This window comes from Podarcis pityusensis (genome assembly GCF_964106645.2).
Source record: "Podarcis pityusensis genome assembly, chromosome: 10".
In the NCBI taxonomy this organism is placed as follows: Eukaryota; Metazoa; Chordata; class Lepidosauria; order Squamata; family Lacertidae; genus Podarcis; species Podarcis pityusensis.
Window position 1 is genome coordinate 43,431,121 of NC_138035.1, and position 62,335 is coordinate 43,493,455.

Here is a 62,335-nt window from a genome sequence, read left to right on the forward strand (position 1 = left end):
GTTTCTGATTTGATCCTGGAATGTTCCACTTTTCCTTAGGATGTCCCTATTTTAAATGGAGAAATGTTGGAGGGTATGGAGTTTTGTGACCCACAAGCTGAGGAGATAAGTAACTATACAACCTTTAGAAGACATCAGAAGGCAGCCTTGTGTAGGGAAGATTTTTTTTAAGTGTTCGATGATTTATTATGCTTTTATATATGCTGGAAGCCACCCAGAGTGGCTGGGGCAACCCAGTCAGATGGGTGGGATATAAATAATAAAATGATAGTGATGATGACGATGATGTTGACGATGATGATGATGAAATAGGGCATCCCTGCCTAATGAAGATTCCACACAAGTTTAAATATAAGTAAGCATTTTCCTCTACAGCTGGTCCATTGGGTCTTGTCCTCCCCACTTCCTCTGCTTCATTAGTGTGAAGATTATTTCAAATCCTCGGTTGTGTTCAGCAAACTCATCAATACTTCCCAAAAGGCTATTTATGAGGCACCTGAGAGTGATTCTTATGGTTAGGAATGCATTACAAAACGAGATTAAGTGGGAGGATAGTGAGTCTCAATAGGGCATCTATTAAGTGGGATAGTTTAGAGATATACTTTCCTGCTCAAGGTGACCCTAAACCCCTCAGTGTTAAATATAGGGAGTAAATTACAGGTTAGATCTTTCCATAACTGCCCCTGTAGTTTTAATACGTTTCTTTTTAAAGGCCTCAGGTGGGGTTTTAATGATAGAGAATGGTGTTGTTCAAGAGAAATGAAGAACTGGGAAATTTTGCTAAGCCTACTATTAAAATTCTATGAGGCCAAATTAAGCTTTGTGAGCGATTGCAGCCAATATGGGTATTAGCCTCTCCCTCCCTCTCTCTTTTTTTAAAGTTTCCTCCACTGATCTTAAAGCAAGTTGGATACAGGTTCTTCTCTGCCTTTTAAACTGCTGTTGTGTGTCTGCAACTAGACTGAAGGAGTAAACAAATCAAAACTAATAGCTGGAATATAAATACATTATTTCATTACATGGAAAAGAGAACTTCTTTCTCCTCCTTCAAGACACAAAGGCATTCAGGCAAACAGGAAGAAGTTAATGGCTCTTCAGTCAAAGTTCTGCCTTTAAGTCTGTGTGTGTGTGTGTGTGTGTGTGTGTGTGTGTGTTGGGGGGTGGGGTTGGAATTGTTGGATGCAATTACGTTTGGATCAAAATTTGATCCCCAAAAATAAAAAATATGTTTCTTCTCCTCACAATGGACTCTCGTGTTTAATTTTCATGGTTACGTTAAAGACCTCCCTTGTACAAGTCCTTGGCAGTTCTGCTGAGACCACTTCAAGAGGCTGAAATGGTTTCTCACGCCTTCCTTTTATTTTGCTCAGCACAAAGTGGATGGTGAAATTTGATAGCATAAGGTGCAATCCAACAGGCTGAGTCACTGTGCAGCTTTCGTTACTCTCAGTTAAGTTTGCACAAAAGCCCCTTCCCCTGCCCAGTTTACAATAAACCGATTTGAGAAATTCCCATATACCTACGGAATTTGTACTGTTTCCCAAAGATCAGTTATCTCAATACTTACTGCATATACCACAGGACATTGCTCCTTGTTAAGGATGAAGGAGGGGAGAATTCACTGCAGATGGAAGGGGGTCCAGAGCGAGGGAGCGGTCTTTGATTTCTTAACTATAGCTTAGAGATATTGAACATCATGCTATAGTAGCCCAGTTCAATGCAAGATGCACATATGTGTGTTTGAGTGAACTGGATCATGCTTATTACCTTAGGAAACTGGGATTATCACTTCAGTCCTGATAAGGAGATCCATACATGTGTATCCCTTGCTAAATCAAGAACTATACATTTACCTTTGATGTGTACAGGTGCTAAATATGCATGTGGATCTGAACATGGATCCAAATGTGGAAATGGCCTATCCACAGTACATTATTTTAAACTGGATATGCATTCAGATGCAGACCTGCACCCATGACCCCTACATTATGCTGCTTTTGCCTACAGCTCCATCAGAGAGCAACTGAAATTTCGGAACCATCGCGCTATTGTCCTGTTGTTCTTCCATATTGCTTGCTTGGCATCTTGATGATCTCATCTTGATTGATACCTGCCACTTTCCCCCTTCATGTGAAAGCATGAATGCGCTCCTGTTGAAATAGCTTGGCACCCAAGAGCTACTGGATTTTATAGCCTAGACATCTTTCCATTTCCTATGCATCTACTGTTGCCTTTATAGGGTCATCCACTGTTTTTTCAGAACCACCAGAAACAGATCTTCTCTCAGTAAAAATGACCTGAAAGGCACAAAGGAGACAAACGTAGAATATAAGTGTAGCTTTTTATAATGTCACGCTTTTGAAGAAGTTCCTAGATTCTATATCCAACTGCAAGGTTTTTTAGACTCTAATCAAATTCTAGGATCAAGTCAAATTAGTGTACTGCATACATATAAGCTACAAAAAAAAAAATGTACTGTCTTGAGAATTCTAGATGGATACACCAAATGAATGAATAAACTTCACTTTGAGAGAAAGGAAGGAATTACCATAGTAAATGAAACATTTAGCTCATTATCCTCTTTCCAACAATGACTCTACCAGATGCTGTAGAGCAATATTTCTTTTTTTTTAAAAAAAAACTGAGTTAGTAAGATAATCTTTGAATATTTCTCAAAGTTACTGTACACATTCAGTGCTTTGTGAATTTCCAAAGCACTGCAGATTTTTTTCAATCTGGTAAGCAATTCAACCATCTCCTGCTTGCCAGCTTGTTATCCCCTTGCTGATTGCAGCCATCATGGTTCACACTTCAGGCAAGTAAAAGACATTGGAATCATGGAGTTAGAAGATCTGGGCTAATTTTCTGAAATGAAGTGTTGAGTGGTGGGGTAGTTTTTTATCACAAATTGACTGGTATCAGTGCAAAAGCTGCATTGCAAACATGTACCATAGACACAGAAAGCAAAGATTTTCTACCCACTATGAGCTGATTGTTGCTTGAGACCAAAAGCTTGTACAAGGGCTGATTTACTTTTTTTTTTTAGCAGCACAGACATCAGCTTCCTGTACTACACTATGCTTGTATCATCCCTGATTCTCCAGGGACAGCATGAAAACTGTTCAGACATAATGGAGGAGGAGAATCTTTCTGCAGGGAGCTAGCCCTTCAGTGGGAGAAAGATACCTCTTCCCCCAAATAAACAAACAGCCAGTGGGATTGCTGGCAGGGAAAAACACACCTCCTTCAAAGTGGGTGGGCGGCAGGAGCAGAAAAAGTTTTGAATAATAATAATAATAATAATAATAATAATAATAATAATAATTTTTTATTTATACCCCGCCCATCTGGCTGGGTTTCCCTAGCCACTCTGGGCGGCTTCCAACAAAACACTAAAATACAATAACCTATTCAACATTAAAAGCTTCCCTGAACAGGGCTGCCTTTAGATGTCTTCTAAAAGTTTGGTAGTTGTTGTTCTCTTTGACATCTGGTGGGAGGGTGTTCCACAGGGCGGGTGCCACTACCGAGAAGGCCCTCTGCCTGCTTCCCTGTAACTTGGCTTCTCGCAGCGAGGTAACCGCCAGAAGGCTCTCGGCGCTGGACCTCAGTGTCCGGGCAGAACAATGGAGGTGGAGACGCTCCTTCAGGTATGCTGGACATTTGTATGAGAAAGGGAATAGCCTTACAATCACCCCTTCCAATTATTAAAAGGGCTACATGAGGACCTGCGCAGAGAAGCTAAGAATTGTGCAACATGGAAAGTACTAAAATAACTATTAGCGAACACAAACCTTTAAAATGCTGGTATGCATGGGCATTAGCAATGATAACATGCACTACTGTGTTCTACTGGCCTGGACATTGTCGCTAGCACTGCTCCTAGATCTGATCTAGGGAGAAGAGTACTTAGCGATGGGGCAGAGAGACAGCCAGAAAACCACCACTGACTTTGGCAAGGGAGGAGGGTAACTCCATCAAGCTCCCTCCTTTCAGGATTCTAGCTGCCATCAAGTCAGTTGTCTGAGGGAAGCACTGTGTGGCAGGAGCTAACCCTGTCTTCCTGGCCTGAAGGTTGCTCTGTTGTTGTTGGATCTGATCTGGGGGTGAGGGCAGGGACTGCAAGACAGCCCAGAAGTGCCACTGAAATCAGCTATAACTTCAAGAACTGTAACATTAAGAACTTGAGCTTGCTTTTATCTCCTCCCTCCCACTTGTTTTTCCTTGTATGCCATGTATTTTTCTGCTCTGAGCCTGAGATCCATCTTAGAACTGGCTTAGAACTAGAGCCAGTGTGGTGTAGTAGTTAAGAGCAGTGGACTCGTAATCTGGGGAACCGGGTTCGCGTCTCCGCTCCTCCACATGCAGCTTCTGGGTGACCTTGGGCTAGTCACACTTCTCTGAAGTCTCTCAGCCCCACTCACCTCACAGAGTGTTTGTTGTGGGGGAGGAAGGGAAAGGAGAATGTTAGCCGCTTTGAGACTCCTTCGGGTAGTGATAAAGCGGGATATCAAATCCAAACTCTTCAAACTCTTCTTATGTAAGCCGTTCTGAGGGCCTCTGATTGGATAGAAATGATGTATAAATAAGCAAACAAATATGAACTTATGGTTTAACTTATTATTTAACATGGAGGTTTCTTTGAAACAAACAAAAAAATCATGGAACAAGCCTAATTTCTCAAAACAAAACAAAAGGAGGGGAAGGGGAAAATAATGTATATATTCATTTCTTAACGAACAATATGCTGTTACCAAAATGAAGCTTACCTCTCTTGAAGGCTGTTGAATTAAGACTCTTTTTATGACAGTTGATCTATGATAGGTTTTGGGACATAAGCACTTTGAATTGAGCCTAGAAATTAACAAGTAGACAATGAAAATAAATTAATACCGGAGTCTTTTGCTCTGTCTAATAGTCTCCAGGTAAGAAACAGGTGGCAGCATTTTCTCACTGAATTTTTTTACACACTTTTCATGGACAGCCTCACATAAAGTGTCTTATAAGCGATATAGTCAGAACGCTGCTAAGACCTGAATTTCGGTGTCCAAGTCTTTCTTCTCTTGGAAGGGGTATAGCCACCATGCCAGACTAGGCTGCTTAAAAAAGCATCCCTAGTCACTACTATCATTTCAGTATTCAAAAGCAGGACTGAATCAAGTAGCACTCCCAAGGCGCAAACCTATTATCAGTGCGACGCCATCGAAGGCAGGTCATTGTACTCCTGCTGCTGGTTAAACTAAAATACTGTTATGTACTGAAGTTCTCACCCTGGCCACCAGGAGTATTGTATATGTAGTTTTCACTCAGGTCCACGTCAGTTATTTTAGGCGGGGAACCCTGGGTTGTTGTTGATACAATGTTGACAGCCGGCTGCCTATAAAAGCAGGCCAGCTGAGCTGTTTGCTGTTCAGTTCTGTCCAGCTTACAAATAAAGAGCTGCTTTGGAAGAATCGCTGTGTCGTCTGATATGTTCGCCCACAACTTAACACTGGTGACGAGGATGGGATGGATGGACATCAGAGCACAGCCAGATGCAGCCACCCTCTGAACTGAGCTGAATCACGGAGCTGAAACACTGAGCGAAATCATGGAACATAACCAATTCAGAGCTGACCGTTCTGGCTAGAGCACAGTGTTCCATCCATCGCCTCCACGTCGGCACCGGAACCATGGCTTCACTTGTGCCTCTACCGCCATTTGCCCCCGCCTCTGAATCATGGGACTCCTACCTCGCTCGGTTTGGCTGCTACCTCCAAGCAAATGAGCTGACAAGAGGGTCTGTAGAGCAGAAGCGGGGCCTCTCCTCAGCCTTTGTGGCCTCGAAGTGTTCGCGACGGCCCGAGCATTGGTTGCGCCTCTAGCAGTCCAGGCAGCACCTTGGGACACGATTCAAGAGAAGCTCCGCAACCACTACGCCCCAAAGCCGTCCAAGATTGCTGCCCGCCATGTGTTCTACCACTGGAACCAGGCAGAGGGAGTCAATCAACAACTATACCACCGCCCTCCGACAGGCTGCAATGCACTGTGAGTTCCGAGGCTTAGATGATGCCCTGATGGATCAAATCATCTGCGGGGTCCGGGACATCCATCTGCAACGGTGTCTCCTTGCCAAGCCAGAACTCACGCTGCAGAAAGCCACTGAAGAGGCCATGGCCTCAGAAGCTGTTGAACTCTCCACCCAGGAAATCCACAAGGCCAGTAGACCGTATTTAAAGGACTATGTTATTGGACATGTAACACTGTTGGTCTAATGGAAGTATGTGAAATGTAACCGATATGCTTTGTGCCTAATTGAACCATTACGTGTAGTGCTGTATATAAGGAAACCATTACGATTGTAACTAACGCCTTATCTCGGTGGGGAGGGGTGTTATGTATTGAAGTTCTCACCCTGGCCACCAGGAGTATTGTATATGTAGTTTTCACTCAGGTCCACGTCAGTTATTTTAGGCGGGAAACCCTGGGTTGTTGTTGATACAATGTTGACAGCCGGCTGCTGAGCTGTTTGCTGTTCAGTTCTGTCCAGCTTACAAATAAAGAGCTGCTTTGGAAGAATCGCTGTGTCGTCTGATATGTTCGCCCACAACTTAACAAATACTATGGAAAATACTTCCACCTTATCTGGATGAAGTGTCAGTTTGTTCTCCTTCATCCCTTTGTTTACTGCCCCAACATTTCAGTTTATGATTTCCACTATCTCCTTAGGATCTGATAAAAGTGAGAGACAGAGCTGAACAGGCTTTTCAGGAGGGACTCAGTTCCATCACCTCTCAGATGGGTGCCATTGCCATTTTAAGAGAACAACTGAGGCATTCACGGTGAGTTCCAGCACCTCTTTTTCTAGAAAAATAGCACTGGAGCTGAGTTTCATTATCATGCTGGTGGTAACCCTCTGGTCCCACTCAGTAATTTAATGCAGGTGTTAAAAAGCACACGGGGCAAGATGGACTCTTGCCGTATCCCATAGGGCAATGGCTGTGAGGCTGGCCAGCAGTAATTCTTAACAACTTTTTGGCTCCTGGCTCTTAGAAATCAGGCAACCAAACCCTGTCTTGTGGGTGCATATGATTGGACAGCCACAACACCCAATTGGTAGGTCCCTTGATGCTGGGTTTAATCAGGCCGATGGGATGCATGCTAAACAGATCAAGTTTATACCTATGCAGCTTCCTCTTTCAGCACGTGCATTCGGAACATCAGCCCACCTCTCCCTATATTTAGGGCTGTGCACTTGACCTTGCTATGCCATCGTGTGTCGTCTGTCGTTGGGACAGGGGCACGGCAGGAATTTTCCCCACTTGGCTGATTGGCTGGTGCCATTTGGGTTTCGCCTGCTGCGTAGCAAATCGTCACAACTTGGGACTTCCAGGGTGGCGCCATGGGCAATGGCGGACTCCCTCTGAACTGGAGGGACCAGCTCCGCGCGAAACGGGTCTTTTCCGCTACGGCGAAGCAGGGACCCTTTTAGAAATCACAGGCGGACGAAGCCTGTGACCATGGGACTCGGCGGGCACCCTTAGCGCCCCCCCCAACCTGCAAAGGAACCCATTAACGGGCTCCGAAGCGAAGAGGGGGAAGTGGCGCGGTGCTGTGAGTCAACTGCTTTTTCCGTGGAGCGAAGCTGCATAGCTGTTGCCGGAGAGCGCTGCCTTTTTCCTGGGACAATTTGGCATCTAAAATAATCACCCGTGAGTACTTAAACTTTGAACAATTGGACTTTAAATAAGGACTGGCGAGCAGAAAGGAATTGGACTTAAAAATTTACTTTAATTTGGTACTGAAACGGGAAGGTCTAAACAGGAAGTCAGCCTTCCGTTTCTTTGTAGACAGAATAAAGCAAAGACAACGTAAACTAGAGCTCAGAAAATCACTTCTAAAGGATTGGCTTTCATCATTTAAAACTGTCGAACCCCCCTTCGGTAGCAGGAGAAGAAGGGGGATATTTTTTGGACTGTTTAAACCTGCAGAAGTGAGTTTAAAGTAAAGTAACTTTCCACCGTTCTGATCCTGGAGCGGGGTGTCAGGACTGACGTTTGAAGCTCATTGACCAGAGACGAATGCTTTTGACAGATAGCTAAAAGAAGAGTAACATAGTGATTCCACTGTTTCCTTTCGCATTTTAAAGGTACAAATATTGACAAAATATCTCAAAAAAGAAACTTTGTTGCTAGAACAAATAGAAGTTTTCCCCCTAGAGGGAGACTGTGAAACTGTAACTAATTCCAGGGAGCTTGCAGCTGTCACAGATTACAATCGTGGGAATGGACTTGTGACCTTGTAGGACAATGTATTCAGAAGCTCTGTTGTGTGTTCTCTGTAAAACAAATGCCCTACTGGATCAGTTAAATGAGAAGACGGATTTGATGACTAATGCGGTCAGAACTTTTGAACAGGCAGTGGGAAATTATACGGAGCCCACCCAGGATCTAAATCAGGAGTGTGCCCTGACAGAACAGATGAGAGAAGAGGACGTTGCTGAATCTTGGGCGCCAGAGATGGAGGGAGCTGCGGCCCTGCAGGAACATGAGCTTTTGGATTTGACAAATGAACTTGGAAAAAAACAGATTTGGAAAGATAAAGTTTGGATTGGTTTGGAAATGGGGGGTTGGATTGACCCCCCTATGCAGGGAGGTTTGGACTTTCCGAGTCTGGCAATGGGCCGTGAGATGTTTGGAGCTGTGGGGGCTCTCAACTTTGGAGGGATTCTGAAACATGTTTTTAAATACCACATGGAGTTTAGTCCGGACTATGGAAAAGGGGCTGATTTGTTGAAAAGGGTCAAAAACATTACTAAGCTGGAGTTCCCACGAGTGAAAGAAAAATATGAAGAAGAGCTGCGGAAGGGACATGGAAGAGACTTAAGGGCCTCGGATATAAGGTTACCAGGTTAATGCACTAGATCAATGGGATAAAAAGGACTGACAAAACCCGGGACCAGGAGGAAGGGACGTTGGATGAAGATTGGATTGCTTTTATTTCTTTTTTTATCATTAGGATTGTTTTATAAAATTGATGAATGTTAGAAAAATGTTGAAATGAAATTACTTGGCTCTAGCAAAAATGTTTAAAGAATTAGGTAAGAATAGTATGGTTATGAGAAGTTGGTAAAAATAAGATTTAAGTTTTAAGTTTTAAGGTTTTCTATAAGATAAGATGAAAATAGATTAAGGTAATGTAATGACAGAATATTATGAATTATGGAAAGGATTTGCTGCGATAATTATTAATTAAGATACAAAAAAAGGGAGGAGGAGGAGGTCAAAGAAAGAAGGTAATGAAAATTGAGAATTTGAGAATGATGGATTTATTTTTTATTTTTATTTTTCTGTTTTGTCTTTTTTTTGTAATTCCAAAAAAAATTCAATAAATATCATTTAAAAAAAAAAAACAAATCGTCACAACTTGTAAGGTTATGAATAGGCTCTTGCTCAGGTGATAGGGATGGGAAAACGCTCTCGCCATCCCTATGTGAAGGGTATTCCGTTAAAGGAATCCAGGGACTCAATGGTTTAGTCAACCCCTGTGAGGGGTTGTGCCTGTGCCTGAGTCTAGGGAGGCATTTGGGTGGTGGAGATAGCCTGTTCCCGGCTTTCCGCTTATCCAGGTTTCACCCTAGGCTGACCTATGCTGGTGCCCTGGGTCAGCGCTACCTGCATGGCAGGGAGCTAGTCGAACCAGAGCCTATGCAAGCACTCACTTGTTGTAATCAATAAAGTTGTGGCCTAAATTCTGCCAAAAACCAAACCAAAATCTGAGTCTTGTCTGAATTTATTTAAGGGGAGGTTTAAAGGTCTGAACACACAATTGACCAATGCTAGTTGTAGTGTTCCCCAACTCCACTCACAAGAGATAACCCAGAAGACATCATGCATGGTACTGAATGCTACTGAGAATCCAAAGGGATGAACTGCCCCACCAATCTCCCGGTGCAAGTCATCCAGAGTATCCAAGCACATTCTTCCTCACAAAGGATTCTGGGTGTTGTAGTTTACCCCTATCAGAGTTGCAGTTCCCAGCAACCACTAACAAACTACAGTACCCAGAATTCTTTGAGGGAAAGAATGTGCTTTGAATGTGCTTTAATGGCATAGCGTGTGCACAGCTCAAGGCAGTTTCGGTATCAAACCAGGATGGAAGCTAGACTGAAAGGGATCCAAATAATCAGCTTCATCCAGGGAAAAAAAATATAAACAATGCCCATTATAATGTCTATAAAGCATGTTTCTATGCTTGGTCAAGATGAAGACAATGAATTACATGAAATGGTGAAATATAATTGCCGATACTGGACAGAGGTTGGGGCACATGAATCAGAAATGCCTGCAATAACAAAACTATAAGTGGAGGAGGGAGGGAACATGAGCATAATTTGCATAGGTAATCTGTTGGCATGCATAGTCTCATACACATGCACTCAATACACACGCACCCACCCACCCACACCCATTTGTTCTTTAACCATGAAGAACTGTAACTGCTTTCTTTAAAACCTGGCATAATTTTAAAAAGCTGTTTATGGGTTTGACAGGATCAGAGACAAAACAAGCAGAAAACCTCAGTGTTCATGCAGATCTAGGGCATGCGCCCCTGTGGATCACTGATTGTGTGTTTTTAGGCCTTTGAATTTGCGGCACGAGCCATTCATTCACGGGATGGCTTGAAAAGAGGGGACTGTTCCCTAGCCTGCAGAATTGATTACCTACCCTTTCAAGAAAAGAAAAAGGGGAGGAAGAAGAAAAAACCCCAGTGCTATCTATTTTAAGCAGCATGTCATTTCAGCAAACTGCAAGCTACGTTAGCGACCTCTGTCAGCCCATATTCTGCGGATTTCACACAATTATAAGAGGTCACAGAGCTTTGATAATTATTTTCACTTTTCACCTGCTTTACCAAAGCAGCTGTAAGAGATTAATTTCAAGCTATGAGTGAATTCCCAGAGGTATGGGGAGCATCGGATTGCACAGGCTGCAGCTCATCCACTCAGGCTACAGACAACATCACTGCAGCATAATTACGCAGTTTATGTCTGCAATGCCAATGGTAGCATTAGCACCCCAGAGGCTAAATCCTAGATCAAGATTCCAGACATGGGCTCTTAAATTTTTTTTTTAACCTAACTACAAAAAAACATACAAGACAGAATGACCGTGAGCTACAGAAATGCTTCACAGCTGACCACAAACAGATGTTTCAAGGTTTCATTAAAGATGAACACTCAACAGCCATTTAAAATGAATCTGGCTAGCCGTCCTTATGACAGCTATCACTTTATAATAGGCTTAGATTTGTGTACAGGGTCAATAGTTAAAAAGCTTCCCTTGCCAGAAAACCTATGAAGCACAACATTTAAATCAGGCTAGCAGTCTCTTCTGGTTAATGATGAAGTCTTTGTACCACTGATATTTGGCTTATAAACAAATTGCCCAAGCTCTTTACAATGAGCAGTCGTTGCTTATGTGGGTTTTTATCCTACCCCAAAGCTTTGGGGGGGTGAATAATAATACATTAATAAATCACAGGGAGTGATCCACGTGAAGCTTTGGAATATGGTTAGATTGCATCCATAGGGCCAGATACTAAGACCTAGTACTGGGATTCCCAACATGGAACATCTAGAAGGCATCACTATCCTGAGGAAAGTGATACCTGAAGTGAATTATTTCATTTATTTATTAGATTTGCAACAGATTTCCAGTGGTGAATGCCAGTCCTTGCTTTACAATCCTGCTCAGCAACTACTTTTGCTGGTGGACCCACACTTATTTCTATACACCATTTATATAGCACCTTTCAACACAGTTTCCAAGGTGATTTACATCATAAAAACTTTTTAAACAACAACAACATTAGAAACAAATAGCAAAAGACAATTCAGTTTCCAAAAGCTTGGAAGAATGGGAGTGCTTTACTTGCTTCTGAAAGAAAACAAGAGAAGGGGATCAATGGACCTATTGAGAGCCTTCTGTAAATTGGGAGCCACTACAGATAAGACCCTGCTCCTTTTAGATGACACCCAGAAACCCATAAAGGGTGGCATTTGGAGCAGGGACTTCTTCGTTTATCCCCAGATCATGTGTTTGGCCACTCTGCCTGAGGGAGTGACTTCACTCACATGTTTCTAGCAACCACTTTGAAAAGGTATCTGGGGACAGCTCCACCCTCCAGCATAACCTGCAAGTGAAGTTATGTTGCTACAGCCCTCTGCGCCCTGCCTTTCACAACTTGTTTGACAACTTTAAATTCACATTTGGCCCAAGGGCTACAGTGGGTGAGGTGAGCCTACTTTACATGTTGTTACCAGCAGATGGAGCCTGACAACTGTCTATTTCCGTTTTAGTTAAGGATATCCCTAGCATGCAGTGATGTTGTTTTAGAATACTGTGTTTTGCCCAATATTAAATGAAATTCCTCCCAACCTTAATCTGTTGAATGAAATTAAGGGTACCTCACTGTAGAATCTGGACATATGCCACCATATTTCTTAGAAAAGTGCAGAAGAAGAACACAAGTTCTTCAATAAGAAGAATATGTTACTCAGAGGTTCGTTTGTAGGTTGTAGGAGGCTTTACCAGAGATTTAACCCAGTAAGTGACAGATGAATTATGGAGCAAAATCCATTGCAGATATGCCAAGAATAAAATTTTGTCTTGAGAACGTACTAGACTCGAGCATGTCCTTCCCATATTGACTTATAGAAACTACACTGTTCAGATCCATTTCTTGTGATCCAATCCCTAGGATTTATGTTTGTCCAAATCACCTTTCCTGCATTCCTCCAAATTACCTTTCATCATATTTTCGAATGCTTCAGAAATGCACTCTAAAACAGAACTGCACATTTAAACACACAACCGAGTTATGACTTTCTCTGTAAATGAACTCCAGAATTGTTGGTATGGAGAGTGTCAGATGTTGGCTGATCGTACATATTAGCATTCAAGCTAGAGGCATGAATGAGAAAAGAGTTACTAATTTTCAGAAAATGCTCAGGGAAAAGGCACACAGTTTGGAACAGTAGTTACTGCATTAATTTCCGAGCAAATATTCCTTCCCTGCAATTTATTTAAAAGCCACCATGCCCTACATTCTGTTGGTCCACTGCAGAGATTGGCTATTGGAAGGGATTGGGGGGGAAATAAAAAGTTATATCGTGGTATTTATTGGAAGAATGGCTTCCAGGCAAAGGTAATCACAATAAAATAGACAATTTAAATATTTTCACAATATGATCTTTTTACACAGCCCTTTCCCCCTATATGGTTAAACCATGTAGATTAAGTGTCACAAGTGGCCCTACACCAATTTCATTGCCTCATTGAGAGTGTCGTTCTATTCAGAAGTAAAAAAAGGTAAAGGTAAAGGACCCCTGGACAGTTAAGACCAGTCAAAGGCGACTATGGGGTTGGGGTACTCATCTCACTTTCAGGTCAAGGGAGCCAGTGTTTGACCACAGACAGCTTTCCGGTTCATGTGGCTAGCATGACTAAACCGCTTCTGGTGCAACGGGACACTGTGACGGAAAGCAGAGCACATGGAAATGCCATTTACCTTCCCGCTGCAACGGTACCTATTTATCTACTTGTACTGGCATGCTTTCTAACTGCTAGGTTGGCAGGAGCTGGGACAGAGCAACGGGAGCTCACTCCGTTGCATGGATTCGAACCACCAATCTTCTGATCGGCAAGCCCAAGAGGCTCAGTGGTTTAGACGACAGTGCCACCTGCGTCCTTAGTAAACCTAAAAGTAAGCCTCATTGAGTTCAACAGGGACTACTTTCAGGTAGGTTGGTATAGGATTGCAGACATTGCATATATTATAATTATATTCAGTCAATAAATTTCTTTAATTAACCATGAATCTGTAGATACGGGCAAAGTTGTCTACTCCTATCCATTATAAAGTCTTGAGAGAGGATAAAAACATTTCGGCTGCGATCCTGCAAAGGCTAGAGTATCAGCAACTGTGGATTGTATTGCAACTTTTGCCAAGATGTTAGCAAAATTTCAGCGTGGGTGCTTAATGGACGCCTGAGCTCTTGATACAGTGTTCTATGACAAGCGAATGAGTTTTTATGCGAAGATAGCTGATCTCTACACAAATGTTCACTGCACATATATATATATATAAGTCTCATGGTTAGCTCATGTTTAAACATTAAATACGTAAAAATGCCAAATTTAATTTGAATAAGTACTTCTATAAATATTTTCAGGGGATAAAAAGCAATTTATATTCAGAGGCATTTTTAACCAAGAGCAAAACCAGCCAATGCACCAGGTTATTCAAAACAGCGTCGGGCTCTTTCCAGCTGTCCAGCAAAGAGATGGAATAGCATTTAAATCAGCAAGATACATCATATTTATGATCACTAGTGGATGCTGACAAGTGCTTGGACCTCTGCCTCCCTGTCTTTCACCAACCAGAGATTTGCAATTGCAATCAATATATAGTCACACTCTGCTAAAAACACACATACACACACCACAGCTCATGCAATATTTTACTTTAGCATCGAAATTATGTCAAATCAGTGTCACATTGTGGTTGTTTAATTACAGATCAATTAAATCCATAGTTTAACAGCAATATGTTATTCGCCATGGTGAAAGTTCACAGAGCTAGGGCAAATATCCAGTGTATCCATTGTGTCAGTATGGTAAAAAGTGAGTATCACCATAGGCTAGCAGGAGGTTTCTGTGGGCATTTTGGCAATGGTGATCTTGCAGATTAGGACAGGATGAGTAATGCAGAAAAAAGAGCTTCTGATGATCCGAGCTTGCTCTGTTGGCTAGCCTGAAGGCAGCAGATGTAAATAGTGCTTGGATGACAGAATGCTTCATAATCTGCGCCATCATTGGGAATTTAAGGATATACTTCTGCATGGTGAACTCCCAGAAATGTTGGGGACAGTCCAATCTATTTATAACCAGTCATACATCATTGTTTGTTCAATTGTTTGAGGATTTCCGCCCCCCCCCAAAAAAAATGTACATGGTGTTATTGTGACTGAAAACGTCTGGTATAGATACAGATTTCTAATCAAATAATGTAAAAAGCTTAAATTAAACATTTTATAAATCCATTAAAATAATTTTAAAAACACAAATAATGTTTTTGTTTGTTTTTTTAAAAAGAATGACTGTCTTTCTAGCAAGTTACAACATACTGGAAACCTTAGTAAGCAACTTTGAAAGGAGAAATGTTTGACTTTCTTGAAAGGAATGACTACGCTAAAAAAAAATCTAACAGTTTCCTGTTGTGGTTATTAATTTTCCCATCTCCCAGTGATCAGAGCTGTTCAATTAAGCTAAATTTGAAGTATGTGTTTGATCACTTTGAAACTGAAACTAAAAGAAGAAGAAAGAAATCAATATTTTATCAATTAGTTAAGACTTGTCAGCCTGAAACTGACTTAAGTAAAAGTCACAAGCAACCTGAGAAGGCAATAGATGTAACCAGCCGAACAAAAAGGGAATGCTGAATCAGCAGACTTCCATCTAGGCAACAAAAAGGAAAACACAGAACACTAATATCCTTAGCAACACAGCTTATATGTTCAGCATCGCTTGGATGTTTTCCTCCCCCAAAGGGTCTCACATTAGAACTTCAGTTCAGCAGTTTGGCTGCACTGGCATTTACTTCCCTGAATGACTTTATGGCGTTTTTTAATGTGTGTTGTGAAAATAACGGCCAATATTAAGCAATTACACGGAATCGTGGGTACTACTATTACTTGTAAATCTCATATCCAATTAAAGGAAATTCAGTCGACCAATCCTGTGAGTCTTAATAGATTAACTGATCAAATCTACATAGGAATATACTAATGACTCTCAAGAAAAGAAAAGAAAAAGTACTGTTATGGGATGGGATGGTTTGGATGATGCCTCTGGTTTCCAACTAGGTCCGTTTGTAGTAGAAGTGGCTGCTGAACTGGTCAAACCAGCCTCTTTGTTAAAATAATGGGCCTGGCCAAGTCTGTTAGGCAACCATTTACAGTGGTACCTCGGGTTACATACGCTTCAGGTTACATACGCTTCAGGTTAGACACAATCCGCTAACCTAGAAATAGTGCTTCAGGTTAAGAACTTTGCTTCAGGATAAGAACAGAAATCGGGCTCCGGCGGCACGGCGGCAGCAGGAGGCCCCATTAGCTAAAGTGGTGCTTCAGGTTAAGAACAGTTTCAGGTTAAGTACGGACCTCCAGAACGAATTAAGTACTTAACCCGAGGTACCACTGTATGTGCCTAAAGAGCTGGTAAAGTACAGATGTCTTGCCATAGAGACAACTGGCTGGTGATCTCTTATGGGAGGGCTATAAATAATAAATTGTTGTTGTTATTTTGGGGGGGGGTAGGCATCCCCCACCTCACCTGACTGGAGGCTGCATCATCTTGTAGGCAGGAGAACAGTCCATGAGATATTCTTTGTTTAATTGGTATGAAGTTGGGAGCTGGAAAAAGACAGAGAGTGCTGTTATCCAATCTGATAGTGTGCAGTAATGGTCGTCCCCCCATCAATGTAAATACAGTAGTAGGGCAGTGAGAGAGGCTGGTTGGTTGTAGCAACAATATACAAGGAGGGGTGGCTATCTCACCCGTGAAGGGATATTGGGATTCTTGAGGCGGGTGGTTTGGTGGCACTGCTGGTACAAACACTTAAATGGGCATTTTATCCTCACAACGACCCTGTGATATAGGTTTGTGCTGAGAGACAGTGAATGGCCAAAGGGCACCAAATGAGCTTTATGGCTGAATGGGGATTTCAAACCCCTTTTGCTCAGGAAATGAAAAAGAAAGAAAATGCTGCTGCTATTATGAGGCATTAATACATAACCACAGCAAATGAATAAGGTGCTTGCTTTTTAACTATTTAAATCGTTAATTTATCCAAGCATGTGCATCTGAACTGAATTGGTGTAAATCTTAAACCACCTTTGCTCCCCTGCCAGGTCTGATCTTGCCCTGAACGTAGTATTGCCGCCCTAAGATCAGCTGATGAAAGATTTACAGTTAACATGACTCACTTACAATTTGTGAAACTTGGGTTCTCCCAAGACTGAGAGCTGGCATTAGAGGAGAGCAGGGCTCTCATGTCTTTAATATATATGTGGCAGGTAGATGTTAAACAAAGTAAGCCTTTTGTAGTATGGATCTACAATTATGGGGAAAGAATTGCCAGTTTGATAGTCTGTCTGTCGGACATCTTATTACTTGTGCGTGACCCATCTTATGTTTGGGCCATGTGCAAAAAAGGATAGATAGCTTCATGTTACATTAAGTGTATGAAAATTTTATGCAAACTTGTGTCTGATTTGGCGAGTGCCACAGAGGGCCCTAGGGATGCAGGTGGCGCTGTGGGTTAAACCACAGAGCCTAGGACTTGCCGATCAGAAGGTCGGCAGTTTGAATCCCCGCGGCGGGGTGAGCTCCCGTTGCTTGGTCCCTGCTCCTGCCAACCTAGCAGCTCGAAAGCACGTCAAAGTGCAAGTAGATAAATAGGTACCGCTCCGGCGGGAAGGTAAACGGCATTTCCGTGCGCTGCTCTGGTTTGCCAGAAGCAGCTTAGTCATGCTGGCCACATGACCCGGAAGCTGTACACCAGCTCCCTCGGCCAATAAAGCGAGATGAGCGCCGCAACCATGACTGGACCTAATGGTCAGGGGTCCCTTTACCTGTACCTTTACAGAGGGCCCTATCTGTGCCAAGAGCCAGGAGCAAGTGGTGAGGCACTGGGAAAGTGTTATGTGCCAGGTGGCCTGCCCTGCACCCTCTAAGCCAGCCTGGTGTCCTTGGGTGTAGTGGAAGATGCTGTCTTGTCTAGCGCTGGGCAATATCAGCTTTCAACATCGCAGTGCATTACCAGGCAAACATCACAGTTTGGCAATATACCATGATGCTGAAAAAACAAGATGCACTGGCCTCTGCTCACGAGACACCGGGTGAAACTGCCCCAGCTCTCACCCTTGAGAGCAGAGGCGGTTTCACCCAGGCTTGCAGGCTGGGACAATGCAGCTTGTCCGCCCCCCCCCCCGCCCCCAGCCAAGACAGGCAACTGCGCTCCCCTCAGCTGAGCAGTTTCACAGACCCTCCACCCCACTGCCAGCTTGCAGGAGCCAGCGCCGGGCTGGGGGCTCCTTTAACTGCTTGACTGAGGCAAGGGCAGCTGCACACTCCTCAGTTGAGCAGAGGGAGGAACAAGCTGTATTGACGCCTTGCTGATACAGCTTGTTTCTCCCTCTCTATAGTATGATGGCAGAGTGGGATGGCCAGTGCCGGATTTATGTGTAGGCTGAAGCCTAGGGCCTCTAAATCTAGGGGCCTCGCCAGCCCACCCACTCCACAGCGGGCATTCTTCCCTCTCCCAAAATTGCAAACCCAAGACTTCATGCGAGGGCAGGGCAACTTGGGCCTCTAAATCTATGGGGCCTCGCCAGCCTGCCCACTCCCCATTGCCGCAGTCTCCTCTCCCAAAATTGGAAAACCCCTGCTGTGCAGATAATGGAGAAAGCTCATAAATTGTACCCCTTCTGGCATCCTGGCCAACTCTATTACGCTGGTGTAAACCCTGGTGCACCAGAAGCCCAGAATAGCAGCAAATAAAATTCGCTCATACGTCAGTGACTGATAAGACTTGTCAACCAGTTCTTCCAAGGTCTTCCTAAATTATAAAGTTCCAAAATACAGGCCAAAAGAGAGCAGGTCTGGGAAGAGCGAGGCATACAATGGGCACCACCAGTGAAAAGGCCCTGCTCCATGTAGCTCCTGCCCTGTCATTTGATAGGGTGCCCACTTGCCCTCCTTCTTGACATAGAATGCTCTCAATTGGAGTCTCCAGGTCCAGTACAAAGGTCATTAGAAGGGAGAGCAGGGACCTTGAAGTTCCCAACAGCTGTTAAGCAAGCAAGCAAGCAAGCACACAGGTCACCTTTGTCACAGTCAGGACACCTATGTCCTGGACCAAAGCACTCATCAGGAGAGCTAGGAGATTCAGGTGAGGGTCAGATGCCTTGTCAATCCCAGCAGGTATATAACAGGAAGACCCAGCCAGGCCTGCGGCCTGCGGTAGTTCAGTTATTGCAAAAGTTTTTCAGTGTTAATTTTATGCATTTTTTTAAAAATCACCATGGTATTTAACAATAATATCTTACGTTATTTAAAAGAGAAATTGTGAATTGCAGAATTTTAAATACCCGTCATCATCCTTGGCTTCACTGAATTTTGTTTATAACGCTCTTCCACTTTCTTCTAGTTGTGTGGGTGGGGGAGGGAGAGGGGCCTCACAAGTGGAGTAGCCTAGCACTTCTCTTCATCCAAATCCGGCCCTGGGGATGGAGGTTTCACCCAGCGATACATTGCTGGTGAAACCACCACCGCTCCTGAGTCCCTATGCTAGCATCGCCCACTGGAGGAAGGAACTCTTGACTCCCTCCAGGGGACGCTGCTAGCAGAGGGACTCAGGTGCGGTGGTGGTTTCACCAGCAATATACCACTGAGTGAAACTGACATCACAATTTGCTCCTCATACCGGTCCTGGGCAATATATCACCTAGGCCTAGTCATGTCATCAGGAGTGAAGATTCAGCTGCCAGTGCAGTTAGCTTTGGGGATGAGTAGGTGCCATGTTGTTATTCTCAGGTGGCAAAATGTATTGGACTGGCTCTGTATAAAGCTACATTTAGAGCAAAACAAGCGCATGGGTGAGGATTCTAACATCTCCCTGTACCTCATCAGAGTCCATATCCTGTATATCTTTCTCCTACACCAAGCTCCCATACTGGAAGTAAATTCCACTGGAAATGCTTGGAGACAGGAATGTAAGTGTTGGTGGTGGGTGCCTCTTTTGCTCTCAATGTCAGATTACTCAAAAGTCATTTCATACATGGTTAGGGCAGACCAAGATTTAGACAAATGAGTCTGCCTGTTGTCACTGTGTGTCCCTGATGTTAGTGAGGCTGAGTTGGGCCCAGGTGACATCTTCTCAAGACAGCTCCATGTTCACAGTTGCATCAAGTCAACCTTGGAACCTGCCTTGTCCAAACTTGATACTTTGCCACTATCTGGGTCAAAGTCATGAAAAAGATTGCTGTCTATCCAACACTGAAAAGCACCTTAGTTTCCAAAGTGTGTGAAACTGCTTCTAGATCTGGCACAGCCAGCTTGTCTTATGGGTCATGCTGTTCTCCAGTTACTCGTTTGGGTGTCAGAAGTGTACTTCGTTATGCAGCTCAATCTTTAACAGGCAGTCAGGCTCTATAACTAAGTCACTACCACTTAGATTTTTAAGGTTTAAGGCTTAGGGAACACATAGATTTGGGCATGGACAGGGGGCTACATTAAAAAAATAATCCCCAAAGAGATGTAACATTACCTTTTTGAATACGTCATATAACTTTGATTTCTCTCTTTTTAAATATGGGCATTCTGCTCTACTTGGTAGGGACATCTGGAGACTAATAAAATTGTTTTCTGGTCCAAAGCTGCTACATATCAATATGGGACGATCCAACAGGTTTCTTGCTACAGGTGTGCAGCTAGTCATAGCTTTCAGGTAGAGAACGTACTCACAGCAGCGCAACCTCCTCACAAGCCTCCCCAGCTTACAGATGAGCACTTTTTTACGTGTAGGAAATCCCTAACGTGTGAAGAAGCAACTCTGAATGAAGGGTTCATCCAGGCTTCCTTTTGTGTCGCATTTCTAGCCACAGGGCGCCTGGCTTTAATCTGACCTGATGCATTAAAAGGTGGGAATCACGTGAAAATTCTGCCAGCCAGGCAAACTGGGCGCATTTAAATTATTTATCAAACTGCACGTCTGAATGTGCCTATTTTCCAGAAACGCTTGTCTGCCAGGAAAACAAAAGGGCGCTTCGTTTTATTCTGTATTTCCCTCTGGGAAAGCTCCGTACTTCCTGTCATCGCTAGGCGATTCCAGGCGGGGCCCGAGCTGCCAACGGCAGACTTGCAAGGGAGGGAGGGAGCCGAGCGGTCCCGCCACCCTTCGCAGCGTCGCCTAGGATCAGGTTTCCCCCCCTTCAACTTTCCCCATCTGTTCCCTTGCGCCGCCTCTCATTATCCGGAGCTGCCCGCTTCTCCTGCCTAGCGACAGCGGCGGCGGCGGGGCGGCCCAGGTGGCGCAAGGTGGGAGGAGGGCGGCAGAGGCGGCGGGGAAACAGCCGCAAGGCTCCCCACCGCGTCGGCGCGGGACCTTGGGACAAGAGCGCGCCGAATGCCGCGCCAAACTCGCCGAGCCAGGGCTTCGATCTGATTGGCGGGAACGCCAGGGGGACGCCCCGTCGGAGAGAGCCTGATTGGCCGGATTGTAAAAATATGTTGCAGGGCGCCAGAATAGAAGCTTTAGCGCCTAGTGGAATCTCGGGGCTGCGGGGAAGCGGCCAGTGCAGGCACGTCGCAGGCGCAAGCGAGGGAGGAAGGGCGCGGGAGGTCAACGCCGAATTGGGGCGGGGGGCTCTTTTTCTTCCCCTTCGGAGGCACCCCCATGAGCCTCAAACCCGGCTGCGGCTTGAGCGGGCCCGGAGGCGCTGACGCGAAGGGCTCCCTTTGAGAGGACAGGAAGGAAACTCGAGAAAAAATGTAAGTTTCTTGAACTTTTCTTGCGGGGCGGGAAAAATGGGAGGTGGGTCTCCCGCGCTTGTGCCGCCGTCTTCTTCCCTGCGGCTGCACCGAGGGGGCGGCCGAGCCAGAGGCTTCCTGGCGGGGGGCGGGAGACCACCTTTTTGGGAGGGGGGCCGGGGTCTCTCCCGCTCTCAGGGCGCGAGTCTCGCTCAACCGCCTTGGGCTGCGAGGTGGGCAGTTTCTGTCCCGCTTCAGTTTCAAAGCTGGGATTTCACTTCCAGGTTCTTTGCGCCAAAAGTAACTGATCCCGGGGCGAACACCCTGAGCTCCCAAATGACAGATTCGCCCTCAGAAGATCCCCACTTTTCGGGGACACCCACCTCCTCTCCCAGGCCAATTTCTACCTAGTCTACTGAATCTGAAGATATTTTAATACTGTAATACGTTTCTTCACCGCAGCCTTGGCCCCCAATCTGACCTTTCTATTATTTTGGGTTGTTGTTTTTTTTAATTTAGTGTTTAGAAAACACTGTGAACTTCATAAGCTTTGCCCAAATTATTTTGGGGTTTGAAGAGGACCCGAAAGCTGATTTTTTTTTTTTTAGGTGGGAGATGATGTAAGGTGCTGACCCTCTTGTGAACTTTCAATTTTACAGATGGAGGTTAACTGCTTAACGCTAAAAGACCTGATCAGCTCGAGACATGGAAAAAGGGATTTTATAGATGAAGATGGGGAAAGTGCTCAAAAGGTAAGCAGGTGCCTAAACACCCAGTTCTGTATTTTCAAAACTGCTCACGGCCGTCAGGCTTTGTTCTAAACTGTGTTCTCATTTATTAAAATCATGGTGAAACTTACAATATTCCAGAGTAGTAAAACCTACCTGTAATGTCCAACCCAAAAAAACAAAACCATTTTAAGTATGATTATAGTTAGCTCCATTAAGTTTAAAAATAAAATTGTAACAATATACATATTTAATCACTCTTTCAGTTGGGCACTTCTCTCAGAAACTTGCAAAAGATCTTCCCCTTGGTTCTAATTTCGCAGAAAGCCAGTTTCTCCACCCTGCCCTTTAAAGGAAATGAGGAGTCATTTTTTCTATTAATGAGATTATGTGCAAGACATTTGCCATATGGGCATGGGATTATGGACAATCCTGTCATTCCTGATTGGATGTTTGTGGCAGACTCTTATACCTGTGAAAGGGTTGAAGCTGATGCAGTACTGTATCCTACTAGTGCTCTCACTGAGCAAAATGGATCGATACCTGGTTTCAGATATGAAACAGTAAACCTGAAGAGGTGCTCCTAATTAAACAGAAAGCACAGCAAGAAAAATGTCTCCAGTGTCAAGTGTTTTTACTTTAATGCAGTGGTCTGGATTTGAATGGAGCAGTGGCATTGGGGGAGGGGTACTTAACCCTTTATCTTCCAACCATTCTGAAGCTGCTGTTAACCAAATGAGAGGAGTGGAGTTATATGCTCCGCCGCAGCTTCAGAGATGAGCTTTCCTTCCAGGAAAGGGCTGTCCGTTCAAACTGGGACACACACACTTGGCAGTTGCATTAAAGCAAAAACAGAATACATCAAGAGATCTCATGTATCAATGAGGCATACAAGTCAATGTAATGGATTGGTTTCTCCTGAGATGCTACATTCTATGCTGCCTGGAACCTCACATTATAGATTTTATCTAAGGGGGGAAGCACAACCTTCACCTCAAAATAGCACTTTTTAATCTGCAAAAGCAATGACTAGCTACTAGTGGAACAATAGGCCTGGAAATTTACAAGCAATGTGTGTGTAAAAGTGAAGAAGCCAGAAGAAAGCTCAATTAAGTATACAAATAATCTGTTGCTCTCTGATTCAATAGTTTTTTTAAAAATGCTTGTCTCAGTTTGCTGCCATTGTAGGTATTAATCAGTTCAAGTTCCGCAATCACTTTTGGCTCTTTTGACATTGTTGGTTATCTACAGTAGATCTCTAACACTAGCTAACCAAACAGGCAATGCAAGTCTATATGACTGTTGACTGCTGTGGTTATATTCCCACCAGAAAAGCTAGATAGATGTCCTAGTGAGAGCAGAACAATTGTTTTTCAGCCTTGTAAAGTTTCCAAAAGCAGGAGGTTTAAGTAAGAAACATGATACTGGTACAGCAGTGTGCATTGACATGACCATATTGGTAAGATGTATTAAATCTGAAGTAGCAGAAAACTAAGGTGTCTTGCAGGAGAAACGCAGTACAAAAGAAAACTCAATTTGGCCCTCACAAAGCGTGGCTCCCATTGAGTTCTATAGGATGGAATAAGCAGGCTAAAGTTTGGGCCACAGCTGAGAGGGAATTCTGTGGCTTCATTTGCATGTCACAGTAAGCCAAACTCTGGTTTATTGGGACCTTGCAGCCCCAGTCTATTTTTACTCCTAAGCTCAGCCAAGGTTAGCTTAGCATGTCATTGATACCTGGGTCCATGGTTATGCTTTTCCTCACTACAACTTGTGTTTAGTGGGAAGAGACCCTAACTACAAGCCTGGGTTTGAATGACACCATACAGCACATGGTTAGTGAAGAGGGAGCTGAAACATGAACCTGCATTTGTGCAGGATGCTAAAAGTCAAACTTTGCAGGCAAAGTGACTTGTGGGCTTTCCAGGAGCCCACTTGCACGAAACGTTTACCGCAGTGTGTGAACCAGGCCTGCGTCCCTGGCATTTAAGTCGAGCTGCCAAATAAACTTAATCACTGGTTAAATAATACATGAGTCAGTGTGATGTATCACACAGAACAGGGATGAGATACTTGTTCAATGGACAGTTTTCATCAGAGATTTGTACAATCATACCTTGGCAACTCCCAGGGATAGAAATGTATAGTTTCAATGTGAAATTTTCTCCCAAGTGCATTCATCAACTTAGCAACTGTTTTTAACCCAGTTAATTTGATCTTAATTGAGATTTTTTTGTATTTTTGTTATCCCTTCCAGAAAAGAGTGAAAGCATTGCACAATTTAAAAACTGTTTTTTCCCCCAGCATTTTCAGTGTTGGTAACCAATATAAGATTTCAGAATGTACAGAAGTAATTTCCATAGGTTCTGTCATGTTCTTCTGTGACCAAGAAATAGTATCCTGGACATAGCTGTCAACATTTCCCTTTTTTAAAGGGAAATTCCCTTATTCTGAATAGGATTCCTCGCAAGAAAAGGGAAAAGTTGACAGCTATGATCCTGGGTAGGTTTATGAAAATGTCAAGGGCCTATGCTGGTGAATGGCTTCCACTGCGTTCTATGAACAGGGTAAAGGTAAAAGGACCCCTGATCATTAGGTCCAGTCGTGACCGACTCTGGGGTTGCGGCGCTCATCTCGCTTTATTGGCCGAGGGAGCCGGCGTACAGCTTCTGGGTCATATGGCCAGCATGACTAAGCTGCTTCTGGCAAACCAGAGTAGCGCATGTAAAGGCCGTTTACCTTTCTGCCGGAGTGGTACCTATTTATCTACTTGCGCTTTGATGTGCTTTCAAACTGCCAGGTTGGCAGGAATAAACAGGGTAAATAGGCTTAAATTTGACACAACTGGACTCTCCCCACATATTGTGGTCATCAGAGTCTGGGACAAAAAGTCCCCCCCCCCCCCAGTTGTTCCAATCCACTGTCTGGTTTCAGTCCACTTTTCACCAATTTACATGAAGGGCGTTTAATCCTATGGCAAAAATTAAAGCCCTAATCTTAGGAACAATGCTAACCTTGAGCATTGTTCCCTGACCATAAAACTGTATTTTGGTCTTTGCTACTTGACTGACAGGTATTTAGCTCAGGCCCAATATGTTTGAACAAAATGCCTGTCATTGTATTGGGTGAAGTGTGTTTAGAAGGAGGGCCTGTGTGGCTGTGTGATAACTTGCTCTTAAAACATCCTAGCACCTCAGGGTAGTGTCCGTTGGTGGGGGCTGGGATGTGAGGGGGGGGTCACAGATATTTATTTCATTTATTTTTATTTAACAAAATTTACATACTGCTTGGGTGTAATAAAGTCTCTAAGTGGCTTACATGAAATATTAAAATTTACAATTAAAAACATTTTAAAATGATAGAAAAATGAACAGTACAAAAGAGATTGAAACATACCAACTTCTACATGTTTGGATAGACCTGCCTAAAGAAAACCTGTTTTGAGCAGGTCCTGAAAAGAGCCAGCAGAGGTTCTTGTCTGCTGTCAATACGCAGAGAGTTCCAATATGCAGGTATAAAAATAATCATTTTCTTTCGATTGTGGAATAATTATGTGGCAGCTGTAATGGTGCCAGTTCCCAAGACTGAAGCAGTTGAATGGGCACCCAGGAAGTAAAATACAGTTGTACCTCGGAAGTCAAACAGAATCCGTTCCAGAACTCCGTTCGACTTCCGAAACATTCTACTTCCCAAATGTGGCTTCTGATTGGCAGCAGGAAGCTCATGCAGCCAATCAGAAGCCATGGAAGCCCCATTGGATGTTCGGCTTCCAAAATAACGTTAAAAAAACTGGAACACTCGCATCCAGTTTTCGATTGTTCGGGAGGCGAAACATACAAGCTCCAGGGCATTCGAGAACTGAGGTAAGACTGTACAGTAGTAGAGTTCTTCTAAAGTGCATCGCTTTATTTCCTGCCTATATGGCTAAGGTAAAGCAATGCACTGGATATAAACTTGTCTCCTTCCTTTGGGACACAAGGGTCTGGGATGAGGTTCTCTCTCAACTCCATCCTAAATTTTAGCCTGTGTATCTTGCCCCATAGATCTCTATGGGAGCCATTTGTAATTGAGCAGGCCAGCGTTTCTTGGTACAATAGGACCACAGCATTGATTGACTGCTTCTCTGCCTTCCAGTTATCTCCAAAGCTATCTTTTCTTTCTAATAGGAAAATATATTTGATCGACCCAGAATGACCCCAAAGACTCCCATGAAAAATGAACCCATTGATTTGTCAAAGCAAAAAACCTGTACCCCTGAGAGAAGTCCAATTACACCTGTTAAGCTGACAGATAGGCCCCTGGCAGATCCATGGACCCCCACAGCTAACCTAAAGATGCTTATTAGTGCTGCTAGCCCTGACATGCGGGACAGAGAAAAGAAGAAGGAGCTCTTCAGGCCAATTGAGAACAATGAATTTAATGACGCTTTTCCCGATTCCTTGCAGGTAAGAGAGACTTTCCACGGCACATTTGTTTTGAATTAGTCATTTTTTATCTGTTTAAACTAAATAATATTTCATTTGTAGCCTTCTTCATTTATCTGATTTGTGGACAGCTCTCCCAAATTGTTCTGATTTGACTTTTGGCAGCCGTTCTCCTATTTCTGCTCACATAACCAAAGTGCCACTTCCTTTGTTGTCTCTTCGCCTGCCATTTTGAGCTGTCCTGTCACATATTACTTCCTCTGCACAGCTGCTTCACGGGGCCACCAGCATAGAAGATTTAGAGAATGTGAACCTACCTTAGAAACAAGAATGCATGGGGGAGCAGGCAGACTCTTTGTGCTTTCCAAGTGACACGAGCAAGAGACTTAATTTTCTAAACCTTCCCCCCCTCCCCAAAATATCACTGCCGTTACAAATATATTGCACAATAAATGACTACCAGCTGTTGTGTCACTGGAATCATGAATTAAAAAGATGTAATTATGTATACATAAAATGTGAAAAAATTCTACTCTTCTCCTGTTTTTCAGAAATCCTCATGTCAACGAGTTGACCCCTCCCTGGTTCAAAGCGGGGTGAGGGAGGGGCGTAGGTGGTAGATTGGGATCCACTGGAAGATCTCTAGATAGTTTGCAGCAGAGCAGTGATTTCTGGCTCCCAATTGTTTTACAAAAGCAGTAACATTGTTATTTTTTAATTTATTTTATTTATATACCGCCCTTCATCAAAAGCTCCCAGGGTGGTGTGCAACATTAAAAACATACTTTATGGAGCATAATAATAATATAATACAAAGAATAACAACATACAGCATAATAATAAAACAATCATAATCACAGCCCGTACAATTTTCCCCTCTGAAATTAGGCTGCCGAAATGAAGAAAGCTCATTAGCATGAGTTAGACTTTGAGCTCGGTTTTTGTACTGAAAAGGGATTCCTTGGCTCACTGTGTATCTTATACCGGACTGCTCGGTACATCCTCAGGTTCCAGCAGCAGGAGGCAGAGGAGCAGTGTGGGTGGGCACTGGCTGCTGCCCCAACCTGCCCATGCCGTGTGTTTCTGCTGCTTACGGAGAATGAGAGGGGCGAGGCGCAGGGAGCTCAGGGTGGTAGCAGAGCCAATACACTTGCTGCTGCACACACGCCACCCTGAGCTCCTTCGGTCAGCCCCTGTGACATGCAGCATTGGGAAGTCAGGGTAGCAATGTGGCCCCACCCTGCTGGCTGCTGCTGGGTTCTAATAAAAAGCAAAGGAGGTCCAGTGAGCCTTACGCTACCCATTCGTGGTTTAAAGTACACTCCGATCCAGCTGCTGTATTGTGCCTCTGGTGAACTTCTCCAAATAATGCTGGCTGTTCCCAGTTCGAAGCATGATTACTTGTACTCACTGGCCGTATTAATCTTGCTCCCCTTGGATAAAATCAGCAGTTCCTGTTTAGAAACGCTTTCTGCAAATTCTTTAAAATACAAAGGCATAGATTCCAAAATCTGCCCCCACCATGCAAGGTCCATAAAACATAGTGCTACCTAAGGCAGCCAAAATCTTCCTGAGAATGGTCACTCCCAGAGCCAATCTAGTGAGAACCGCTTTCATACATTATTGCTTAAAATACAACTTCAGGGGGTGGGGGAATGAAAGCTGCAGTTTCTTTCAGCATTTGAGGCTGTTTTAACAAATATTCCTTTTAAGGACCACTTGTTGCACTGCAGTAGCCCTCAAAGTTATTTACTGGAGCCATTCCAGCATCTTTTAAGATTTCTCTTAGGTGCAGAGGCCAATTAAACTCACTATAGTGTAAGAGGCTTCAGAAGTTTTCTTTTGTGGTACGAAACCTGGCCTTTGGGGTTGCTAAAGATCTTTCTCTCAAAATTGCCCTCTTTCTTCTGCATCCAGTTTTCCTTGTGTTATGCCTTTGGGGCTGTAAGCCTGCAGGCAGCAGAAGGGCTACAGCTCAGTGGCAGAGTATTTGTTTGGCATGCAGAAGCATCTACAGGTAGGGATGGGAATGTCCCTTCTGAAACCCTGGAGAGCTGCTGCCAGTCAGTGTAGGCAAAAGCTAGATGGACCAGCTACTTGGCTTAGTAAAAGGCAGCTTCCTATGCCCCTAGGCCAATTGTTTTTAATTGGTATGGGGTGCTTCATGAAGTTTAAATGCTCTACCCCTCTAGAGATAGGTAGAAAGGCTCCCGATCAAAACTAATGTGCAGTGTTGCTCATTACGTTCAACACCGGACCAGTTTTATCCTTGCCATTCAAACCACGACATTCCCAGTACTGTCCTGCTTGTCAGAGGAGCTACCAGTGTCCAAGACCTGTCCGCCATGCTGCTGTCTTGGCCCAATGGTTAGGGGAGATGGGAGTTGTAGTCAAGCAACGTCTGGAGGTTACTTGGCTATCCTTGATCTACAACTCCACTTTCTAGACTTGCTTAATACCTTATGCATGTATTTTGTTTTCCTGCTGAAAGTCCAGGTCTTACGTATTAAAAATACAACATGTATTGCTGGTGCCGTGCTATATAACAAAGTGTTATTTAAAAAACCAGGCAACTACAACCCATTTTATTTGTTTCTAGTGTGGCACCGTAGATGATGGAACAGTGGATGAATATGAAAAGCAGAGACCCAGCAGAAAGCAGAAAAGCTTAGGGCTGCTGTGCCAAAAGTTCTTAGCCCGCTACCCCAGTTATCCTTTATCAGCAGAAAAAACAACAATTTCTTTGGACGAAGTGGCTTCTAGTCTTGGTACGTATGCAAGGAAGCAATACTGACTGCAGGAATGAATGCTCCGGTTGAACTAGATAGTAGCCCCTTTAAGGCAAGCAGTTCTCCTTACAAACCCCATTTAAATTAACTATCCTCTCATGAAATTTCCCATGCATTTCAGTGGTGTTTCCATGGAAGAAGGTACCGGGGGGGGGGGTTGGCATAAAAACTCAATGACTGAAACTGAAAATATTCCCCCCTGATGCTACTTATCAATTATCTGAAACAGGATATTTAATATATACAGCACCATGTTTCTTATTGGATGTAAACCTGAGGTGCAAAATCAGATGGACCCAAATATGTTTTATTTAACTAGATTTGGGCTGTAGCATTCTATGCATTTCTTGTTGTGAGCTGCCCTGAAAATTCTGTGGCCTATAAATTACATTAATTAATAAATGGCCTGCACACAAGTATTTGGAAGAGCACATTTCTTCCAAGAATTGTAACTGCTAGGTCTTGCTTCTAAGCAAATTGTTTCAGGACTGAAATAGAAAACTGCTTTGGGGGCAGAAGTTGCTCAGTTCAACTCCTGTAATTTCGAGTTAAAAGGAGCAGGTTGCAGATAATAGGGAAGACCTCTGTCGGAGAGCTTGGATAGCCACTGGTACTCACAAGAGGCAACACTGGGATATCATGTATAAGGCAAAGCAGCTTTTTAAATGTTCCAGTAAGAGTAAAGCAGTATTGAGCTCAATAGTCTGATCTGGCACAGAAGGAAGTTTCACATAAATATGTATAAAGTTATTTTTCATCTTTCTGTTTGCATAGCATATTTTCTTAAAATAGATTTTTGACATGGTGTTGTTAGGGCAGATTTGTGTAGCCTTTTGCTAAAGGAAGTTTAATGGAAGATGTAAGGAGATGTGACAGCGTCAAGAAATATTGAGCAGGGCACTAAGTCATTTTCACTATAGGCTCGCCGCCCCAGATCTGCTGCTGAAAGGGGGGGGCACCTCTCCGCTTCCACTTGAGCACCATTTTCATAGTTCCCTAAACTCCAATTAATAGTGTCATCTGTGGCTTAGCCTGTGAGTGATGATGCAGGGACACTGCTTGGTCCCAGCTGTAAATCTTCACCTGGAGCATGAATAATGGGTGGATGACTCTACCACAAGTTCGCAGTACCATCCCCTTTCCCAGGTGAATTCCAAGCCTTGTTGAAGCGGACGTCGACATTGTAATTCAAGGGAGCTCTACATCACAGCAACAACTCAACTACACCCAGAGCCCAACAGTTTCAAATCTTCTGCCTGTCCATCCTAGAATAGTAGTAATAAATACTTGAAGGAGGTGCGTGGCAACTGTGTTTTAACACAAAGTAGGCTGCCTTCTCTTGCCCCATCAGCATACCGCTGCACTGCCGTCCACTCCGAATAACCCTAAAGAGCAGCCAATGTAGTGCCCAGCAGATCTTATGGACTACAAGTCCAATCATCCCTGACCATAGGCTGTGTTGTTTGGGGATGATGTATGCCAGGCATCCCCAACCTACGGCCCTCCAGATGTTTTGGCCTACAACTCCCATGATCCCTAGCTAAGAGGACCAGTGGTCAGGGATGGTGGGAATTGTAGTCCAAAACATCTGGAGGGCCGAAGGTTGGGGGTGCCTCGTGTATGCCCATAACACCTGGAGGGTACCACATTGGCTACCGCCGGAATAACTTTCTTTCTCTCTGAGGACTTGACTGCAGTTTACAGTTTAGTAGCATTTCTTCTGTTAATGGGGATAATTTATGGATGTTGCCATGCAAATTTAAGGATCATTGCGTAGATTTTAATGCTGTAACAAGCGCCACAAAGCCACATGCTGTTTTTGACTAAGTAACTATACATTATTTACTCTTTTATTGGGGGTGGGGGAGAGACAGAGATTCTAACTACGTGAAGACTTCCTATCACCGCCACACTAATTCCTCAGAAGGCGGTGTTATTAGGAACTCTGGTACTTTTGTTTGTCCCTTAAGCAGTGGCAAAGGCCGCTTAGTTTAACACTGGGATGGCAGTCAGCAACCTGTTCTCTCTTTTTCTGCGTGACAAACTAATAACTGCCTAATTGATATTTTAAATTAAATTAAATGTCTAGGTATAGACAATCATGAGCTGCTTCTCACATAAAGCTTTTCATTCCGGGATTGGCGTTTTCAAATGATAACGAGAGTGTCTAGACATGAAAGGATGATGTAGGGATTGACTATTCATGTAGCACTTCTCAAGCTGAATGCTTCCACCTTGAGGCACCCAAACGAAGATAAATCATTTTAACAGAAGTAGCTATGTAGGCTACAATCCATATTGTGAATAAGCCGTAAAAGCCCTCCTATAGGATACCTCTGAGCCAAAGGACCTGGACAGGTTACTTTGAACACACATTCCTATGCAGGCCTGCTCAGAAGCGGTATCCGGGGTGCCTCCTTCAAAAACAAGTTGTTGAGGCTGAGGGGAGACAATATGCTTGGGAACTGTTTTTAAGCCAGAGACACCATATTAACCCTCTGGTGTTACCCAACACACACACATACCCCAGGCCAGGCAAACCATGAGACATCGCTGTGATGCAAATGCTTCAGCTAGAATTATGTGAAAGTCTCTATGACTTGTATAATATGGAAAGTAGCCCTGAAGAGACCAGTTTTCTCCTGTTATGTAACTTTACAGCACATCTCTAACGAGCCGCTGAAAAGTTTTGCTCTTTTGACAGATGTTGTGTCTGTATCTTGTCTGGTTGCTAAACAGTAGAACACAAGACCATAATTGTGTTCCTTGTTTTGGAAGTAGAATACTGTACCACCATGACTTGTCTTGTAATGTGCCCAGGAAAGGGAGTTTTGTTTTGTTTGGTGTATTTTGCAATGTTTTGCTTTTATTCTCTTTGTCTTTCTTTTCGTTCCACTTCTAGGGGTTGAGCGTAGACGAATTTATGACATAGTGAATGTCTTGGAGTCTCTTGATCTCGTTAGCCGAGTAGCTAAGAATCAGTACTGTTGGCACGGTCGTCACAGCTTGAGTCAAACGCTCAAAAACCTCCAGGAAATAGGAGAGCTGCAGAAATATGAAGAACTTATGGCTTCTTTCCAGCATAAAGAGCTAGACCTTGACTGTAAATTTGGAGAACACAAAAAAGAGACCTTTCTAGATTTCCAAGACCGGCAGTTGCTTGACTTCTCGGAGACAGATTGTCCGTCTGGTAAGTTAGCAAAGGCTACTGGCAAAATAAGAGAGAGGTCCTTGCCATCATCAACATGTGATAGGTGTTCTCTTTTTATTTTTGAAGTAAATTACTGCATTGAAACATGATTGTATCTTTTGGGGGGACAAGACTTCTTTTCGTCCAAATGGTGCAACTATATCAGGGTCAGCTCTTGCGTCATTGCCATCTCTTGTTGCCCCAAACGCTGCCCTGATATTGCAGTTAATAATAATCATCATCATAATCATCATCATAATCATCATCATCATAATAATATATTCATACCCCGCCCAGCTGGCTGGGTCTCCTCAGCCACTCTGGGCAGCTCCCAACAGAATATTAAAAACACAATAAAACATCAAACATTAAAAACTTCCCTAAACTGGGATGCCTTCAGATGTCTTCTAAAAGTCAGGTAGTTGTTTATTTCCTTGACATCTCGTGGGAGGGCGTTCCACAGGGAGGGTGCCACTACCGAGAAGGCCCTCTGCCTGGTTCCCTGTAACTTCGCTTCTCACAGAACGATGGGGGTGGAGACGCTCCTTCAGGTATACGAGGCCAAGGCCATTTATAAATGGTGCTATGTAAATGCTTTTATAAATAGATGAAATAAATCAACCTACATATCCTTTTTCTCCTGGTGCTTCTAACTTCTGATTTCACTCTTCTTTGCTCCTATATTATACACAGAATAAAATCCACAGAATGTCCTGCTTTCCACACACTCCTTCAAAATACTTTGCTATGACCTTCCTTCTTTCCTTAAGAGAGTTAAAGTGCAACTGCCCATCTGCTATAGGCAATTATTTTCTGCTCATTAAAAAAAACCTGCTTCCCAACAAGGAAATGTTTTCCTTTTTTTCTGCTTGAGAAGCCTTCAAAACGCTTTCTTGGCTGTGATAGATGTAGCATGCTGAGACTTGGGTTGTGTTTGTAATACAGCGTCTGCAAACAGCAGAAAGGACAAGTCGTTGAGGATTATGAGCCAAAAATTTGTCATGCTGTTCCTCGTCTCCAAGACCAAGATAGTTACTCTCGACATAGCAGCAAAAATATTGATAGAAGAAAGCCAGGATACAGCAGATCACAGCAAGTTTAAAAGTAAGATTGTTTCTGGGATGAATTATCATTTAGTCACTGCAGAGAATAACAGTCATACTGACATCACAAGGGAACATACTTGGTTTTTAAGATTTTTTTAGGGGGGTGGGATTCATATGGAACACTATGGCCCTGCATCATGTCATGCAGGTGATACAGGATCCTAGTTCAGACCTCAGCCTGTGCAGGATGCAATGTGTGTGCATGAATATTAAATCATTACTTGGCCACTGTGCACTGAAAACAGATTTTTAAAACTAAACGGTAAATGATAAAATGATCCCCTGTGGTCCTGCCTAAAATGAAAATAGCACACAAAGCTCTGAAACGAAATTTATTATCCTAGATTGGGTTATGAATGTATTTTAAAGAGGCTGCAATCCTGCTGGATTAAAATCAATTCATTGATTTATGTAGGACCAGGGTTTGAACTCAGGGACTATAATATAAAACAATTAGTTTTATGATTTTTTTCTTATTGAATATGGCGTATTCATGTTCCAGATATAAATCTTTATGCATAGTAATTTTGCTAGGACATTCATCCACCGGTCAAGAGTAAGAGTTTAGACCACATCCACCCACCCCAAAGACCTAAAATATATTATATTTTTTGTACCCAGTCCTCATGGGGAGCCAGTGTGATGTAGTGGTTAAGAGCGGTGGACTCGTAATCTGGTGAACCAGGTTTGCGTCTCCGCTCCTCCACATGCAGCTGCTGGGTGACCTTGGGCCAGTCACACTTCTCTGAAGTCTCTCAGCCCCACTCACCTCACAGAGTGTTTGTTGTGGGGGAGGAAGGGAAAGGAGATTGTTAGCCGCTTTGAGACTCCTTGGGGTAGTAATAAAGCGGGATATCAAATCCAAACTCTTCATGATTTTACTTCTGGGTTCTCTGGTAGCAGTTCTTCAGCCTGGTTAGTTACATCTTAATGTAACATAATGCATTTGTTCAATAATTAAACTTGTTTTCTTTTAGCAAAGGTACGGCGATTGTACGATATTGCCAATGTCCTGACAAGCCTTGGGCTTATCGAGAAAGTGCATGTAACAGAAGAAAGAGGTCGTAAGCCAGCCTTCAAATGGATTGGGCCGGTGGAGTTCACTGGAGACAATGGTAATATTCTTTATATTATGTCATTATCACTTATGCATTTCTTACAGCCTTAACAGCACCAACCCGCCCCAGGTTGGCTCAAATGGTTTCTCGTATTTTTGTAAAGGAGACTCGAGTAATGTGAAGAATAGAAAGCCCAACCCTTAACATTCAAGGGGCCTCAGGAGGCATCTTCTGTTTATAGCTGTTCCACTTCACCTGCGAAGTGTCTTGCTTTGTCAATGGAACTGGTTTATTGCCCAAGTGATGCTCCAGGGCTTCTTCATGTTGAGCGTGGCTTGCGGGTCATCCTTTGGCGAGCTGATTTTAACGAAGAATGCATCTCTTTAGGTGGCATAAAGATGGAGATTCCGACCTGTGCTGCTTTGACGAAAGCGAAAGGGGCGGCACGTGTCCCCCACCAAGCCTGTTCCAGTAGGAAAGAGCGGCTCTCGCGACATGCTTCTTTTGGCACGGCTCAGCCTTCCGAAGTGGCCAAGAGGAAGGCCAGCTCAGAACCCAGCAGCCCACGCAGGGGAAAACAAGGTAACCTGGGGAGGGCTTGTGCTCCTCCAACCCACCAGCTCTGCTAACAAGCTTCCAGCTAACAGCCGTGCGTCTGTGCATCTCTTTTCAGGTAAAGCAGCTCCCTTTCCACAAGCTTAAACTTGGAGCGCGCTCCTTTTGTTAGAATTTGGCACAGGCAGATTAAAGCCCTTTAAATGGAAAGAGAACATATTATTTTATGGTTGCTGCTAAGATGGAGCTGGCTGGAACAATCCTGTTTATAGTACTTTCACACTTCAGCACTGTCAGGCTTTATAAAGTGATTTGAAGGTTTTACTAGAATGGCAATTGGCCCATCTCTGCCTGGTGCACGGCGCCCAGCTCAGAAAGTACTGTGTTACCTTGGCCTATGGAACAATGGAGTTGCCTCTCTCCCAACTGCAAACAAACTGTGCTTGAGTGTAAGTTGGAGGTATCAGAGCTGAGCTATAGAATACTTTTAAAACATCAATCTGAATTCCAGGCCACCATTTTCACTGGGGGGTCCATAAATTCCTGGGAGAGGAAGGAGGAAATAGTTTCTGCAATTCCACTGAACCTCAGAGACACTTGGAGGGTACAGCTTCAAGAACAATCCTACACAGGGCCCCCCTCCCAGCTCAAAAGAAATGTGTATCTATATTGTGGTGTTCTTCAGGGCCTCTTCAAGGATCTCTGAAGTGCAGCACAATTGCGGGAACTCTGGGCTCAAGAGAAGGGCTGGGCTAGACCTGGGATAGCTCAGTTGGTAGAGAATGAGACTCTTAACCTCAGGGTCATGGGGCTGAGTCCCACATTGGGCAAAAGATTCCTGCATTGCAGGGGGTTGGATGAGATAACCCTCCTGGACCCTTCCAACTCCACAATTCTATGATTCTTTGATTTTGTATCATGCTTAGCTTTGGAAGAGGAGCTCAACATGAACATGCTAAAGAGCTATGGGGTGAGTGGGAAGATGATTGTTCTCGCAGTCATACTGCATTCCCAAGCTCAGCGGCGAGTGGGGAAGCATCCTGGCCACCAGACATTTTAGCTGTCGACGATGGCCAGCCAAAATTTGTGGACACCTGTATTTTCATATAGGCTAGAGAAGGGACCTGTAGTGCCCAGCCTACTGCAAATCACTTTGAGGGTGACAGTCATCTGAGATCTGATGTCAGGTGATTGAAACTTCAGGTTGTGACTTCAAAGGAAGAACTGGGAGCGTAGCGAAGAATGCTCTCAATACTTCCATTGCAGCCCCATCTGAGACAGAGCCTAGAAAATGCATAATTACCAGATCCTATATACATGGTCCCTGAAACAGTACTCATCAACGGTGCTGCCTGTCTTCCTAAGTCTCTCTGTGCATTCTAGTTGTTTCTCAAGAGAAGACATGATTGGGTGTTTGCATGGCTGTTTCTCATACGGTACAAACATAACCGTCACCCGTTGGTAATTAATTCAGCGTTCTGCTTTTCCTTCATTCTTCAGATGACTGCTGCTCCAAAATGATAAATCTAGCATCTGTTTGCTGCCAGAAGATGGAAGATGACGCAAGGTATGTTGTGGATTTTAAAGCTTGATACTCTGCAAAAGCTTTGGTCTGCATTAAAATGAGCTTCAGTCTTCCAAGTTTAGCTGTTGTGCAACATCCATATGTTATGAGAACAGGCCATGGTTCAGTAACAGTTTGTGCCTTTGCGTGTTTCACGAAGAGTTTCATGGGGTACAGCAGCTGCTCCCGTTGGATTGCTCATTAGACTTGAACAAATTTTGGCTTTGCACAAGGTGCAGCACACAGAATAAAGTGAACTCAGGGTGTGATGTTTCCTTGATAGTTGTGAAAATATGCATCCCACTAAGTGAAGTAAATAACTATCTAACGTTTTAGCAAAGGTAGACATTTTGAAGCTCTCTAATTTGAAGCTTTGGTTGCACTAAAATATAATGAATGGCACCTCCGAAAATTATCTGTGCTACCATGGAGAGACTGAATAACAAATCTAAAGAGGAAGCTGGATTTAAATAAAGCTTGTGTTACCCAGTGGCCATTTTATCCTGATAACACAGGTGTTCTAATATTGCGATGGATTAAATCCAAGGATGTGGTCCTTTATGTGAATTTAAAGTTGAGTAAAATGTGTATGGCACCATCTTAAACTTAAACACGGCAGAGACAGCTTGCTGAGAATCTTGTTTGGCCTCCAGTGCTCATTTCATAAGGCAAATAAAAATTCCTGAAATGAGTACTCATCATTGTGAGTGTTGTCATGAATAACACTGATCAGCTAGCACCTTGGCCACACAGCTCTTTATAGAGTGTCAGTTCTCCTATTCTTTTACAAGTCTAGCATAAATTTTAAACCCCTTTTACCTTTTGCACAGAAAATTGCTCATGTAATAACTTGGTGACTTATCACATAATGTTCTAGTTAGTGTCTAAATCTAGGTGAAGCCATTAAAAAGGGTGGCAATGACGGTAGGAGGGTGTGTGTTTTTTATTTGGCACTGCCATTTTGTAACAGAGCCGATTGTTTATTTTAATTTGTTTTTCATTGAAACACATATCTCGCCCTTCTGGTGTGAAGGCCTTCAGTGCACATCAGAAAATTGCAACAAGCCTTCCTCAGGCCTAATCTTGTTCATTGGACTTTCCCATCCTAAACTGGAATAAATAGACACATGCATGCAAACCTTTTGGTGATTTAGTTCTTTCCTAAGCCAGTAGAATAAATCAGGTTTTTCTTAGTAGAGCAAGAATAGTGTGTGCTGTGGTTCTAGACTAACTTATCTCTCCCTTTGTCTTTATAGCAAAGGTCTCGAAGCGGCAGGAAACCTGGGCATCATTTCCCCTTTCTCTGTTCTTTCTGGAGACTCAGACTATTGTCTTAACACCTTCCCTCCCTCAAATGCAAGCTCAGACACGTCACAGCCATCTCTACCAAATGGGATAAATGACCAAGGTCTGCCATTATCGGCTTCCAAGTCAGAGGCTGGCAAAACCACTGTGCTCTCCAACCAACCTTTTGTTTACTTGCCATCTCCCTCTCTGTACATGCTGTGCGGCAGTCTTCATGAGAGTCTCTCGAGGGGAAGTCCTCCAGAAAAGGGAAATTGGGACTTCAAGGGCCAGGCTTCACCCTGCCCATCAGAAGGGGCCGAGTCTCCAGTTAAAGGTCAGAAGCGGAGTTCCCAATGGCGTGTTCCTCCCACTGAAGAGGAACCAACGGCAAAAAGGCAGAGTCTGGAGCAGAGCGATGGTCCCATTTCACTGGTGGTATCTAAGGTAAGAGAAATACATTGGACCAATATCCAGGTTTTGATTGCAGCAGGAGAAATGGAAGTTTATACTTGAAATGACCCTTACCTAGACGAATTAGTATACTGCAGAGAACTAGGCAGCATTCATTGCCCCTGACGTGTTTGCTGTAAAGCGTGAGGTATTTGCTTTCCCTCTGTGCTGCAGAAGTCATCATAAAGACATGTGATAAATGGCAACGAACGTTTTTTTGGCTAGCGCAGTTTGTGAAGAGCGTGGTACTGAGAACACGGAGGTTGCAGGTTCAGTCCCTATACGGGACAGCTGCGTATTCCTGCATTGCAGGAATCTCTTCCTTAGGGTCCCTTCCAACTCCGTGATTCTGTGTGCAATCCCTCCAGTATTGGAAGAGGAAAGCAAATAAACGAAACGTCTCCTAGAGTTTGAAGACGTCAAAATGCCATTTGTCCCCCACCATTTGCTCAGAAGCACCGGTCCACCAGCGCCTCCGCAATGTGCCACATGCCATGCAAATAAGCCTGGATGAGTCATTCCAGTGAATCAAATCAGACATTGTAGCAGAAGGATTCCTTAATGAGTGGATTTGGATGTAAAATCGCTCCCAAGTTATCAGTCAGACTGAGCAAGGGCAAAATGCTATCACTAAGTCATTGCCACCCAGCTTCCTGTTCCAGATTGTGGCAGTCCTTGCTGTTTCTCATTCAGGAACAAATCATTGGTTCTTACTACTTTGTTATTTTTTGCCAGTTGCATGAATTAACTCCTGCCAGTTCTGCATTGGAAATCAAAACTTCGTTTTGGTTTTGGTGGGCAGGGGAGGACCCTATTTAAAAAAGCTGTTTTATGATAAATTTATCCCTTGGTTAACCATTTTTAACCTAGACATAATTTGTACTAGGGTCCTAGTCCCATAATAGAACTGCACCTGTTTTGTTTTGCATTTCTTTAATGAAATGAATTGTGCTTTTGTTTTTCTTAGAAGAACGCTAAGCCAACAGATGCCGAATCTGCCTCAGATCGTAACTGCAGTCCCATTGACCAACTTCAATTCGAAGCAGGGGTGCCTGCTGCTATAGAAGCTGCTAAATCTTTGGAAACTTGGGAGCAAGAAAAGCCATTTAGGAATAAGCGTTCAAAAGAAAATGCAAAGGAAAAGGAACAGGCCTCTCAAGAAAACGGCAAGCAGTCCTTCTTGCCACAGTATCTCTATGTGCAGCCTGCAGCTGGTAAGGCTTCTCTTGGGAACTAGGTACTGATGTAGCATCTGGCCAGAACATACTTTAAACTAGGTGCATGCAAAATGCCAACCAATTACTAGGTAGGGAGGTCGAATTTCCAAATCTAAATCCTTTCACTGCTACCTATCCCCTTTGTTGTAGCATAGCTTGCCCCAAGTCTGGGATGGCATGGAGAAGTCACGCTATCTGTCTACTAGATCATCTCTACTTCGTAAAGCTTAGCAGAAGCTGTCCAGATTTTTTTATTTTTCAAGCCTAACACTCATACCCTGTAGAAAGAGTAGCAAGCAAGGTGGTACCCCAGGTGCTGTGCCCCCCAACTCTCGTCCCCCCCCCCCAGCTGCTATGGCCAGTAGTTTGTCAACGTAATCTACAGCAGAGCTGGAGAACCTGTAGCCCATGAACCAACCGTGGCCCTTTCTCAAGAGAAAAGGATATACAGTGGGTGGAATTCAATGTCTCATTTCCCCAGTATTTTGGTCTGGAGGTTCTCAACACACACACACGAGTCAGTTTGGGGGAGGAGAACCCCATTGTGCAAGCAGAAGTCGAACAGGGTTTACACTGGTGTGGCCAACTAGGTGAATCCCGCCAGTTACTGTCTCATCTAACTGCAAATGTCTGCCTCTGTTCTTCCCTCTGTTTAGGACTGAATGGGTTTAATTTCCTGTTTCCTGCCAACCAAGCTCCTGGTCCCGTCAACCTGTCTTCAAGCCGTTTGCCTTCGCTTAACGTTCCCTGTATGATGGTTCCATCTACAGCCTTGGCACCGTTCCCTCTCATCTATTCCCCGGCAGTCACAAGCCAACTTACCTCCGCTCCTGCCGGCTCCTTCCCAAATGTCACGTGCATGAATTTCAGAATGCCTGGCCTGGCACCTACAACACCTGTTTTCATTGGGACCCCAGCAGCAGTCGTCACTCCAAATTCAGCACAGCTACCAACCCTGGAGCCGCACCAGCAGATTCAGCCAGCTGTACACCTGAGCCCTGTCCTTGGGTCTGCCTGCGGCTCCGTTAAAGCAGACTCGCCGGTTTGCATGGGGCACCCAGTCACCCTCCTGAAATTCCAGCAGGTGAGAATGCAAAGACTGGGTGTGAATGAAGCTCAGATTGGGAGTGCGTAAAATGCATCTGTTTAAACCAAATCACCTTGCATTTCAAAACTGGCGCTTTTGTGGAAGTTAAAGATCATAAAATTGCTAAACGTTTTATTTTATTATTTTGTAAACAGCAGTTCCTATTTATGAAATCAGCCAGGTGCTTATTTATAAATGAAGCTAGGATTTAGGATTCTCCTCCCCTCACTCACATAGGGAAAAGTCACTCATCTTTATAATAAGCTCCAGCACATATATGGACTTACGACCTATACAGGTTTTATGTATTTATTGTATTTCTATCCCGTCTTTTACTCCAAGTTGCTCAAGGTTTTCCCCTTCTTTCTTTCATCCCCACAACTCTGCAAGGTGGTTTAGGCTGTGACTGGCCTGAGGCCACTCATTGAGTTTCATGGCTGAGTGGGGATTTGAGCACTGGTCTCCTAAGTCTTAATCTGACACTAACCCCTAGACCACAGTAACTCTCTTGTTGATTTCAGTAAAGGAATTCCTTTTTATGGGGTGCCACCCAATCAGGAACCACGCAACTAGGGCAAATTAATGCAATCCTATACAACTGAGTGCATGCTTAAAAGTTAAGCACTCTTGTTTTAATGTTAAACACTATCATTCTCTGGAACTCTTGTGAGTGGAGTCCAGCTTTGTTTTTTTGACTGGAGCCTCTTAAAGGCTGGGATAATTAGATATTTGGGTAAGTGCTGCTAATACAGGCGTTGTCCTGAACTGTTCATAGTGGCATACATTCATTCATTCATTCATACATACAAGATTTGAATGGTTTCTGTTCTGTGTGGTGGTCAAATTCAAATAGGCTGAGGGACAAACTTCCTTGCACCCATGGTTTTTCCACCAAAACAAATCAACAGTTCTAATGGGGGAAGAGACCGGTTATAGGACCATGGCTACCATCTAGAAATTGCTCGCTCCATTCAACCTCAATCTGCAACTCATTTTAGTGATTGCAGAGGCAGGGAACCTCAAAATGATGCTGAACTCTTTACAGCCTCAGCCGGAATAGCCAAGGGTCAGAGATTATGAGAGTTGTAACCTCGCAGTATCTAAAGGGCCACAGGTTCCCCCCACCTCTGAGCTAGATGAATTGGATTTGAAAGAGAACGGCTACTGAATTGCTTTTGTCTCTCCCTACAAATAGTCTTCTGCAGCCCCGCTGACTCCTAAGAACATGCATTCCACACCCCAAGAAGTGTTTTTCAAGACCCCTGGCAGCCTTGAAGACCCTGTGGCATGGCGGAAAAGCGAAGGCAACCAGAGCAGAACGGCAAGCTCTGTTCAAAGAAGATTAGAGATCTCCAGCAACAGCTCTGACTAATCCCGCTCACAGCAGAGGTGTGGGCAGCTTAGGATGCAGAGCCTTAAACTTTTTTTACAGAAATAATCAGTTATTACATAAAAAGGAGAGAAGAGGTTTTAAAAACAGGCACGCTTGGCCACTGTTCATTTGCCAACTACGCTGTTGACGTTCTTCCTCGTGAATCACCCCAGCTGTGGAAATATTAATACCCGTTAAAATCTGAATTATGTGCATGCTGATACAAGGGAGCATCAGGTTCTCTTTGGGAAGTTTATAAAATCGCATTAGTGATCAGTTATGTGAACAGGTTTACCAGGGTCTGTTCCGAAGTCCAAAACTGGGGGAAGCTGGCTAGCACTTATATAGGGGAAATGCTCTTTTACAAACACGCTATCCTGCTTAAGTATGCAGGATAGGCCAAGGGGGACCTCTAAGTAAAAAAAAAAAGTGTAGGAGCCGGTGCTTCTTTGCTACAACACTGAAGTATTGCAACTTCAGAAAAACAGACTTTTGTGGAGTACTTGAATGTTATTGATGTACAGTTTCCCCTGCATTTGTTAAAAGCGGAGACGTCTGATAACTTACAGTAGGAGTGAATGTATTCATGTGAAATACTTTAAGACCAAAACAACTGTGAAGTTTAAAATATTTCAGCGGGGTTTGTATTAGTGAACTTTGTAGTTTCTCTGTGTCCTTGTTTTCTGCACAAAACGTACCAGCTAATTATCAGTTGATACAAATATCTGTCCCCAATACTATAGAGGGTGTAATAGGTTGCTTCAAGAATAAGGAATCTCTGAAGTGTGTGTGGTAGAAATTCATCCCTAGTTTAAATATACAGTGGTATCTTGGTTCTCGAACTTAATCCATTCCGGGAGTCCGTTCGACTCCCGAAACCGTTCGAAAACCAAGCTGCGGCTTCCGATTGGCTGCAGGAGCTTCCTGCAGTCAAGCCGAAGCTGCGTCGGACGTTCAGCTTCCAAAAAACATTCGCAAACCGGAACACTTACTTTCAGGTTTGCGGCGTTTGGGAGCCAATTTGTTCAGGACCCAAGCCGTTTGAGAACCAAGGTACCACTGTAGTGTAATTCTGTACTTAACTACTTGGAAATATGCCCCATTGAATAGAATGGGGTTTACTGCCAGGTAAGTGTAAAGGATTGCAGTGACAATCCCATATACAGTGGTACCTCGGTTTTCAAGCATCTCGGAAGCCGACTGTTTCAGAAGCCGAACACCGAAAACCCAGAAGTAATTGCTTCTGTTTTTGATGCACCTCGGAAGTCGAATGGCTTCCGCTGCATTTTTTTTCCTCCATTGACTGACCACTGACCGCCCTTTGTGCCTCGGTTGTCTAACGTTTCAGAAGTTGGAACAGTCTTCCGGATTATATTCGACAACCGAGGTACCACTCTGTTTTTCTTATTGAGCCAAGGTTCAATATATGGCAAAGCATGTTCTGTAATTCTGCCACTGGCTCTGAAGCTTAGTTGGGCAGATTTGCCTATAATGTGGACTTGTATGAATTACACAATAACAGGTCTAGTTTTCATCAAGATAATCCTTTGAGCACGGTGTTTATGGCATGAGTGGCTGCTGAGGAAAGATTGGATTGATGACAGAAAGAAATAGAGGATCTGTATCCCAGCATGGAAATAGAAAAATTAGGGAGTGATCAGTGAAAGGGTTGCATTAATTTATGGGCCACTCTTCATTTACTTACACTATAGAAAGGAAACAAGTCAGTTTAGAGTCTGCTGCTGGAAATGGGTTAATTTCTTACAAATTAACTGGGCAGTGCATACTTTTGCATTTATTTCACCAGTTTCATAGACTAACGTGACACTCATTGCTGATTTTAAAAGAAAATTCATCATGATATTTTTCATTTTTAAATCAAGTAAATAGTGTGGCTGGCTCTTCTTCTTTTTCACCTAGGGATGACTTTGTAGCCATGATGTACGTTTCTTGAGGTCAGAAAAGTTTTCTGAACTTTCATTTCACCAGGTTTAAGAAAGAACAATGGTTTTGTGTGACAAGATATTTTGGTTCATTTAGTTTTGAATAATGAATGTGTTATGAAAATTAAGTAATTAATTTTAGAGCTGCAAAATAATTTGGGAATATTGTATTTTTATGTTAGAATAGACCAATAACAGCCTTACAAGGAGTGTAGTGCAACTTAATGTTTCTTAAATCTCTTTAGTTCAATCACAATAGGAGATTGAAGAACATGAAGGAAGAGGACCTTAAAACAAAACTTTTTACACTACAGAATTTTCACGTTTTTGTGATTTTTACCCAATGCATTGTTTTATTCACCCACATTCAAGTTTTCCCACATGAAGTGTAATCTTCTGTTTAGTAACAACTGTTGCCAGGCATAATTGCGGCAGGTGCCTGATTTACTGGTGTACTCAAGTCTGTACCTCTTTTGCTCAAAGGATACTGTTTCTCTTAACAGAAAGATAGCTGGTGTGCCTGCTCTTAATTAGTAATCCCTCCTCCATATGCATTACATGTGGCAATAAAGGGGTGGTTCTCAGCAATTAAGGCTGATGGAAAAACTCTTGATTCTAAAACATTAAAAGACAGTATGTCTTGTTTTTTCATGATCAATAGAACTATACATTCAGTAACCAATACAGTAGTACCTCGGAAGTCGAACGCCTTGTGACTTTAAGGTTTTGGCTCCCGAGCGCCGCAAACCCGGAAGTGAGTGTTCCTGTTTGTGAACGTTCTTTGGAACCCAAACGTCCAACATTGGTTCTGCAACTTCTGGGTTGCAGAAGCTGTGCCTTGGTTTCCGAATGTTTTGGAAGTCGAACGGACTTCCAGAATGGATTCCGTCCGACTTTCGAGGTACGACTGTACTTGCTTTCTTGAGCATATTTTAGCTGCGTCGGTGACAGCATAGGAAGTGGTGAAGTGATTGTTTGAACATCGAGCATCACAGAACTACCAGGGCAAAAAAGCTATCTGTAACTGAACATCTACAAACCGCTGCCACTTCATCCCTAGGCTGGAAGTTTAAGACTGTAGGCTGCGCTAGGCTTGCCAGTAGCTCTGTCAGCTGTATTTGCAAGCAAGGTGTGAGGAGGAGAGGGAAGTTAAAGATACTCGGGTTGCGTGAACTGGAGAATCGGCTAGATTCAAATTTTCTGTGCACCAGCATGAAGCGAGACCTGTTGCATATAGCTAGTGAAAGGGGAATCAGATTTGGTGGCAGCCAAAGCGGTGGTGTGAACAGGCCAAGGTTTGCTTCTGGGGCCGACCTTTTTACTATTAAAAGACTGGTTGTAAACAGAAGCAAGTGTGAAACTGCAGCTTTTGGTGGTGGAAGCAGGAGCCTGCAGGTCTGGCGACACAGAATGTGGTGTTTTGTCTTATGACTCCTGTTTCACAGAACCTGTGGCAAAACTGCTTCAGCAGAGGCAAGCATTCATTTGCACTGATGCAAGTGCTCATGCACTGACTTGTGCAGGATTTCAGGGCTTGTGAAAAACCTTAACTCTGGTACTATGGCACTAACCCGTTTGCAGGGGGGAGAGTGTGTGTATAACTTAATACTTGAATAATATAAGATACCACGTTTACATATCTCAGTTCCTTTTGTAAAAGGTGCTATTTCTGTATTTAAAAAGCTGTATTGTTTTTGATAATGTAAAGCTGCTTCATGTTTATATCATTGCACTGCTAGTTTCTTATCTTCGTATTAACGTCTCAATTGCTTGTGGGTCTTCACTGGTTAGAAATTGCTCTCTGCCTGTCTTAGGTTCTTTGCTACATTCTGCATTCAAAACTATTAAGAGCACACACTATTTGAACAGGGGAGGGGGGCATATTTTTATACTTAAATTAGATAACTCCTAATCTTTGTAAAATAATAAACATAAAGCCAAAAGTAAAAGGGACTGCTTCTTTTTGTTTCTTGCAAAACCGCCAGCCACCATGTATTTAATAATTCCTAAGCTCTGAACACAGTTGATCACAGCAATCCCATGCATCTCTTCCCTCTGCCGGGGCCAAATGAGATGCAGTTCAACATGTCCATTATAAGGGCTCCTGACATTTCTCCCTACCACAACCACTTTTTATTAAAAGCATCTTACATGGGCATCCATTTTGGGTTGCAGCTGCAGTAGAGAAGGGACATTTAACCCCAGGCTATTTTATTGGCCTGAATTGTAAAGGGACCCCTGACTGTTAAGTTCAGTCGCAGACGACTCTGGGGTTGTGGCGCTCATCTCACTTTACTGGCCAAGGGAGCCAGCGTTTGTCCGCAGACAGCTTCCGGGTCATGTGGCCAGCATGACTAAGCCACTTCTGGCAAAACCAGAGCAGCACACAGAAACACCGTTTACCTTCCCACCGGAGCAGTACCTATTTTATCTAATTGCACTTTGACGTGCGGACCGAGCAACGAGATCTCACCCGTCATGGGGATTTGAACTGCCGACCTTCTGATCGGCAAGCTCTAGGCTACTTTATTGGCCTAAATTGTACCTTCCTCCATATTTTCTGCAGAGAAGCAAACAGCAATGGGGTGGGGAGGAACATACAATCCTGCTCACCTTGAATCGGGTTAGTCATGGTGCTGCTGCTTATATTAATAGGAAGTGGAGGGGTCAGTTCAGTGCAAATTGGTTCTGCTGGCATATTTGCACTAGGCTACCATTGCCTAGCCCCTCCCTTTCTATCTCCCATTAAGCAGTGGCAACCAACCAGAAGTAAGGAAAGTGGAGATGCCCAACCATGTTATCCACTACTGAATTCAGGCTTACAAAACAGCATGGAATGATGGATTTAAAAGTGCAGCCCACCTCCAGTACCGTATCTTTAGTCCAATTTATGTGCCCCTATGGTACCATCCCCCCCCCCCGGCAAATACAAATGGTACTAGGCTCCTAGTAGCTGTTCATTCTCTGGTTAGAAAATTATCTAGATTCTATCATGTAGCCACAGATGGAATGCTTGCAGAAAACAAGAGGGCAAATTCCAAGTTGGGTTATTAGCTATTATAATACACAGAAAACTAAAAAAATAAAAAAGAATAGCGAAAAAGTAATTATAATAGAACTAAAATGATATAAAAATTATCAATTCTAGTAAACGAATCTAGGACAGTGGAACCTTGGTTCTCGAACTTAATCTGTTCCAGGAGTCTGACTCCTGAAACTGTTCGAAAACCAAGGCGCAGCTTCCGATTGGCTGCAGTAGCTTCCTGCACTGAAGTGGAAGCCGCGTCAGATGTTCAGCTTCCAAAAAACATTCGCAAACCGGAACACTTTTGGGTTTGTGGTGTTCGGGAGCCAAGCTGTTCGGGAACCAAGGTACCACTGTACATAAACAGCTATTAAAAGTTATTTTTAGGTCAGTTCCCTAAAGCCTGCTGAAATAAAAAAAATTCACTTGCCAGCAATGAGGGAGCCAGTCTGGCCTCTCGAGGAAGGGCATTCCAAAGCCTGGGAGCAGCCACTGAGAAGGCCCTCTCCCATATCTGCACCTGTGATGGTGAAAGGGCAGAGAAAAGGGCCTCTTCTGAAGATCTCTCAGCCCAGGCAGGTTCATATGTGATAATGTGGTCTTTCAGATAGCCTGGGCCTAAGCCAGACGGCTTCATAACCAGCCCTTTGAATTGTGCCTGGAAATACACTGCTACATGCCACCCCCAAGCTCCACCCCCAAGATTCCAGGGAGTTCCAGGCACACTTGACAGCAAGTCTGTGTTTTCTTTTGGACAATGAGGCATAGCGGAGCCTGCGGTGTCTTTATGATATATGGTTTGTTTACATGTACAGTGGTACCTCTAGTTTTGGACTCAATCTGTTCTGGGGTGCCATTCGCACCCCGAAAAGTCCGCAACTAGAGCGGTGCTTCTGCGCAAGCACGAAGCGTGCAAAACGCTTCTGTGCATGCGCGTTCACAACCCAAAAACACGCAACATGAACCTATCACAAAATGAGGTATGACTGTATATACAACCCAAGAGGGTCCCTGATTCTCCCATACGGACAGCAGCATCCTTGCCCTGCCACTTGCGTTGCTCCCTCAAGCCACATCTCTTGCTAAGCTATTCCCCTGCTTTTTGTAACACTGGGAGAGGCCAGATTCCCCTTTAATCCTCTTTTGTTAAGGACCCATTACCCCAGGCTAACTCATCAAAGGAAATAATCATACATGTTAATTTCCTAGGCCTAGAAGTGTCTAATACACAATTTAGGAAGCTTGCCTATGGAATTAGTCTTCCTCACATGCTAATTTAAGGATTAGAAGTGTCTACTACACACTAGCTTTGATTACATTCTAAGACTTGGGGGTCTGATACACAGCTTTAACACACAAGCCTTAATTAAATTCTAGCATCTACAAGTCCTATAACAATATATATCTACGGACAGTCAAGTTTTTGCCAGCAGCATAGACTGAGTTACATAATGGTCCTAAAAAAAACCTAGGCAAAGAACACATAAGACTTGTCAAAGAAGTGCAGCCCATTTTCTTTGAACAATGTTTCTTAACCCATAGGCTGCATACTCACAATATATTTAAAGCACGTTACTTCCTCCAAAGAATCTTGGGTACTGTAGTTTTACTCTCACAGAGTTACAAGTCTCAGCACCCTTAACAAACTACAACCCCCAGGATTCCTTGGGAGAAGTCATGTGCTGTAAACATTTGGTTTAGTTTGGCCTACAGTCACCCTACATGTATGTTGGCAGATCTAATACCTGACAAGAAAAGCTCCCTGAAGTATGAAACTGCAACATCGCCGTTGTTTTGAGGCCTGTGTTAATTGTGCGTGTATGTTCTAGATATTGGGCATGAGTATTTTAATCAAATGAGACATGAGGCTTCCAAGAGTTCTGTTCTCTTTTTGTTGTACCACTCCCGATTCAAAGAATTTGTCTTGGCTCACCACACGATGGCAGTAGTGCTTATGTGACTAGAAAACTAACCATGCATATTTTTAAAAGGGCAGAGAAACATCCTAGTTTGGGTATCTCTGGGTATCTCTCTATAATTTTTAGCAACATCTCTTTTGGCTACCCTGCAGCTCTAAGCCTCTAAGCCTCAGACCAATTGCAATCATTTCTTTGTGCATGCTTTATTTCCTGATAATAATAAAAATATTTTTTATTAATAATAAAATGAAAAGCAAAAGTAGCCCATGCTGGTCCATAAGGGGGGGAAACCTCTAAAATTCATAATTGGGGGAAGAACTTTGTTTGTATGGGACTTTGAAAACCACTTAGAAGCCAATCTTGGCATTGAACAGCAAATAAATAAATACCAACCAAAACGTCACAAAATTGGGATAAGCTTTTGAGCTCTCTTTTAAAGCAAACAGATACGGTGACTAGTAATATACAGGTTAACAACAGTAAGCCCCACCTTGCATAATCAAATCACATGACACTGCATGCACGCTATTTGAATCACCATGCCCATCAACTTTTTTTGGAGTTCTATGGGTTTTGCATTCCTACAGCTGGGGGTATACCCCCTCCAGTTTTGCACAGCCTATGTGACCTAGAGTGCTTGCAATGGTTTGAATTCAGCTGTAACAAAAGCCAGTGCGAGATTATCATTTCTCTAACCCACCAAAACATAGTTTGCTTGAAACTGCTCCCACAAAGAAATCTGAAACCAAGAGATTTTTGTGACGTGGGGATGGGGGAACTACTTAATAGTCTAGTCTGGACTTTAGTAGCACCAAATTGCTTCTCCTAATGCAATTTCCAGGAGAGCGTTTGTGCAATCTGTACAGAAAGTAGCATATTCGTGCTTGCCTGTGCTTGGAAACATTTCAGCTAATTTCATTCAAACGAACTGAATGTAGCAGAATGCTTCTGCATCTCTTATTTTCATTCCCCATTTTATTGGCCCATTGATTCTATATAATAACATTCCTTGGTGCTGTAGGTGAAGCCATGGGCTGCGTCAGCAATAACCCATAAATCAATTTGAGAACTGATGAAGACATTGGAAACCTCTAAAGTCTCACACATTATGACAGGGTCATCAAATTTATAATAAAGCAGTGCAGCTGCTCACACAGGAATCAAAACTTGAATGGCTATAATTAAGCACCAACTTAATAGTCAACTGTCTCCTTTTGCATAAATTGCAAAATGTTGGAAAATGTTAGAAAGTACATTTCACATAAGAACTTTGATAGTAAATATGCCTGACTTTTAGAGTCCCTTCTTTATCAACATGTCCTTCCTTTAAACATGATTAAAGCACCCAAGAAAAATAAACTGTAAGAAAGGATTTCTAAGTCTTTACATATGTAGAAGAACTTGAGATTGCTTGCTAAAGTTCTATGCTGCAGTAAATATATTAATTAATTTAAGTATTTTATGCTGATAGTCAAATATATATGTTGGGGTTTACAAAATACAACAATAAAACAGCATCCAATAAATCTGACAAATCAAATCAATAAACCAGCCACAGTAAACTGCAGTAGAATCAGCACAACCAACAGAACAAAGGCAACCAGCCAATCAATCAATCAATCAATCAATGTCAAAGCCCTTATGAAACACTGCTCGGCTATCTCTAAAACAACAACAGGGAAGAGGCTACCACAAAGAAGGCCCTGTATTTCCTTCCTCCACTGTGGGGATCCTACATATAATTTATTACATGCATATTATGTCTCTCCAGAATCGCAGTAAGCTTGCCCTCTGCAATGTTGGGCTTTCTTGTGTTTGCAATTATGGAGGGTTATGATTTCTTGAGGATCATTTTTCTAAATATTCTGAGCCCAGTGCTGGTTTGAATCACATACATACATCCAGATGTCTCAAATTCTGCTGTACTAGAGGATCACTTGGCTGTCATAACTAATGTGGAAGATGCATTCCAATGCTCTAATCCAGCAAAGGAGGCATGAATAAAACACCTGCCTTATACTGAGTCAGACCATCTCACTTAGCATTGTCTACACAGGGCACTGATCTCTGGTTCCTCTCCCAGTTAGCTAAAGCTACAAAAATAGCTTTTGTATGCTGATTCCTTTGTTGTGGGATGCATATGCATGTCCAGATGCTCATCTGCATTGCAAGGTGCGTTTGGAGTTGAGTCATCAATGCAGTCCCCATTTGTACAATAAAATACAAGGAGAGGGGGACATACATTTTCAGAGGCAGTGGAATACAGATAGGAATGCACATCTCCAAGCAGTGTAAACGGAGAAATTGAGCAAATTCTGCTCAGGCATTTTTCCAGATTCTGAACAAATAGGTGAACTAATGTGAATGTCACAGTGTTACCATATCTCTAAACCCTTGCAGCATAAATTCTGTCTCCGCCATGCTAAAATATTCCAACAAGCTTCAGTTTCTCTGATTGCGAACATACCAGCAGCAAGAACAGGCCACAAATGATTACTTCTCATTGTTCCACTCTGTAAGAAACTTGCAATTTTTCATGTTTTGTGAACAATTCAAAATTCAATATGCTTAAAATAAAAAATAAAAAACTTTCTCCTGACATATATTCTATGAGACTATCAGTCTCCAAAGAACTGAAATAAATAGGCTCAGCATGGAGCAGCCGATTTGTGTTTAGAATTTGGAGCAGCCATAAGATAATGCATTCAGGCTTCCAAATGTGTAAAGATTTATCATAGTTTCCCCAGAGCACTTTGGGGGTTGGGTTACAAGGAGAATATAGAGAAGGTTTGGAATGTATTTGTGCTACAAGCGTGGGCCAAGTTTCTGTCCTCTCTGCTTAAAGCTGCAATTATTTATCAGGTCCACTGATCCAATTTTAGTTGTTTAATAATGTGATGCACCATAATCAAGCAGTTACAGCCATAAGCTTTTCCTCTGAGCGAAAAGTTGAATGCCTCAGAGGTTGGTTGGTTGGTTGGTTGGTTGGTTAAGGTAAAGGTAAAGGGAACCCTGACCATTAGGTCCGATCGTGACTGACTCTGGGGTTGCGGCGCTCATTGGCCGAGGGAGCCGGCGTACAGCTTCCGGGTCATGTGGCTGGCATGACTAACCAGACCAGCGCACAGAAACGACCTTCTGATCAGCAAGTCCTAGGCTCTGTGGTTTAACCCACAGCGCCACCCGCATTCCTATGGTTGGTTGGTTGGTTGGTTGGTTGGTTTGTAGCAAATGTTTATGACCCACTCTTCATCTATATGAAGACCAGGGCAGGGTACAAAACATAACAGAAAAATAACCCACTGATTCATAAAATGTAACACTACGTATAAAATGGACCATCAAACAAACAGGGCAGCTACAAACAACAGACCAAGTTAAACAATGATCAGTTGATGCTGCTTACTGTATGAAAAGATCACAGAATAAAATTCTGCTTCCCTGGCAGTTCTGACTTATAGAGTGTTTGGGAATTAGTCTAGAGTTTCACCCAACTAGCTGTAGCTAGTTGTAGTCTAGCAATACATGGAGCCCCACAGGTCCTCAACACCTATAGTTGAGTATCAGAGCCAAAGCACATTATTTATCATAATAAGTCAGCTATGGGCAAACAAAATCATGTGCTATGCTCAGATTTGGGTTATGATGGTCTTCTGCCAGCACACGGATGTGTTTCCCCCTGACTACTTTGGCACCAAACGTATATTCAATTCAAATCAATGAAGGGGTTCTACTCACTGGGGGACATCATCCACTGAGAACATATCCTCAGTGAGCAGGGTTGAAGAGGACCAGATCTGTGGAGGAGAACTCTTCTGTTTATACTCAGCCCATTCATTTCAATGGATCTTGTACATCAAATGTTTTTATACTGCCTTAAGGTATGTCAGCTCTGCAAACGGAGAGGAGTTGGAACTGGTTTCTTTCAACTGTTTGCTCTGAATATAAAACATATTAAGTAAAGAATGTCAGATGACCTCAGCATTCCTATTAAAAAAAATCTTTTCTACATATTGTATGGATTATGGCCCACCCATAATACTTCTAAAAATGAAAGCTGATTGGAAATGGTAGTTCCAGAGAAGTACAACGGTACACTCTGCAATTTCTTAACATGAACATTAAAAAATCCATTTGAAGGTTTAGAAATGAGACATTGCCAGCTCTAACCCACCTTTCTCATAACCCTGTGTGTCCACAGAGAACGCCTGTTGGATCAAACAATTTTCAGCTGGCATTAATCACATCTTTCCCCCACCCTTCTTTCAGGCTGTTTCTCTCCTTCCGCTTTTACCTTCACAACAACTCGTGAGAGGTAGGCTAGGTTAAAGGATGATGACTGGCTTAGGATCACTCAGTGACTTTTCTGACCTTAACATGGACTGGAGCTTGGGTCGCCTCAGTCCTAATTCAACTCTCCAACCGCTATACCACGCTAACGCTTCTTAGCATAATTGCAAGGTATTCATCACCTCCTATCTCTGGTCACCTAGCCCACTAGGAGTCTTACTTATTCTGGAAATTCTTCAGTGCCTTCCGTTTGTTGAGAGCAGGGCTTGCTTGGAGCACCACAAGCATGTGAGTGTCTTCTGCTCACTTCCTTTAGCACAAATGTGGAGTAAATGCAATCATAGTCTTGCTCATTGAGCTTAGGGAGTATGAAACAATAGCTCTCAACAAGATTTCAATAGCTCTCAACGATATTTCTTATTGCTTCCTTGTGCTGAAACAGTCTACTAGCAGCATATTAAACTAAATCATGCTGAAACGTCAAGGCCAAAGTCCAACAGCTGACTTTTAGAACAATTCTTGCCAATATTCTCACAGATTCAGCACTAGATAAAGGCACACATTTTAAACTTATTTTGTTTTAATGGTTGTTCCTGGTTCTAAATGGGATTTTGCTGCTAGCCAGGGAAATTAAATGCTGCAGGATGCATGAATCATTCCTTATAGAAATGGTTTCTAGCAAATCATGTTGAAGCTTGGGGAGGATGACTTTTCCCTTGTGCCCTGTATTTTTCTTTTAAAAGATCCAGGTAATTGATTGTTATAATTAATGGCTGCAATTACTAACGGAATTAGGATAACATATGGGAACATGCAACAGATTGGTGGAGCAAGTAGCATAAAGCATCAGAGATTGGCCCAGGGCCAATGGTGCCCTTCTGCATTCTGAGGGTTTTCTGCTTGGTGCAGCCTGTGTGAGCTTCATTAACTACAAACCCCAAAACTTGGGATCGCCTCCAAACCTGTGCCAAAGTTTTACAGTCATTTTGCAGCAAATCTAACCCCCAGCATTTTGCAGTGCCCCCAAACTGAGTAATTGATACTCAAGTTATGGATCATAGGTATCAGCCAAAAACCCAACGTTGTCCAATTCACTCCAAAAACTTTGGCACAGGTTTGGAGTGGGATCACAAATTTTGGGATCTCAGCCTTCCCTGCCAGTATAGAGTCATTCTCGGCTTATCCTATGCCCCTCCTATGGCCTGGAGGCTAGGAATTGCACTGTAACTAGCCTCCAGGCCATAGGAGGGGTATGGAGTTATCTACTCACAGCCACATCTCCCTTGCTAAGAAAAAGCATGACTGGCTGACCACCATAACTTTGCCTGGACATTTTTAAGGTTATCACCCACACCTTGAATTGTGCCTAAAAGCTGACATCCGCATTTCTCTACAGATAAGGGGCAGGTGGGAACTTTCCAATATATATTTTATATAGCTTGTGAAAGTTCATATGGAGAGAAGTGCTAGCTAAAATATCCTGGAGCCAGGCCATAAAGGGCTTTATAAATCAAAACTAGCACCACAAATCGTGCCGAGCAGATAATCAGTAACCACTGCAGTTGCCACAAAGGTGGCCTTTCACAGCAGCCCTGACCTAAAGACATAAAGCAGCTGAAACATTTCCAATTGCTTTTTCTCCCTGGGGGGCAAGGGGGAAGGGAAAGAATTCTTCATGCCTTTGGATCATGCCTTTGCTGTAATCACAAAAGCAAAGTCAGAACAAAGGTGGCAGCAGGCTGGATATGTTATCACTGTCTCCTTACCTGTTATGATGACAATGATGATGATGATGACAACAATGACAACAATGACAATGACGATGATTTCTATACCACCCTATACTCGTTGATATCAGGGCGGCTCACAACATAAAATTTCAATATAAAAAGCACAAAATACATAATAGAAATATGAACAAAAACAAACCAACACAGTGGTACCTTGGTTCTCAAACTTAATCTGTTCTGGAAGTCCATTCTAAAACCAAAGCATTCCAAAACCAAGGCGCGCTTTCCCATAGAAAGTAATGTAAAATGGATTAATCCATTCCAGACTTTTAAAAACAACCCCTAAAACAGCAATTTAACATGAATTTTACCATCTAACAAGACCATTGATCCATAAAATGAAAGCAATAATCAATGTACTGTACTATAGACTAAATAAGACAGTATTGTAGATGATAAAAATTAAAAAAAAAAATTCCCTTACCTGCACTGATGATAGTCATTGTTTGGATGGGGGCTTTTATCCATTTCCACAGTCATACAATCAATCAATCAGTAGCTGAACTGGATTCCAAATAGTCACAAAAACAAATTAACCAAAAAAGCCTCAAAAACAAACACACAAATAGCAAAAACAAAAGCGCCAAACTTAATCCGTTCCAGAAGTCCGTTTGACTTCCAAAATGTTCGGAAACCAAGGCGCAGCTTCTGATTGGTGCAGGCACCCCGGAAACAATAGCCGACAGTTGCAACAGACATTCGGCTTCCGAAAAACGTTCGAAAACCAGAACACTTACTTCTGGGTTTTTGGCGTTTGGGAACCAAGGCGTTTGAGTACCAAGGCATTTGAGAACCAAGGTACCACTGTAATCCCTCCTTCTACAACCAGTGCTATTCTTCTAGAAAAAGAGGTGTCCGCATGAATGCATCCCTTGTTTTCTTATAATGACAATGGCACCCCCTGTGAGCAGCCAGAACTGAGTTCTGGTGAACTCCAGCTGAAAAAACGCCCTGTCCACAACCCATCTAAAAGGGCATTGGGTGTCAATTAGCCAAAGGTAAAGGGACCCCTGACCATTAGGTCCAGTCATGGCTGACTCTGGGGTTGCGGCGCTCATCTCGCTTTATTGGCCGAGGGAGCCGACATACAGCTTCCGGGTCATGTGGCCAGCATGACTAAGCTGCTTCTGGCGAACCAGAGCAGCACACGGAAACGCCATTTACCTCCCTGCAGGAGCAGTACCTATTTATCTACTTGCATTTTGATGTGCTTTCGAACTGCTAGGTGGGCAGGAGCAGGGACCGAGCAACGGGAGCTCACCCCGTTGCGGGGATTCGAACTGCTGACCTTCTGATCAGCAAGTCCTAGGCTCTGTGGTTTAACCCACAGCGCCTGTTAAAGACGCATGTCTTTGCTTGGCACTTAAAGGTGTATAATGAAGGTGCCAGCTGAACCTCTCTGGGTGAGCAACTGCAGAAAAGCCACTTTTGAACCAACTTGCATCACCCAAATAATTTTCAGTCTCATATTGCTGGGCTTAGCAGACAGAGAGATCCTCGGTAGCTAGAGCAGTTCACACTGGGTAAAAAGGCATGAATGATGGCAGCAAGACCCCTGGCACAACCTGCAAATGATGGTAGCCTGTATCCATCTCTTGCAGGATGTGGCCAAAACCTTCCACACCAAACCAGTTATGAAAACCAAAGTCCGCTGATGAGCTGAGCGACAGAAAAGACAAAAGAAGTCACCAACTGGAATCAGGCTTTTGCTTTTTTCCCCTGGTGTTGCAGCCTCCTAAATGCAGACTGTTCCTGGAACTTTAATCACAAAGCGTATAAAATCAAAACAAGCTCTTTTGTCACCAGGAGGATATTCATCAGCATTACTTTGTTATGTAAAGTGCCTCAGGCAGTGGTGAAGAATGATCTGGCTGCATTTATGTGGCTGTTAACTGTGGTGTTCTTCCCCCTGCTGTCAGGCAAAACAAACAGGGGCTTAAAAAAAATGAACCACACACACAGAGAAAGGCTGGTAAAACAAGCCTCTGGTGTCATTGGGAGCCACTGGCATGGATAGTTACAACAAAGAGTTACACTGCTTAGCTCTGCTTCCCCTACAGGCTTCTGACATAATAATCCATCCTTAATTCATGGATGTTGAGCACAACCACCCTTTTGCCGCCTGAGCTACAGGCAAGTTATCAACATGATCCTACAAACACATTTTTTTTTCTTGGTGGCATTGTCCTCTGAGTCCCAGGGGGCTGAACATGGCACTCGCTGTGCAGCTTTGCTTCTGCGCTAGCAGAGAAGTTAAATGTCTTTTCTTTATCATTCAGAGGAAATGTGTATTACAGTGAGGGGAGCAGCCTTGCAAACCTGATCCTTTAAAATGGCTTCGGCATGGTGAGAAGACAAATTAAAGTTTGTTATTTTGTACTTCTTATAGCACATATTTTTGGATGCTCAAGGTGACAAACACCTTCTCACCTCCATTTTATCCTCACCACAACTCTATGAGGCACATTGGACTGAGTAGCAGTGAGTGGTACAAGGTCATGGGAGTTGAAGCCTGGGTCTCTGTGATCCAAATCCAGCATTCGGCAAGGGCTTTTTTTCAGCAGAAACTCACCAGAACTCAGTTCCTCTCAAGTGGGTGCTATTGCCATTACAGTCAAACTCAGCTCCTGAATGGCTCCGTTTCGGCTGAATGACGAAAACCCAGAAGTAAATGCTCCAGTTTTCAAAAAAAAATTGGAAAATGAATGTCCGACGCAGCTTCCACTTGAGTGCAGGAGGCTCCTGCAGCCAATCAGAAGCCGCACCTCGGCTGTCGAACATTTCAGAAGCCAAACAGGCTTTCGGAACGGATTACTTTCGACAACAGAAGTTTGACTGTATAAGAGAACAAGGAGGCATTCGTGGTGAGTTCCAGCTAGTGGCGAAGCTTCATGCTCTGGCACCGGGGGGGCGGAGAGCAGGTGGGGGCGGGGCTGGCGCGTGTCCAGGGGGTGTGGCACACCACTTGCAGGGGTGTGGCGCCTGGCACGCGCGGGGGCAGCCGCGGTGGCACCCCACCCGGATCACGCTGCCAGGGGCGGTGCGCTCCCCCTGTACTCCTCTTCCTCCGCCACTGGTTCCAGCACATTTTTCTAGAAGAATAGCACTGGTTATGCCAAAAGCCAGGCATGTTGGTAGCAGGTGGCCCAGGTCCCCCAAGTGAGCTACATGCCAATAATAGGAATTTTTAAAAAACTTTAAATCATGTACACAAAAAGTCAGTGGGGAAAGGCCAGAGCTCAGTGGTAAAGTATCTGCTATCCATGCACATAGGCTCCCAGTTTCAATCCTCAGCATGTCCAGGTAGGGAGAGACACTGGCAGTCAGTGTAACCAAAAGTCTGCCTCTCTATAAGGCAGCTTCCTCTGTTCCTAAAAAGCCTCTCGGTGAGTTAAAATGAATAAACAGCATATAATGCCTTCAAGTACAAACACTAACATATAAAACAAATACAGTTGTACCTCGGGTTACAAACACCTCAGGTTACAGACTCCGCTAACCCGGAAGTAGTGTCTGGGGTTAAGAACTTTACCTCAGGATAAGAACAGAAATTGTGCGGCGGCAGCAGGAGGCCACATTAGCTAAAGTGGTACATCAGGTTAAGAACGTTTTCAGGTTAAGAACGGACCTCCGGAACGAATTCAGTTCATAACCAGAGGTACCGCAGTATTCAAAAATCAGCAGATAACTCCATGATGTGCAACACAAATCCCTGCCTGAGATTTAACAAACTTTATAAATTATAAACTAAAATGATGGCTGACAAAAGACTATAAACTGGCGAAAATGCTCAAATCTGTTTAAAAGCTGGGGAGAAAATAAAAGTCTAGCACTGTAAAGATTGCAAAGTTCCCCAGAGGAACTTCCCTGGGAAGAGCTTCTTGCAGTTGGGGGGTCATCACCGGAAAAGCCCTCTCCATGTATGCTCCAAAATGCAACAAGAGGGGATTCTCAGAGGAGGGACTCTGCAGATGAAATTAATGCCACGACTATGAAATTAACAGCGGGTGGCGCTGTGGGTAAAACCTCAGCGCCTAGGACTTGCCGATCATCAGGTCGGCGGTTCGAATCCCCGCGACGGGGTGCGCTCCCGTTGCTCGGTCCCAGCGCCTGCCAACCTAGCAGTCCGAAAGCACATCAAAGTGCAAGTAGATAAATAGGCCCGCTTACTAGCGGGAAGGTAAATGGCGTTTCCGTGTGCTGCGCTGGCTCGCCAGCTGCAGCTTGTCACGCTGGCTACGTGACCCGGAAGTGTCTCCGGACAGTGCTGGCCCCCGGCCTCTTAAGTGAGATGGGCGCTGTTATGTACTGAGTTGAATAGGATCCAAACTGTAGCAGTCTGATTGGTCCTAGAACAATAGGATCCAAAAGGCAGCAGTCTGATTGGTCCTAGAACAATAGGATTCAGAATGCAGCAGTCTGATTGGTCCTAGAACAATGCAGCAGTATGATTGGTTGGCAGGAACCACCCAATCCTGCTCCAGATAGAAGTGAATCCACAACCTGATTGGCTTACAGTAGAATTCCAGAATTAGCCAATCATGTGCAGCCCATTGTGTAAATAATGTATATAAAGCAGATACTGTGAGGGGACATTTATTCATTCCTCCTCACCACTATGAGCTGAATAAAGAGCATGAAATCACTTTGCGACTCTGAGTATATTTCACTGGCGACGAAGGTGGGATCCCGCTGAGCTGACTGCCACACACAGCACCGCAGCACCGCCAACTGCCGCACCGCTGCCTCGCACCGTGTATCCAGGCTTCAGCTCCGGGGCACAAGGAACTCAGAATGGCAGCCAACAGCAGCTTCTCGCCATTCAACCCAGCATCTGGAGACTGGGAAGCGTACGCCTCCCGTTTCACCTTCCTCCTAGAAGCCAAAGGGGTCACCGACGAAGAAGACGCCAAGAAGAGGGCGATATTCTTCAGCGTCTGCGGAGAGGAGACGTTTGAAATCGCCCGGGCTCTCCTTGCGCCTGAAGACGTCGCTACTGTTCCATACAAAACAATAATGGAACAGCTGAAGGGGCACTTTTCGCCGCAGCCCTCAGTGGTGGCTCGTCGAAATGCCTTCTACGCAAAGCGGCAAGCCCCTGGGGAAACCATAACTGGGTTTGTGACCTCTCTCCGCCAAGCCGCCCGGTTCTGCAACTTCTCAGAGCTGGAGAACATGCTTCGTGACCGCCTCGTCGGTGGCCTGAAGGATGAGAAGCTGCAACGGCGCCTCTACGCTAAGAAGGACCTAACGTTCCAGGTCGCTCTGGAGGAGGCCCTGGCAACAGAAGCTGCCGAGAGGTCGACCCAAGAGGCACGGCCGAGCCTGCCATCCCAACCGAGGGTCCACCATGAAGACCTCACCGACGACTCAGGATCCGACAGGGAGGAGGTGCACAGAGTACAGCAGTGCACTCAAGCAGCGCACAGACCACAGCTGCCTCGACGAGAAGGAGGGAACTGCGCAAGCTGCGGGGAGAGTCACGAGAGGAGGACCTGCCGTTTCCGCAACGCAGAGTGCAGGCAGTGCAGAAAATCGGGACACATCGCCCGGGTGTGTCGGGCTCGGCCCACCCGACACCAGGCATCAGATGACCAATCCAAGAGCCCCAGGTCCCGGGGCCCAACGCACCAAGGCAACTCGACGGAGCTCACGGACTTCCAGGTATACCAGTTGCCCCACCCCAACGTAGAGAAAATTTATGTAGAGGTACAGATAGAGGGGGCCCCATGCCGCATGGAGCTTGACACGGGTTCAACTCTATCCATAATCTCGGCAAGGACCTTAAGGAAACTGTGTCCCACTGGGGGTCCCAAACTCAGGCCGGCCCCATTCACCCTCCGGGACTTCCAGAAACGTAAGGTCCCCACAATGGGGGTGGGGACCTTCAGGGTGCAATACCGAGGGCGGACGCGGCAACTGGACTTGCTTGTGGTCAAGGGCCCCTACATTAGCTTACTGGGATTGGCATGGTTTGGACCACTGGGGCTAGCTGTCACCGGGGTGAACCACACTAGCTTACAAGTGGACGTGGACGCCATATGCAAGGAATTTCCAGGGGTTTTCGATGGGAAATTGGGACAGTATACGGGCCCCCCCATTGCGCTACAGCTTGACCCCGCAGTACGACCGGTCAGGCTCAAGGCCCGCCGGGTCCCGTTCGCCTTGAAACCCCGTATAGACGAGGAATTGGACCGACTCGTAGAGCAAGGAGTGCTGGAGCCGGTGCCTAATGCTCCCTGGGAAACCCCAATCGTCACACCCGTCAAGCCTAATGGTTCGGTCCGCATCTGCGCAGACTACAAATGTACCATAAACAAGGCCCTCACGGCCCACGCATACCCAGTGCCAGTGGTCAGCCATGTCCTTGCCACCCTGGCTGGGTCGAAAATTTTTGGCAAGCTGGACTTGGCCCAAGCATATCAACAGCTGCCAGTAGATGAGGCCACAGCAGAGGCACAGACGATTGTGACGCACAGAGGAGCGTTCAGGGTAAAGCGGCTGCAATTCGGTGTCAGCGTGGCACCAGGCATATTCCAGAATATAATGGACTCTCTCCTTAAAGGGATTCCTGGCGTCACCCCCTTCTTCGATGATGTGTTGATTGCCGGCCCCACACCAGAGGAGTTTGAGGACCGCCTCCGCACCGTTCTGCACCGTTTCCAGACGGCGGGTCTCAAGGTGAAGCGGGAAAAATGTCTACTAGGAGTGCCTCAGGTGGACTTTCTGGGATTTATGGTGGACGCAGAAGGGGTCCACCCGACTGGGGACAAGGTACGGGCCATTTGTGATGCCCCAGCGCCCAAGAGCAAGACTGAACTTCAGGCCTTCTTGGGACTATTGAACTTTTACCATTCCTTCCTTCCCCACAAGGCGGCGGTAGCGGAGCCCCTACACAGACTCCTGGACAAGCGGGCCCCTTGGGTGTGGGGCCAGCGCCAGGAGGCCGCATTCCAGGCAGTCAAG

At 44.1% G+C, this 62,335-nt stretch overlaps 2 protein-coding genes across 4 annotated transcripts; one reads left to right on the top strand and one right to left on the bottom strand.

Moving 5' to 3' along the window:
* Nucleotides 1-1,554: 1,554 nt before the first annotated feature.
* Nucleotides 1,555-20,573, bottom strand: LOC308486108 (uncharacterized protein). Its single transcript, XM_081022446.1, has 4 exons — nucleotides 20,374-20,573; nucleotides 16,377-16,456; nucleotides 4,770-4,854; nucleotides 1,555-2,297 (listed from the first exon to the last, which is right to left on the bottom strand). The coding sequence occupies exons 1-4, from the start codon at nucleotides 20,542-20,544 to the stop codon at nucleotides 2,214-2,216; spliced, it is 420 nt and encodes a 139-aa protein (XP_080878572.1). The 5' UTR covers nucleotides 20,545-20,573; the 3' UTR covers nucleotides 1,555-2,213.
* A 927-nt stretch (nucleotides 20,574-21,500) lies between these two features.
* E2F7 (E2F transcription factor 7) lies at nucleotides 21,501-46,292 on the top strand. Of its 3 annotated transcripts, none has more exons than XM_081022443.1 (13): nucleotides 21,501-21,600; nucleotides 22,235-22,327; nucleotides 26,470-26,748; nucleotides 29,327-29,495; nucleotides 32,419-32,706; nucleotides 33,652-33,810; nucleotides 34,790-34,927; nucleotides 35,258-35,452; nucleotides 36,926-36,992; nucleotides 38,246-38,720; nucleotides 39,694-39,940; nucleotides 40,600-41,027; nucleotides 42,226-46,292. In XM_081022443.1, exons 2-13 carry the CDS (start codon nucleotides 22,235-22,237, stop codon nucleotides 42,400-42,402), a joined length of 2,715 nt encoding a protein of 904 aa, XP_080878569.1. In that variant the 5' UTR covers nucleotides 21,501-21,600; the 3' UTR covers nucleotides 42,403-46,292. The 3 variants fall into 3 exon arrangements, with proteins under 3 accessions (XP_080878569.1, XP_080878571.1, XP_080878570.1); XM_081022445.1 differs by having other exon boundaries at nucleotides 39,697-39,940; XM_081022444.1 differs by lacking the exon at nucleotides 21,501-21,600 and adding an exon at nucleotides 21,997-22,015.
* The last annotated feature ends 16,043 nt before the right edge of the window (nucleotides 46,293-62,335 follow it).

Excerpts from the sequence above, each read along its gene's own strand:
- LOC308486108 (XM_081022446.1), bottom strand. The coding sequence starts at position 20,544 with ATGACTAGCTGCACACCTGTAGCAAGAAACCTGTTGGATCGTCCCATA. Across the intron at positions 16,457-20,373 it reads TATATGACGTATTCAAAAAG|CTCCCAACTTCATACCAATT; the intron begins GTAATGTTACAT and ends GTCTTTTTCCAG. Across the intron at positions 4,855-16,376 it reads ATGATGCAGCCTCCAGTCAG|GCTCAATTCAAAGTGCTTAT; the intron begins GTGAGGTGGGGG and ends GTTAATTTCTAG.
- E2F7 (XM_081022443.1), top strand. The coding sequence starts at position 22,235 with ATGGAGGTTAACTGCTTAACGCTAAAAGACCTGATCAGCTCGAGACAT. Across the intron at positions 33,811-34,789 it reads AGATCACAGCAAGTTTAAAA|CAAAGGTACGGCGATTGTAC; the intron begins GTAAGATTGTTT and ends GTTTTCTTTTAG. Across the intron at positions 38,721-39,693 it reads TTTCACTGGTGGTATCTAAG|AAGAACGCTAAGCCAACAGA; the intron begins GTAAGAGAAATA and ends TGTTTTTCTTAG.